This window comes from Ceratotherium simum, chromosome 23, assembly GCF_057802395.1.
Source record: "Ceratotherium simum simum isolate JZ-2026a chromosome 23, ASM5780239v1, whole genome shotgun sequence".
NCBI lineage: Eukaryota > Metazoa > Chordata > Mammalia > Perissodactyla > Rhinocerotidae > Ceratotherium > Ceratotherium simum.
Window position 1 is genome coordinate 19,567,875 of NC_141922.1, and position 72,089 is coordinate 19,639,963.

A 72,089-nucleotide genomic window follows, 5' to 3' on the forward strand; every position below is an offset into this window, starting at 1 on the left:
CATAATTTATGATATTTTGTGATCCTATATATATAAAGTTCGAAAACAAGCAAAACTAATCTACAGTGTTAGAATTCAGTTAGATTTGTGCATATCAGGAAGACAGTGACAGGGAAGGAGCATGACAGGGCCTTCTGGGTATTGGTCATGGTGTATTTCTTATTCTAGGTGTGTACACAATGTGAAAATCCATCAGGCTGTACATCTATGACTTATGCACTTGTTATGTGTGTTGAATTCCAATACGTAAGTTTATAAAAAATAACAGCAATAGAAAGGGGGATGGGTCACTGAACGATTGATAATGGAAATTATTTTTGAAAACTACTCAAGTAAATCATTTTTCTGTTGCAAACTAAAATAATATCTAGAAAATTAAAGGATTAAATCCAATTTAAACAGGGAAACAAAGTATAGGTAAATATTCAACTAAACCTTATAGGAGTAAAAATTTCTGTGTATAAATGTGATGAAGGAATCATAAAAGAAGTGTTCATATATTTAACTAAATATAAACTTCAAATGTCTACATCACAACAAGATAATAATGAAAGAATTGCTTATCCACATCATACTGGGAAAATCATTTGTCACAATCATGATAAATCAATACACTAATATATAATTGTCTATTCTTATTTATTAAAATAATAACAAATATAAAGCTTCCAAGTAAGGCTAAAAGAGTAAATAAACAATTATCTTTATTTTCTTGGAGACTTCCAGTCTCGTGCTGCACTCTGAACCAGATGCTTTCCAAGATAGTGGACAGGTGTCACCCTGGGACATATTTTTATTCTTCTCATGCTTACACAGATCACACCTCTTCTTTTATTACTATTTTTCTTTTATTTCTTCTTCCCTCATTTTACTGAAGCACATCCTAGAGTATCTTACTTCGAACAGGTTCACGTGAGATGAATCTTATGGGTACTTAAATATCTGAAAAATATTATTTTAATATTTTGCTTTCATATATTTTCTTACATGCATGTCTCCTACTGAATAGCTAGTAGCCTGTCTGCTAGAATCTTATACGAGGAGGTGAGGAGCAGGCTTGACTGTTCTCATATATGAACTTTTACCTACTACCCCTGTTTCTACTCATGTTTAATTTCCATTTCCCATTTTATCTGTTGCTTCCAAATGGCGAGCCCCTCCTACGTTCTTTGCCATGCACCACCTCTTCTTTCACACATATTTTTCTCTACAAATGTTTTCAATTGTGTGACTCTCTTTGCCCTGCATCATCAGTGAAAGTTCCAGCAAGAAATAGATGGATTTTTTACAAAATAAGATAATTTGAAGAGGGTTTAATAAGGGGATTATTAAAAAAGCTGTGGGCAGAGCGTAGGGAGCCACAAAGAATAGGGTGACCCAGTGGAATGGAGGAAGAGAGTAATGAGGAGAAACCAATAGAGAAAGGTTTTCAGGGAGCATTGCCTTTGATGTAGGGACAAGTCCATCTGTAGCAACCCCACAGAGAAGGTGCCAGGGAGAATAAATTACCTAACCCTAAAAACTTCTTTCTGAGGCTTCCTATTGGTTTAGCCCAACCAGAAGTCAGGGAACAAGAGCTCCCTTTGATGTAGTCCGTGAAGGTCAGATTCCAGGGACGTACGTCAGAGCGGGAAAAGGTGGTCAGTAGATCTATCTGCAAGGGCAAAGGTAAGATACCAACACATCTGCTAAAGCAGTTATCACTCTTCTGTCTGGATTCTTTAATAAACGAATAGACATTTCTTATCTGATACTATCCTATCCCTCCAAATATTTTTATTCATGGGAGAAAAAATAAATGTCCCTAATCAATCCTCGATCATTTAACCCATTTTAATTTTTGGTATTTCCTTTATATTTTCGTTAATTGTTATGTAAAAATAGAATCCAGTTCATTGTTATGTGTTTTAGTCCATTTCTTTTTACCATTGAATATTGTTCTGGTACTCCATTTATTTAGCATTTAATATTATACCGACACAATGTAATATATTTGAATCTGTAAAAAGTATGAAGAAACATATTCACACTTACTAATCTTTCTAAAACCTTTGCAATTATTTAGGCCTCATGGTAGGCATTTTAATGGTCCCCCAAAGATGTCTGTGGGCTAATCCTGGACCTGTGAATGTACCTTAGATAGTAAAAGACACTTTGCAGATGTGATTAAGTTAAGGATCTTGAGATGGAGAGATTATATTGGATTATCTGGGTGGGCCAAATGTAATCACAAGGGGCCTCATAAAAGAGAGGCAGGAGGCTCAGAGTCAGAGAAGGAGATGACATGATGACAGAATCAGAGTTTGGAGTGAAGTCATTTCTGGCAGGGGGCCAAGAATCAAGGAGTGCAGGCAGACTCTGGAGTCAGGAAAACACAAGGACTGGATTCTCTGCTACAGCCTCCAAAAGAAATGCAGGCCTGCTGACACTTTGATTTTAATCCCATAAAGCACGATTTTAGGCTTCTTCCACCAAGTTTGTGGAATTTGTCACAACAGCAATGGGAAAATAGTATAGGCCTTCTTCTTCCTCTCTTTCTTCTTTTTTTTTTTTTTTCATTTGCTTCATGGTGAAGTGAGAATCATACTACTAAAGGAACCATAACACAATCTGAAGTTTCAAGTCCTCATCTCAGTTCCCAAGGCCAAGCAGTGTCTCTGGTCTCTTATTCTTTAGGCTCACTTTGTGTCATTCTCACCTTGATGCTCGATGTTATCACTCCAGCCTTCATTTGATTCATCAAACATTTCACCTTTGTATCATATGAGAGTTTTCACACACAACATCCTGTGAACCTGAAGCTTTACTTTCAGCTTTTCATTCAACTGCTTCTTCAGTCTTCGGGACTCACTTATCCATCAATTTCTCAGGGAATCTCTTCTTCTCCTCCAAGGTCCTGTACCATGGTATATCCTAACCAACATATTTTTCTCTTCAATCTTATGAGGTATCATAATTAAAATTGTCAGTATTTTTGTATATATTAGCTGAGGGCTTTTGGCATTGCTTAACAATATGAACTTTAATTTTTATCAATGAAATGAGAAGTGCTTGTCTCATGGGGATTATTGGGAGAAATCGTTGAAGTACTATATTTAAAGTAGTTCTCCAAACACAACCAGGGCATGATGAACCTACTCAGAATGTTTTCCTCTCAATCTGTGCCTGACTGGATCCTTCTCTTCCTTTAGATCTCAGTTTTAAATATGACCTCTTCAGAGCACAATGTCTTGGCTGGAAATAGGAAGTGAGAAAAATGTATCCAAGACTAGAAAGAAATTCCAGCCATCCGACTTAGCAGGCAGGCCGTGTATGGGGAACGGGTAGCGAGATGAAGCGATGGCAGAGCACCACTCTCCAGCAGCTCTGCTGGGGAAACAAGAAAGACCCAATGGACGAAATGGCTGTACAGGATGACTAGGCAAATAGGAAATTTAACAAAAAATTACTTTGCCCCAAACATAGCACAGAAGCAAGAGGCAAAACTACAAGACCCAAAGGGAGCCTGAAGCTCAGACAATGGTGAAACTAGGACCACCTAGAATAGGGCTGAAGCCCATAGTAGTGTCTTCACAATGACTCAAGATAAGTGTCATAACTCTCAAGATGTAAAGCCCTCAGAAGGATGGAGGCCATTTGTTTCCAGCAGAATGGGGACCTAGAAACAAGTATTAAGCTACAGAAAATGAACTTATATTTCTTAGACACTTCTAGACTGAAGGTAACGCCTACTAAAACTATTTTATTGTTTCTGTCCCACATTAGATTTTAAATCTCAGGGCAGCTGAGACAGGAGTTATTCTGACACATTTCTAATAAATTAATATTCAATAAAAAATTTTAGATTAATGACTAGAGCAGTTATTGAAGTTCTTATTTCATAGTAAGCATTCATATGTTAATTCACACTATACTTTCCACATACGAAAAAGAACTTTAGATTAATCTCTCTTTCTTATACTTTCTAGTTTGTTTTCTATAACTGTGGAGGGGCGGGGGAGAAAAGAAAAGGATTTATTAAAAAGGTCTGAATTCAAACATGATTTATTGAAAATACTTTCTTCCTTGGAAGTGAATCTGAAATTTGGTGTGCCAGTATACAGTCAAGGCCAACTTATACTGAAAATAATATTGTAAGTTTTGTCTGAGCTCACGGACAATGAAAATATGGCTGGAAAATACAGCTGGACAGAATTAAGGTTGTTTCCTTCCATGGTGGTGTACGAGGTCAGTGTCTGGAGTAAGACACTGTGGCTGATTATATTTAGTCCACCTGGTGAATGGCCTCCAATCTTATCCCAAAATACCAGGGGTTTGTGTGTTTTACTGCCCCTCCTCCAGCAATAAATCTGCTTACCCAATAAGAAGGACATATACTGATCGGTCATTTGAAAACGTGGGGTCTTTAATTCCAGAAACAGTGTTAAAACAGCAAATACATATTTAAACAAACAAAAAACAAAACAAAAAGACTTTGAAACTGTTAGTTCAATACCATCATTTGATAGATGAAGAAACTGAGGCACAGAGTGATTTTTAACATGAAAGCTAAGGTTGGAATACACATCTCCTAAATTGCAGTTCAAAGATTTCTCTAGGATACTGCTTTTCCCTTTATGTCAAAGAAAGAGAATATTTAGAGATTGTTTGTATCTTTTATAAGGATTGCAAATATCTCTGTGCATCTACTGTTTGGTGAGAGATTTTGTGGTTAGGAGCAAGCCTGAGCCAAGAGCCACATTGCATGGCTGAATAGAAACCTGAAAATATCTTTAATTCCACTATTTTTAAGGTAAACAATTCATTCAAGTGCGTTTAAAAATCAGAGCAAATGGTTACATCTTGATGTGGATCTGGCTACAAAAAGGAATGTATCTGTGTGTGGGATTAGAAAGAAAATCTTTTTTTCATTCTTTCTCATCTTTTTTAAAATAAAATATTCCTCCACGGATGAGACAAAGGAGCTCACAGAAGCTGATTGCTATGATTTTAGACTACCATTACTTGACAAGCAAGGAGAACCCTGAAGTCCCTGACCTTTCAGGAAATTATGGGAAGTGAGGTAAAGCTGGTGGGAAGAAGTTGATATTTAAGCCAATATGAAGTACTTAATTTAGACTTTGGGTGTGTTCAGAATAATTTCCAATTAGTTATGGTAATATCTCACAAAGAAGGTTCAGAAGGGAAAATGGGAAAGACAAGGCCAGAACAACTTCTGAGAAGGATTAAATTGAAAGGAAAACTTGAAGAGGGAGTTTAAGTAGGCTTTAGTGGTATAAGTCTTACCTACACAATAGAGGAACACAGTTCAACAAACCAGAACTAACCCCCTTAAAGTGATATTTAAAGAAATAATAATGGACATAAAAATATAAAACATAAGGGAAAAGCCTGATAAATTAAACCACATTAAAATTAAAAACACAAACTCTTAATTATCAAAAGATACCACGAAGAGAGTGAAAAAGATAAGCCACACACAAGAAGAAAATATTTTTAACATATACAATTGAGAGAGAGCTCATGCCCAGAATATATAAAGAATTCTTACTTACTAAAAAGAAAGAAATGAGAATAAAATAAAAAGAGAGAAGACACAAATGGGCCTTTCTCAGAAGTAGAAACACAAATGATCATAAACATACGGAATATTGCTCAATCGCATTATCAGAGAAATACGAATTTAATCACTAAGCCAGTATTTTTCACAGCACAGTTTGGTAAAATTATGCAGCTGGATTATATAAAATGTTCTTGAGGATGTGGAGCAACAGAGACTATTATCCACTGCTTGTGGGAGTATAAATTGGTACAACCACTTTGGGGAAAAAATGAAATTACCTAGTAAATTTGAACATGTTAATGTCCTGATACACAGCAGTTTCTCTATTTGGTGCATATTCTAAGTAAACTTGCACATGTGTTCTGGATCTGGAGACAGGCACCACGATGTTCACAGCGACAGTGTCAATATTAGCAAAATATTGAGAAAGACCCTAAATGCTCAGCCCAGCTAAATGAGTAAATAAACTGTGAAGTATTCATAAAACGAAATAGTAACCACAGGAGCAAGAGTTCATCCATTATCAATAGGGATGAATCTCAAACATATAGTGAAGGCTAAAATAAGCATAGATGATTACCCTATTGACATAAGGATCAAAATCAACTAAAACTAAATAATTTGTTAAACACAGATACATAAGTAGGTGGGAAAAACAGAGAGAAAAGCAGGGAAATGATTGAAACAAAATTCAGATTGGGGTCACCTCTGGCAGGGAGATGGGTAAAGATAGATTGATGGCTACAAAGCTGTTTGTTGGGTATTGGCTGCACACTTGGTATTTTTTATTCTTGTTATTTAACCATTCAAATGTATCGTATATGCTTTTTAATGTTTAATATGTTTTAATATAAAAATGTCAAAAGTATCAGTAAGCTGGAGAAGAAAAAGGGTAACACAAGCAATAACTTGGAAAAACAAGATTGTTTTATAGAATCTGATTTGGAAATGGGAATAGTAATTCCAAACTCTCAATGCTGTTGTAAGAACGCACACAAAACCACATAGCACATTATCTGGCAAACCTAAATGACAGCTTTAAAAGAAACTGTCAGGTGAGTTCCAACTAGCCTGTGTATATGCAGAATGTTTCATGGAGAGATTTTTTTACTTTGGAGTGACCGAACTTCATATTGCAGATTGAGAATTTTATAAAATCTACTATAGAGTTAATCTAAGTGGACATGTGTGTGTCTTCACAAAACAAAGTATAAATGATATATAGTAGTAACAATTTCAAATCTCTCAGCACTAAGAATTGAAACCCTGTTATCTTCTTCTACCTTGCACGTTCTGCTACATTTCTTTATGCCTCAATTGTGTTTGCACTGCCATAGCTGTTTCCATGTATTAGAACACATATCAGGATGGCAGAGAATACGTAATCCCTCAGTTTGCAGGTGTTCAAAGTTCAGTCGTCATTCTCTGTCTTTAACTACTCTGGGGTCTCTGTTTAAAATTCACCTAATTTAAGAAGGTTCTCTCTGTCTTCAATATATTCAGCAACATGTCTGCTGCCAACTACTTATCACCGGGGAATTACACTGATTCGTGCCTGCTGCACTGTTCTGCTCTGTCTCCTTCTACATTACATCTTCATCTCTTAACAGTGATCTCTGTGTTCTACTTTTGAGCCGAGATGGCCAGTTGAGGTTTATATCCATTCATTTTAGCAGGAAGAAAGTCTAAGAAGTACGCCTGTTACAGAGATGCCTGAACTCAGTCTGTACGCCCTTTAAAAACTGAGGATTTTATTCTAAATATTTTATATTAATGATAGTGGAAGAAAAATAAGTACAATCAGAATGGCCCAAGGATTTTTTTTTTCAAATAAAGAGAAAAAGTAAAATTTGATTAAACTCTATCAGCTGTTCATCAACACATCTCCTACACCTAACACAGTGTTTGGTATGTGGTCTGTTATAAGGCAGCTTTTTCAACAATATTTGTTTGAATGAATTAATGCATTAATTAATTAATAAAACTGACACATACGTAAATGGCAAAGGAAATCTTTTGTTCTAAGCCTTGACATGACCCTGAAAGTCTTGATTACTAAGAAAAGGTATAAAGTCTCGAGGAATTCTTGTCACGATAATCTTTTTAAAAAACTTTTTGTTTTAGAATAGTTTGTAATTTACAGAAAAGTTGCAAAGATAGGACAGAGTTCACATAAACCCTAAATCCAGTTTTCCCTATTGTTAACATCATATATGACTGTAGTATATTTGTCATAACTAATGTGAACCAATATTGATATTGATGTATTATTATTAACTAAAATTAACACCTAATGTGAATTTTCTTAGTTCTTAGCTAATACGTTCTAAGTTACTTCAAAATGGCTGCTCCTGCAAAGTGACGCAGATCACTTTGATTTCCATTTCATTGGCCAAAGAAAGTTCCACAGCCATATGTTACTCCAGGAAGACAAGGAACCACAATTCTACAAAGTTTACGGAAGCTGAAGAAGTAACAATATTCTGATCAATGGTACTAAATAATTACTATAATAAATAATAATTTGCATACGTACTGCATCTTTATAGTTCACAAAGTTGTTCAAGAGTGTCTATCATCTTTCATTCTAAGGTCAGAGAGAAAGGTAGCAAGGACTTTGGAATTGGAAGAATCCAAGGTTAAATAGCTTGTCCACAGTTGCACAGCTAGCAAATAGCCCACCAAATTCAAACCCAAAACTTTTGACAATACTCTGATAAAAATATTCTTCCTAGTAAACCACAAACATATCCTGCCATCGTTTGCTACTTTTTGTTTTCATTGACCTAGGCAGAGGGAATCTAAGGCCCTGGAGCGGGGGTCAGCAAACTTCTCTGTAAAGAGGCAGATGGTAAATTTTCGAGATTGTGCAGAGACTATGTGATCTCTGTCATGACTACTCAATCCTGCCATTGCGGAGCAAAAGCGGCAGTGGAGAATACATTAATAAACACATGTGTTCCAATAAAACTTTGTTACAAAGGCAGAAGGTGAGCTGGATTTGGAGCATGGGCCATGGTTTGTTAACCGCAACCCTAGAAACTGGAGGAGTCTACACAACAATCTGTGATATATTGATACATGTAGTCTGTACAACTCAAAATTCATTGATTTGCTTATCCTATTATTTTTTAAACCTCTCTTTACCAATGCTTTTTTAATCCTTATGGTTGCATCATAAAGAATAATCTCCGCTCTTTGTTAATCTCCTGTTAAAATCATTCTATATTTCATTGTAACTTATGTTTACCTCTGGCTTAACAGGATTGCTTACCTACCTCTTAAGGAGGAAAGCATATGCAGATCAAAGTATTTTGAGGCCACATTTAGGGATACAGGAAGTTGAAGTAAGACTGATACAGGACCAGGGTCAATTGAAACTATAAAGGTTATCAAGGCATATGCTGAAGTTTCCAAAAAATGAATCATAAATCTAAAAGCCTTCTCGTACTCATCTGTGCTGTTTTTATACAAAGATGCCCTTCAAGTTTTTGCTAATCTACACCATAGTGAAAAATCACATAAGGTGACACTTTTAAAGAAAATTCCCAACCTTTCCTTTCTTAATTTTTCTCTGATTTTAAAAAATATATGGATAGAAATCCTGTGTGGTCTTTTATCACACACACTATATCAACAAATGATGAGAGAAGCCAAAAAATTTGCTGTAGGGCATTTTTGAAAGTCTTTCAGGTTATATTTACATAAATTACTTTCCTCTCTTATGTAATCACAATAAAAGAGTTGGATTGAAACTTTAAAATATTTTTCACTATGGAAATAATATATTTCTGTATAAATATATTTATATACAGTCTGTGAATAACAGCATGCTTATATGTAAATAATACATATGTTTATATATTTCTATGTATATGAGCACACAGGTATCTATAGATAAATCAAAGTTAGGGGTTTAAAAGGAAACCAAGTTGGTGGAGTGTAAAAGCTAAGGAGATTTCCAAGTGTTTCCCATATGTGGTGTGCACCTAATCCAACAAAATATTTTTGTAATGATTAATGAACAGGACAATATTCTCCTTTTAAAGAGTTTCCTTGGCTCATTCAGGGTTGTGTTGAAGCTCCTCTTATATTCTGATACTAGCTCAAATGACTGAATGGAACCTCGTTAGGACTTGGTCTCAAATCCAACTGTAAGAATTTGGTGGATTAAAATTGGCCTCAAGTTCTCTGCAGCTCCTCCCAACAAGAAGTTTATTTTCCCAACTCTTGACTTTGGGCTGACCTTATGATATGCTTTGACCAATAGAACACAGTGAAAGTGATCTTATACAGATCCTGAGAAGGGCCTCAAGATGCCTTGTAGCTTCTGCACTTGCATTCTCAGAACAGTGAGACCATGTGGAGAGAGAGGCCAGATAAGAGTTAGTACCAATCTCCAGATGTATGAGTGAAGCCTTCTTGGACCACCCAGCCCCTGGTAAGCAACCAGGTGACCTCATCTCATATGTGACCTCAGCAGAAGAACCACCCAACTAAGTCCAACCTACTGAATGGTGGGACATGATAAATAATTTTTGTTTAAGCCATATGCTGAAAAACAAAATGTGATGGTTTCAGAAGATCCCTAAACATATTCTCAGTTTCTAAATTAGGAATGTGTGAATGGATGAGTTTGTGTTTTTATATTTGTATGTGTTTGTAGGTATGGATGTTGTGTGTGAGTACAGTGTAAATAATAGTGGGACACAACTAATATTTATTGAATACCTGATGTATGCAAGGCACTGTGAGATAAACGTTTATTTAAACTACATCTTAAGTGGCTATTCTGATTATGTTATCAGTGTTAACCAAAGAACCAGTAAATTTCCTTCTTCCACTTTGGCACATGAATAATTTAATTTTCTATGTCAATCAGCTAAGATAACATCACAGGAACACTCAAAGGAAAATATTTATCTTCATAAAATTTAATTTAAAAACATTGCCAAACACACAATGGAAAAAATTAAATGAGAGATACGTGGGAGTATTTGTAACTTGTATCTAAAAAATCTAATGTTCAGAAGTTTAAAAAATTTTTTTTGAAAATAGTAGGTGAAATTCAAACACCCAAGAAAGTGGAAAAAGATACTATTACTAAAATTACAACATACTGATATCTAAGGAAGAATGCACATTCAAAAAAAAAAAATCTTGGAGCAAAAATTGACATTGTATATTTACTGACCAGAATTATTTTGTTTTCATCCATTCATTCAAATGACATTGTACAATGCTAAGTATCAGGAATTGAAAGTGAGCAAAACATAATTCTTCCCTCAATTAGTTCAGAGCCAAGTGGAGGAGACAGGAAAACAAAATGAACAACATAGTACAGTGAGTTAGTAGAAAGTTTTTGAGATGTGCAAAGGATTTTTGAGATGTATTAAAGGATTTGAGAAACTCTACAAGAAAATAATAAAGATGGCTTCCTAGAGGAGACAAAGCCAGCATTTTCTTAAAGGACAAGTTATAATTTTCCAGATGGAGGAAGTACCAGGAGAGGTAAGGAAGTTCTTGAGGGAAAGTGGTGACCATATGCAAAGGCTAAGGAGAGAAATAGCATACTGTATGCATGGAAATACAAGTATGATTAAAGGCAGAGCTGAAGTAAAGCTCTGTAGCCAGAAGTAAAGCTAAAGAGATATATTGTACCCATTCAAGAGCTCCATTCTAGATATTCTGGATTTAACCTGACGGAAGTTGTAGGGGGGAGCGAGGGAACTAGCAGGTCTGTGACATGTTAAAACTGGATTTTAAATAAACCTTGTTTTTTGGAGGATAATTTTTAGGAGTAAAATTAGGGGCTAGGAGATGAATTAGGAAGCCATACCAGTAGTCTAGAGAGGAGCCATCAGTCCTACAGCAGGGAAATAAATTCTGCCAAAAACTGATGTGAGCTTGCAAATGGATTCTTTCCCAGTTATTCCTCCAGATGAGAATACAGCCCAGCTGACACTTTCATTACAGCCTTGCAGAAGACCCAGATAAGCTGTGCCCAGACTCCTGGTCCATAGAAACTTTGGGATAATAAATGAGTGTTGTTGTAATCCTCTAAGTTTGTGGTAATTTGTTATGCAACAATAGGAAACTAATACAAATATTTACTATAAAATAAATTTGTTTCTGTGTGGACAGGTCAGGTCCCCAAAATGCAAAAGATTTCTGTAGCTGGTTTTTTAAATTTACATTTGCCAGGTTAACCTTTAATAGCCTGCATAACTTGCCTATCTTTTGACCCTCCAAAATGGTTTGGCAACTCAGATTCAGTTTACAGAAATTCCCCTCAGCAATAGATTTAAGTATCTGTGTTCTCAGTGTCCAAAATCCTGAGTTCTTGAGTGATATTTCTGGGAGTATTGCTTAGCTGTCAATGAAAATGCCTTTTCTCTATTGCGTTGATCTCATGCCAAGAAGGTAAAATTCCCAAAATTGTCTGAAAGTTTTGATTGATTTTAATGACAATGAAGTCTATTGACATCAAGCTAAATACCATTTCCAACAGCAACAATGTTGCCAAGTATTATCAGAAATCTCTGAGAATCCAGGGGAAGTAATTTCCAAAGGCAAAGTCCGTTAAGTGGAGTTCTTTGTCAATCAACACCTGATCAGGGAGCCTCTTTTTGTATCATATTTGAAGGACACTCTTCCATTCTCCAGTTTTGTTCAATCTCCTCTCTGAGTGGCATCTCTTCAGCCTTCTGATATTTTGTCCTAGTTGTGAAGTTCTTCTAAGCTTCTGAGAAGATTAAGAAAATTCAGCAGCAAGACCATTATCATTTAATACTCACCTGCATCAGAAAGCTACAAAGACAGAAATATGTAGGAGGAAAGAAAAAGGGACACATCTACAGCTCATTTCTCAAAAGGTTACTGTCCCACTATCCCTGGACCAATACAATGACCTTCTGTTGGCAATGACCATACCCTAAATGTCTCTGTAGCCCAGGGCACAATAACTGATACTAGTAGGCAGTCTAATGTTTCTTTACTTGTGGTCAGAGAATGGAAATTTTTGCAGAATGAAAGTGATAGTCTTCTCCAACATGCTATGAGAATTCTGTATTTCTCAGGCACAGACATAGGAATTTAGTCTGATTTCATGAAAGCCATAAGCATTGACCTGGGTTCCATGTGATGAGTCAAATTTAGAGAGACAAAAGTTTTAAAAGATTATGTAAAGTGGGAAGAAGTGCTCATAAAGACAACAGATTACATACGTAATGGAGGAGGATGGGTATGGTCAAGGAATTTAGGGTGAGGGTAGGAGTCGATGGCCAAAGATGGGAAAGAACTCTGCCTTATTTGAATGTAGTATAGCAATTGCAAAGAAATGGAGATAAAGTGAGGTTATAATGGATTAGAAGGAAATTTACATATCTCGGTGAGAATTATAAGCTTGACATGGAGTGTCTCTCCTTAAACTTTACCTTTTTTAGAAGCTTTTCATACTACTCCTCTTTGATTTAGGAGCTTTTCCTTTATTCTCCTATAGTTACATTTTTCACAAGATAATGTAAATGTCAGTCTCCTTGCCACTCTCTCCCAGTGAATTAAAAGCAACTCAAGCACAGAGACAATGCCTTCTTTTGTCACAAAGAAAAAAAAAGGGGGCAAATAGACAGGCAAGAAGATAGGAAGAAAAGAAAGAAATAAGATACTAGACTTCAGAGTCAAAAGAAGCCTCTAATGGCGTGCCATGTACTAGCTTAGCTCTTAAGAAAGCCAACCAAACTGTAATCTTCAATTTCCTCATCTAAAAAGTAGAGTTAATAACAGCTATCCAATCAACCTCAAAAGATAATTGCGAAGGTCAAAAGAGACATTGAAGACAAGAGCACTTTGGAAAGTGTAAAACTTCACAAAAGTGACTTGCTATTTCTAGGCTCTTCAGTAAAGTAATGCCATTACAAATTCAGTGTTTTTTTTTTTTTTTTCCTCTTTTCATATGAGAGCTGCTGCCACAGAATGGCCGCTGACAGACAAGTGGTATAGGTTTCTGCCTGGGAACCAAACCTGGGCCACCAAAGCAGAGTGTGCTGAACTTAACCACTAGGCCACTGGGGCTGGCCCATAAATTCAGTGTTTTGAGAAAATTAATATGCTGTGGGAAGGAAAAACAAAACTCTAGTTTTAAGGATGGTCATAAATAGCATAAATGAAAATTCTATTTATAATATAAAATGTTAGAAATGATAACAATAAGGAATTGCTTAAAGAAATGTCCATTTAGTCATAAATGAGACTATTGTGTAGCCAAAATAATGGTGTAAAAGAACTTTAAATTGTATGGGAAATTAGTAATACTATATGAAAAAGCTTTCAAAACATTACTTACAAGTGATCATGTATATATGTGTATATGTATGTGCAATCATGCAAACAAATATAACAAAACGGTAATATTATAGATTGTTTTTCTTATTTTTGCTTTTTTTTTTTTGTGAGAACAGGTTGTAAGTTGCAGGTAACAGAACTTGTCCCCTCATGTACATCAGCTGGTGTTAATTTCATACCCATGTCCTAGCTTCAGGAGAGGCTAGGAAAGGAAGCAGCTGTCATTTCCAGCTTTTATGTAGAATGAAGACTTATTCAGAAAAGAAGAAGAAGAAAGGGATGACTGCTGTGTGACCAATCAATGTTCTCTACCACAAAAATGTAATGATTGTGTCACAAAAAAAGAAAATGAATCCAGTAGTAGACATATCCTGGTGTGAGAGAGATTGGAACAGAGAAACATAGTCTCCATTTCCTCTTTGGGTTGGCTGCCTGTGTTCTCAAATCGATTCTCTAGAGCAGTGAAGGGGAAGGGGTACTGGGAGAGAAGTCACGAGACTTGAGTTCCAGCCAACTCTCAATCCTCAATTAGTTGTATGACTTGAGGCATATTCCTTAAACTTGTTTATTTCCTAATTTACACAGAGTAAAAGTCCCTTCTGGCTCTGAAATGTTATGTTTCTCTGAGAATGAGAATATATTTTCCTGGCCACAGACAGTCAAATATTCTTTCTTTCAACATTTATTTGTTTAAAACACAGGAAATGTCTAACTCTTTGCAATGGATTTTCTGAGGCAAGTAGAAAAAAGGAAAGTTATAATGTGTTGCATTATGTGTTAGGGTTTATTAACTAGTTTACACATCAGTACCACCTTTTGACATTAGAAAATAGCATTCGCCACTATTTAGATGAGGAAAGGAGGGCCAGGGAGGTGAACTAGTTGGGAAACATTTATACCCAGGTACATCTGACTCCAAAGCCAATGCTATTCCCACTAATCATGCTTTTATGTTTCTGACCTTGTTTTACATGATAACTTTAAACTCATAAGGACAGATATCTATCTTGCATGGGCACTGGAATGTACTGAATATATATTGGTTTAAGGAAAGGATGAAAGAAAGAGAGAGAGGAGAGACATTGTAAAGATTTTGAACCATGTAAGCCCCCTTCTCCCTCAAAAAATGAAAGAAAGATAAGAAAGAGAAAAAGAGAGAGAGAGAGAGAAAGTGGGAGGGAGGGAAGGAAGGGAGGGAAGGAGAAAGGAAAGAAGAAAAGTAGAGAAGCTTTCAGGACAATAATGATTCAAATGCTTCTTCAGCAGAAATGGATGGATGAATTGAGGTTAAATTAACTTCATTGTTCAGCATTTTCCACATAGGTTTGATGTTAGATTCTTCCCCATTTCTAATGGAGTCTTTGGTGGGAGGCCAAGGGGGTGGCTGATGATTGTATTTAATTATGTTCAAAGAAAGTTACAGAATACTTAGCAGATGTCAGGCTTGCAGCTGGGATCCCCCAACAAATGCTACTCTGCTATCTCGCCTTCCACGTGATTGCACCAAAGCAGGGCCCAGAAAATGCCCAGCAGACACACTGGCTAGGGCTGAGTGAGAAAAGATAACAAATCTTGAGGAAACATGTTGTCTATTATTCCTCATAATGAGAGCTGCCAGAGTGTACACTGAGCAGGCCTCCAGCTGATACTGGGACACAAAGGATCTTAATGCATCCCACACAAGGATGTCATCTGCAATCTGGAGCGACAAAGGAGATTGAAGCCTTGGAAAGCAGGCCTTGTTTCTTGACACTGTATACCCCGGGGAGGACAAATAACAACCACACAGTTTGCTTTCCCAAGCCCCATAGGCATTCAAAAGAAGCCTGTTGACTGCAATTAGGATACCTCAGCTTTTAAAAGCCGACCCTCTGAGCAGCCAGTGGGATTCTATCATGGGCTATTGTGTGAGCATGTTTCAGATTTACCGTGGAGGCAGACTCACTGAAGGAGATGACAAGGAGAAAAACCCTAATAACTTAAAATTCACAGACCCCTCAAAGGGGTCTTCACTGATGCCTCCCAGATAGAATAGGCTAGTTTCACACTTTGTAGGGAAAAAAGTGATCCTTTTTCTAGTTCTGTCAAACTAGGCCCACCTAAGAGGTCACCTACACATGGTTCCTCTACAAGCTAGTATTTCCTTATCTCTCCACCTAAAGGCTTTCTCTCATGACAGTGCTCTTAGTATAGGTCAGGCCAGAAGTTCTGGGGAGTTAATCCTCCAGGATTTACTCTCAATGGATGAAGAGCGTGTGGATGAGTGCCCAGATTCCTCACACTTGGTGGAGCACCACTATGGTATATTCTGCATCTCCCAGTAAATCCCAAGCCGAGTTGAGCCTTAGATGTCGTAGTGGTAATCCACTGATTTTGACATCCATTAATGGCCTTCCTCCTTTCCCTATCTCCCCTCTCTATTCCTTCACCTTGATTCCTAAGATTGCATCTCAAATAAACTACTTGCACCAAAATCCTTGTTCCAGACTCTGCTTTTATGGGAAATCAAATTCAGGGAGTTGGCCAAGGCATTTCAGGATCTCCTTCAATACTCTCATTTACAAACCTTGGAGAGTTCCCCATTGCCTATGACATAAGTAGAAAAATCTCAGAGGGGCATCTGTGATTCTTCTTAGCATGGACCTACGCTAACTTCCAGACTCATGTATAACCCTTCTTTCTCCGCAACACACCAATTCCAGGATACTCTATAATTTCATGTTTTTAAGCCTTAATTTATGGACTTCCTTCAATCTGAATTCCTCACTTTGCAGATGCATATTTCTTCTCCTTCATCCTCGTTAAGTGATTTTTTTGTGTGTGTGTGAGGAAGATTAGCCCTGAGGTAACATCCAATGCCAATCCTCCTCTTTTTGCTGAGGAAGATTGGCCTTGGGCTAATGTCCGTGCCCATCTTTCTCTACTTTATATGGGACGCTGCCACAGCATGGCTTGACAAGCGGTGCATTGGTGCGCACCCGGGGTCCAAACCTGCAAACCCCAGGCCTCCGAAGCGGAGCTCACTCACTTAACCGTTAGGCCACCGGGCCGGCCCCATGTGATTTTTTACCCAATGAAGTTTTTTATGCTTCCAAAAATAGAGAAAGGTTCTTCCTCTCTAAGTCACCATAACCTTTTGCAGGTACCTCTATTAAAGCATTTATGGCCTTCACCAATAAACTACGAGCGACTTCAAAGTAGACGTAGTATTTTTCTGATCTTTGTGTTCTCAATTTCTGTCACAGTGCCTGACACTTAATAGATGCCCAATAGAAACGTGTTCTTTGAATGACTAAATGAATAAAGGAATGAAATATCAATGATTCATTTTCAAGGACAGATGTTTGATGATTGTGCTCCTTTCTCTCCCATTCTAGGTAAGACGCAATAATAGAATTTTCCATCCTAGGTTATCTACGAAGTCAATGATTTTTTCTCAAGGACAGGGGAAATAAAAAATGTTATAATTTACCAGAATGAATGCTTTATTGAAATTTTGGTCTGTGTCTTCCTTTTAAAGCATACATTTCAAAATATAATATACTCTGTACTGGTGACCAACACAGGGAGGGATTATGACTAAGGCAGTGAGCTTGGCAAATGGGATCTGGTGAAACAGTAGGAATTTGGAACCACAGGACCTAAATTCACTTCCTGGTTTTGCTAGAGGTTTCAGTCAAGTTACTTAAGATGTCTGTTCCTTTTATCTATAAAATGGAGGTGATATATAATTTGCAGTGTATTTTGAGACTTTTAATGAAATATCATATGCAAATGCACTTTGTAAAATGTTGTGACTGCACACACATACATGTGTATATATATATATACTTCTGTATCTCTATATACATATATTTGCCTATTTATAATTCATAATTTTAATGATAAATATTATATGTAAAATAGACCTTCAGGAACCAAAATGAATACTACAAAATGCAACCTAGAGATGCAGGGCTTGATATGGAGCCAGAAATTTTAGCAAAAATTTGCCTTTGAGCTAGATCCCCAATACGTGAGAACCTGTCCTAATTTTAAAGGCCTCTGAAGAAGTAAGCACTTCCATTGCTCAGATATTCTCACAATTTGAATTGGGACATTTAGGCACTATACACCTAATTATATAAAACAATATAAGCATAGGTATTTTTTCAAAATATGCAGGAAAAAGTTTCTGTGATCAAGACAGCACAAATGTAGTTTTCTCATTCTAAGAGAAGTTGATTCCAGGAGTGACACTTGATATCTTCCTCACTCTCACAGAATAATTCAAGTGGTTTCCCAGGGTGTTGCAAAATTTAATGCTTCTGGTTTCCAGGAAGAGGAATTATTCCTGCAAGAAAATGTGCCAGCAGTGCTATATGGCATGTGGGATTATGCAATCCCACACACTGACCAGAATGGGATACTTGTCTGCATAGTCAGCAGTTAGGATTTATGGGATCCTATGTGTCATATGTCTGCCCAAAGTTTAATGATGCAATGGGATGGGGCAAACAGAAAGGCTCTGGGAGAGATGGATGCAGGAAAGAGACTAGCCACAGCTACCAGAAGTAGGTCCAGTCGATCAACACAACCCCAAACGCAGAGTTGACAACAAAATGGTACTCAGGAAGCATTTATTTTGAGATAGGGGTTGAAAGAAGTGCATATAGAGGCTTAATGAGGGGATAGAATTCAGAGCAAGTGATAGTCAGGAGTCTAGGTAGTTGGTAGGTATCAGGGAAGATCTACCATTGGGTAAAAATGCCTCAGGCATGTAGGCAAGGAGCCAGGGCCAGAACGTTAGTTCCTGGTAACTGGCTTGAAAAGAATAAACCCAGATCCCACTTTTAGAGGTATGAGTTCCCAAAGAAAAAGCCGAGAACAAAGAACTAAACAGGATCTGGTTACCAAATATGAGGTGCAAATGTGGACCATGTCTCAGAAATAGGGTAGAACTGGGTACACAATCAGTCCTTGAGGCTGAGTCCCAGACTACTAGTTACATCCCTTCTATCTTTTTTTTTTTTTTTCGATGAGGAAGATTCGCTCCGAGCTAACATCTGTGCCAATCTTCATCTATTTTGTATGTGGGTTGCTGCCACAGCATGGCTTGACGAGTTGTGTGGGTCCATGCCCGAGATTGGAACCTGGGCCACCAAAGCGGAGCATGCCAGGCTTAATCGCTATGCCATGGGGCCAGCCCCACATCCCTTCTACCTTGGGTTAGGAAAATCCCTAAGGACTAGGACCAAATCAAGCCTGTAGATTAGGCTAAAGTCGTTCTGGTTAGGGAAACTGGTGATATGCGAGGGCTAGCAGCCAGGCAGAGACTTATATTTTGAGTGTTGCAGTATAAAAATAATTGTCCATCAATGGTTAGAAAATCATCAGAGCATAAGGCATTTTTTGTGTCTCACTGATCAACCCTTCAGAATCACTTTCTTTGAGAAATCAGACCTCCAGTGTTCTACATGCTTCTCTTAGGAGAAGCATTTTTTTTTCCTCTGGAGTTTTGGGATTAGATCTCTATCAGAGATCTTGTCTTGAAGGATAAAGTAATGACTTATTCAAGTTTCATGGTGGAAATTATGGTTTCTCAAATCCAATTACATTCCAGCTGGCAAATAGCACTGGCTGTCTCAAAACCCAAACATCTGGAAGAAAGCTTGAATTGGCCATCTCTCTGCCTCTTATGTCCGAAACCTTTCTTAGATAGTAGATTAGAAAACTCATTTTTGGCTGAACAAGGTAAATATATTCTTTTAACCATCAAATCTCTGAAGCGACATAAAATAGACCAAATGAGATATAGAAGGCACAAAAGTCACTGTAGTTCTAATTTATTTAATAATTGTGTATCAACTACAATGCTAAAACCAATGAAACTATGGATATGCTGCTAATAAACCATATATTTTGACTCTAAAAGACAAAACTGATAATTCATTTATTTATGGGTTGGTTGGTCAGTTAATTGGATGGTTCATTTGTCCAAAGGCTGATCTGAATGGAGCTGTTGCTTGGACATATGTAGACTCAGGGATTGTAAAGAAAAACTGAAATTAACGTGCTCACATTTAATCTTGACCTTCATTCTTTAAGAACTTCTTTCTTAGGTTTAGCAGGAAACACTGCTACAAGGAAACTCTCAGTCTGAGACTCTTGAACTGTTTACTAATTCTGTGAATACAAGCAACCTCTTTATACTTTCTGGTCCTTGGTTGCTTCATCTGTAAAATGTAGATAGCAATAACCATTGCCAGGTTTGCTGTGATGATTACAATAGATAAAGTAGGCAAAGACGTGCCAAACAGTTGGCACTCATTACATGGCAGTTATTTATCATTATTATTATTATTATTATTATTATTATTATTAAGCTCTGAAGCAGAGAGCAGCAGACTGGCACCATACACCAACAACATTGAGAGTTGTTGCTTGAAATGACAGGGGTTTACAATGCCCAATCTGTAATAATTAGTGAAAGGAGTCAGGAGACAGTTGACATCAGTGACAGTAAAATGTGTTCCTTTGGATACATCTAGAATTCAGCTGTGGAAAAAGTTCATTCCCTTCTTCCCTTTTAAGGACATCCATATAAATATCAGACAAGGCTTAGCCGAATGTCCTCTTTCCCGTTCACACATGGCAGCAAATCTTTACTAGAGGCTTCCTGCTAAAGTTCCCCAAATCTGTCTGCCTGTTTCCTGTTGGGAAAATATATTTGATACTATCCTTACTGTCTGAAATTCTTCTTATTCTAGCCACTCTGAGAGTTAGCGTTTGAAAGACTAGAAGATTAAAGGCAATTTATTTCCTCTTAGATTCTTTGCCTGCAGTTAAATTTAATGACCTAGTATGATAATTTTATGAGAAAAGTTACTCCGAATGTAAACTGATATTCCTAAACTCCGAGGGAAGCATTTTATCTAACAAAAATATTAACTACTAATATAAAAATGCATTACATCTTTTTTTTCCCACGTCAATGCTTAAACTCTTTCCGTGTCAATATTTAAATGGACAAAATATTCTTTCTTTGTCACAAATTTTCTGAAAATCTAAATTCATTGACTCATTCAACAAATGTTTTTTGGGTGACTAATACACCTCAGGCACTGTGGAATTTTTTTTCTGGGAAACAATAACAAACAAGACAAATATCTTAATCCTGTCCTCATGGAGGTTAGAATCTAGCAAAAGAAATAGAAATGAAGCAATAAATTGACCTAATATGGTGGAAAGCATGCTTTTTATTAAAGCCAGGGAGTCAGAGGAAAGGGATGTTTCTCTGGTGAAGAGACTGTTTTTATTTACAGAAATATCTTGGTGACCTTTCTCAGTATGAAAAACCACACACTTAGAGTGATTTAGTGGATTTATTCAGTGGTTCTTGAATCTGGCTGCATATTAGAATAACTTAGGTAAATTCAAAAAAACAAAAACTGATGCTTGAGCTTTACCCCCAGAACTTCTGATTTTACTGCTTGGGTGAGACCTGAACATAGAGATTTTTGTAATGCTCACTAAGTGTTTCTAATAGGTGAGTCTAAGAGTGTTTTTAATTGCTGTGCTGCCATGTGCAAGAACTCCACCTCCTAACACTACCACTGCCACCACCCCCAACTTTTCAGGAAAGTCTGAAACACACCAGCTTGTACTCTGTTCAGCAAAAGAATAGGGGTCATATTCTACGAGGAGCAAAGAGGTGTAAAAATGGGTCCCAATGTACAGGTAGCAAGATGTCGATAATTTGCATGCAGCTATATTGGGATTTGGATACAGAAATGATGAAGAGAAATTTGAGTTCTCTACTAATTCCTGAAATACTTAGAATATTCTGGACTTCCATGTGTGGTATGAAAGTTCAATCCATTTGTATTTAAATATTACAGAAAATTATGATTCCATAAGTCCAGAAGACTAGGGCACTGCCAGGGAGCTGGCATCTCTTTTACCTGTAAATAAATAAATACATAAATAAATAATTACATTATACTACATTACATTTAAATGAGTGCTATGAAAAAGAAAATGCAAAGAGATATGTAGCAGGGAGAGGTCACAAAGAGCTTCCTGGAAAAAACAAAATTTGCGCTGAGACCATGCAAAAGCCTTGTAATGGAAAATGTGTGTGTGTGTCTAGCAAGGAAGTAAATAAACCCAAAGATGGGGAAACAGAGAATTATAAAGAGACAAAACAGGTGAGTGAGGCAAAGCCAGTTCATGTGTTAAGTAGAACATGTGAGGGAGAACTGAGCCATCAAGGATGCTGATACTTTACAAGAAAAAAGAGAGAGGAGAATAAGAAAGAGCAGACAAGGCAGAGGTAGAAGAATATAACGTGAAGACTAAAAAGAGAAACTGTCTGACCAGTCTATGATACCTCCCACACACAAAAAACCACCAAAAGCTTTACTTATATCATAGCTTTGAAAAAAGCCATCATCTTTCTATCTCATTCTTGCATATCTATGAGTAAAGAGATTAAACTAGATCATCTCTGAAAATCCAGATATCGGAGGCAGCTTAGCACAGTGGTTAAGGGCATAGGCTATGTCATCTGATTGGCTGGGCACAAATCTTGACTTTAGAAATTACGGGCTAAGGGATTGTGAGTGACTTCCTCTTTCTATGCCTTGGTTTCTGTGTCTGGAAAGGAAAATAATAATACTCCCACCTCAAAACATTTGGGGGAAATAATTGAGGTAATATATATATTTTAAGTGCTATTTCAGGCCATTATCATGATGGTAATGCTTGCATACGATGATATAATGTATAACCATATGATTTTTTATTATCATCTGAATAATTTAAAGTGTTTTGTATAAGGTGATGTGTATTGACTAAGAAATATTGTCATCATGTTAGCCAGGCTCCCCTAGATATGGCATACGGACAGAAAGAAACTAGTACACTTTTCATCTCAATTGTTCTCATTAAGTTTTTTATCGAATCAGTTATTCAAATATTGATCAAACCTATCTTTGTAAGACATTGTCCAAGTGTTGAAGTGACTTCAGTGATGAATCACAAATAGCTACTCCCCTTAAGACACTTGCAAACTGAAGTGTGAACTATAAAGGTATAAAAATTACCAAATTATAAAGCAATACATTGTCAAATGCCGTAAGAAAGCTAAAACGAAAAAAAGTTAAATCTCCAAGTGAGGTAAAGAAGGAGTGATAAAATTCTGGCAATCTCTAGTATGTGACCTTAATGTTTCTCTTTTACATACTAAATTTTGAAAAAGTTTCTTTTATTGTTAGTACCGGGGGACTCTAATTTTGCTCCCTGAAAATGAAGAAATGATTGAAACAAGATTGCCCTTTGATAACTAAGCAATAAATCAACTCATTTGACTGGACCAAAAGTATGACAGATTAGTTCAAAGCGATGTCATCACAGAGTTAAAAATAGAATAAGTGGATCACAAGAGGAATCACAGGAAAAAGAGTCAAAAACACGAAGTGGAAACAAGCAGTGTAGAAGCGGAGGGAAATCCTTAGTCTTTGTTTTGACTCTGAGTTTTTCTGATCCCCGTGATAAAGCCACTCCAAATCTGGAAATGCAGGTGGCTTATCACAGAGACAGTGATCTTAGCTAAAGACGTACCCTGGCATATCTGCTCCTGTCGCCAAGAGAATCATGGTTGTGAGATGTACCACGTGACATCTGAGTCATCAAACTCCTTCCATCTGATTCCACGTTCATGAAGCAACCTCTGATTAAGATTTGGCTTCCTGTGTACATCTGCCTACAGGCACTCAAGAGGTTGATTATATAGACTTTGAGTATATCCAGTTGTCTTAAAATTGTGCAGTAGCTTCTGATTACAATTTGGCATCCTGTTTATCTTGACTACATGAAGAAAATAAATCAGTTATGTGAACCTAAGTATCTCTGATTGTGTGACAATGATTTCTCATTGTAAACTCAAAAGTTGACATTATTTATATACATAGGTCTCATGATCTTGGTCCATTTTAATCTATCTCAACAGATTGATCTGTTCTTCATGTGATGACAAAACTAGATATATGAGCTTGCAACACTGAGATTCTGAGACATGGTACATTCCATAGAGTATATATCTCTTTCTTGTGGAAATGATGTCATGCTTTTGCTGTTGTGGCAAGACCCATGATGCTGGTTATGAGGATTTTCTTTTCTCTGAAATTTTAGTTCAGTTCTTCCTGGTTCAAAAACTTTTTAGCCATCCCCAAAATAGTGGGTAGAAGCCATGGATTATTTTGTTAGAGCACAACGTAATGTCGTATAATAAATTCACCCCTAATCACAGTGGCTTAAATAAGATAAAAATTTCTTTTCCTCAGATGTAACAGCCCAAAATTAGGTGATTTGTCAAATGTGGGTAAATTTTTCCACTCCACGAGGTAATCCAAACATCCAGGCTTATGCAGTGGCTCTGCCATCCTCAAAATGTGGCTTGTATTTCTGGATTCAAGGAGGCTGGTTCAACAGGTGCCATCTTGCACTTCCCAGTAGGTGGGAAGGAGGCAGAGAGGAAATTTGGGTAAGCAAACAAGTAGTTTTGTGACGTTAAGCTAAATTTACCTCTCTAAGACTCAGTTCCTACTTCAGGATAATGAAAAGAAGTATATCTATATCATCATATTTTCATGAAGATTAAATAAGTTAATACATTTATTTACTTTAGCAAGACTACTTGACTATATAGCAAGCACTACATGACTTATTATTATTAACCTCACTTTATTGTTTTGAAATGGCCTTGATAAGAACAGAGATTTGAATCAGAGAATGGACATGCATCATTGAGCAAACTTCAAAAAGTAATACAGTTGTTACTGTTATCTTATATTTGGAAAAGCAGTATATCACATCCTCTGTCATATATGATATAGGGTCGTGAGTGAGGCTACAATGACTCTTATCCACATATTCCCCATACTTTGTTTTAATGTCTTTAATCATTAGGGTTTCACCACAGGTGATATTTGTTTTCTCTTTTATTGAATTCGTCCCTTTCTCTGCAGCAAGTTAATCTCTGTTTCTTAATGCTTTGCTTCTCTCCTTCTTCTTCCTCTCTCTTTTCTCTCTTTCCCTCCCATCCTCTCTCTCTCTCTCTCTGTTTCCACACACACACACACACACACACACACACACACACACACACACATGGTTGCTCTGTGATACAGGCAGAATAGGTATCTCAGAAGTCTTCCAGAAATATTTATGATTAGGAATAAACTGGAGACTGATATGATTCTGAAGACCATCAGAATGACAAATGTGGTCAGAAAAATTACTCTGGAAATTGTTTTCAAAATGGCATTGGATTGCATTTTGCTTGTTATTTATTGTTAATTTAATAAATATTTATTAAGCATCTACAGTGAGCTAATATTTGTGTTCAGCACTGGGAACTCAATGGCAAGAAACATCTGGCAGTGCCCTTGCTCTGCTGGAGCATGAGGTCTAGTGGGGACACAGACATTAATGAGAGAATAATACATGCAAAGGTAAAATTTCAGTCAGCGGGCATGAAGTTTCAGTCAAGCAAAATGAATAAGCTCTAGAGATCTGCTGTACACCATTATACCTACAGTCAACAATAATATATCATAGACTTAAATATTTGCTAAGAGGGTAGATCTCAGGTTAAGTGTTCTTTCCATAGTAAAAAGAAAAAAAAAGTGTGAAACCTGACACTAAAGAAGTTCTTTGAGCATTCCATTCTATTAAGCCTTGTAGGGGGGTGGGGATTAGACATAGGCTGGAGGTTCAGGGGCAACTTCAAGGAAGGACAAGTGAGCAGAAACCTTAAATAAGAAGGGCTTTTGTTCATTTGTTTAGTTAAAGAATGCAAGGGAGGAGTGAAGAATATTGTTCCAGATGATGACCTGTGGTCAATTAACATGTTGCGTATTGTCTTCCAGATTATTATCTGTGATTGTTTATACATAAGTATACATCATACTACATATTCTATCTTGGAACTTGGACAATAGACAATATCTATAAATATGGGGCCTTGGTTTCTTCACCTATATATTGAGACATTACACAAAATGTTTCCTCAAGTGTCTTTCAGAGTTAAAATCTAAAATCTCATGACTTCATAAGTTTTCACAGATCATGCAAAAAAATGTCATACTGGAAGAACAACACATGTTAGACTCATTTTTTTGTTAAATATCAAATGTAAGCCTTAGAGGATTGTTCAGTCATTATCAATATCTGGTCATCAAACTAGAACACATTTTCCCAAAACATCTACTGTTTTGTGTCCTGTTCTCACACCTTAAACTCATGTACAACTGCAACAATACCTAGTAATAGAACTAATAAATGCTTAATAATTAAATGATAGCAATAAAAATAAAATAATTTTAACCTAGGAAAATATGATAAATATAATAAATGAAGTTAATAACCTAATTAAAATTAATATATTAAAATAATGTAAGACCCACAAAGATAATATCTAGGACTTTGGCAGAATTGAAAAGAAAATTAATTATTTTGGGTAAGGTAGGGTAAACAACATTTTGTAGAAGGCAATTTTCATGGACTATCTCATTTGATCTCCACAAATTCAATGAAGTATGTAATATTATTACTCATTTTAAAGGTACGGAAATTTTCATTCTGATAGATTGTTATCTAGCCTAAAGCAATGCTAAAATTCAGCGATTTAAACCCTAGTGAATCCATGAATTGAATTGATTGCTGTCTGATTCAAATATCTTTTTTCCACTAAATTCCTGTTTTGCAATCTATACCTACATTTAGAAAGTGCCAACTCCCCTCTTCTTCCAATTCTCTTCTCCACTAAAGATTTTCATTTTCCTCTCTTATCAAACTTGTTTTAGAAGAGGAAAGAAAACTCACAATGAAATCTCTATGTTAGTAACTAGAAGAACATTCAAGCAGTTCTGTCTTTATTAGAATTAGCACCTTGACCTAAAAATTAAAGTTCCGTTCATACAATCCCAGTACCACCATTTCAGAAGACCAGAAGGCTATCTGCAGTACATGGGTTCATGTTGGTTTACTTAAAGCCATACTCCCTGGGCAGCTGCCCAATCTACTCAGGTGTGCAAAAACTCACACGATCCAACGAGAAAAGTACACAAGCCATCTCACTCAAGTTTAACCTTTGTAGCCAGAACTGTGCAGGTCAAACTTGGAATAAGAAGTGAAGAGTCTTCCAAGGGTGACATTTTGCCCTCTGTGGATAAAGTTTTGTTAGGATTTTACTAATAAACACTTGCTGGATAGAATCAGCCCCAATCTTTGACATTCATATAGTCCTTTCTGGACCCTGAGATGATGATAGATAGATAGATAGATAGATAGATAGATAGATAGATAGATAGATGATAGATAAATAGATAGATAGATAGATAGACAGATTTGCAGATAAAAATATTTAGTTTTATTGGGTTGCGTTGGTTTGAATTGCTTAGCCATTATCACTACCATCAGCAGCAACAGCATCACCACCAGCACTATCATCAACATCTTCAACATTCTATAAATTTGCAGGTGACTGGGTTATTCATAAAGCACCTTCATATGTGCTATCTTGATTTCCTTTTTTTCCCATGTCATTAGTTACTTGCATTAATCAGGAAAATGTTTCCACTTACAGGAGAGGAAACCTATTCATGATAGGTGAAATGGATTGTTTAAGGTCACACACATGAGCAAAATAGATAAAACATAGCATAGCTGGCATAACATGGATAGCAAAATAAGTCTTCTAATACAAGTCTTGTAACTCCAAATCTCTCGCCACATGACATGTTTGAAAAATTATCTTCTGTATACAATTTATTTTCTTAATTTAACTACTCTATCAAAGGCTTATTTTGAGTATAATTCTTATAACGTCATTCATATCTTTTTAGTTATTTTAACTAATCTCGTGGGATGCTTTAAATGTTATTGAATATACATTCATAACTATTTTTGTTGTTTATGGTCATCTTCTGATCCACAACTAGCTCTTCTCTTACTGTCTTCAACTGTTTTTGCAAATTCCTGTGGTATTCTGAGACCCAATTCCAACATCCTGGGGGGAGGCATACCCGCACCTCCAACAAGCAATTCTTAGATACTAGCAGGCTGTTCAAGAATTCAACTCAGTGCTGATAGTATGTACCCAGAGATAGCATCAGATTCCACAGGTTAAGGGTTCAGTCCTACAAGACTACCCCTCCCCCTGCCCCACTTCAGACACCAGTTGCAAGCCCAGGTTGTTACCTGTGCCTCTTACCTACTTGCTACAGATTGGAGGTTCCCACTACCCCCTCCTTGTACTTCAGATGTCAATTCCAAGTCCAAGTTGTTACCTGTACTTCTGACCAACTGGCTATAAATCAGAGGTTCCCACAACTCTCTCCTTGGGTTCAATTAATTTTTTAGAGTGGCTTGCAGAACCAGAGAAACATTTGACTAGATTACCAGTTTATTACGAAAAGATATAACTTAGGAACAGCCTGATGGAAGAGATGCACAGGGCAAGGTATGGAGAAAGGGCATGGAGCTTCCATACCCTCTCCAAGCATGCCACTCTTCCCAAATCTCCATGTTTTCACCCACTGGGAAGCTCTTTGAACCCTGTTCTTTTGGGTTTTTATGGGGGCTTCATTACATAGACATGCTTGATTACATAATTGGCCTTTGGCAATTGATTCAACCTCCAGCTCCTCTCTCCTCCCAGGTCAAGAGTAAGACTAAATGTTCCAACTCTGTAATCTTATGCTTGGCTCCACTGAAAACCAGCCCCCCCTCCTTAGGCCTGCTCCAAAATTCCCCTCATTAACGTAACAAAAGACACCTCTATCACTCTCATCACTTAGGAAATTCTAAAGGTTTTAGGAGCTCTGTGCCAGAAAAGGGGATGAAGAAAAAATATATCTCTCTTATTATAAATCACAATATCATAAAATACTCCCAATGTGATTAACATGATGTCCTCAAATTTCACCAAATGTCACATGGAATAAATGTCATGGTATCAGGTAAAACCTCCATGATATCTAAACCAGACTCTGTACTTTAATAAATATTTAGCAATTTGAATGAGATTATGCGAAGTCTAATTGCGAGTTACTTTGTACTTGTAAGTCAGCTGTCCTACAGATCCCATTGTTATCCTCTCTGTAATCCAACATACCTGAGATCAAATCATAACTGCATAGATCTTTGTGAACTTGGTCAGTATGTTTCCCCATAAAATGGTAACATATACTGGGTTGTCAAGATTTAATGAGATAATACATGAAAGCAATTAGTGCAATATGTTGCCAATAGGAAGCGGTCAGTCAATACGTAATAGCAACAACAATACTAAAATGATTAATAATTATTTATTTTTTCTTTTCTTTAGAATGAAGTGAACTTTGTGTCTCCCTGTAATTTCCTTATTTGCTTTTTAATTTTGTCCTGGAAGAAGCATAAAACAAACCCATTTCATCTCCATGTATCTATAGTGAACTGCGTATACAAGAACTCAATAGATGTCTTAGCAGATCACCTAAAATAGTAACAATAATAGCTATATTCATAGCTATTATTCATAGCTATAACCATATTTTGTTTTAGTCTTTGTCTTACATTATCTGATATATTTATGATGGCGTAGTAAGTGTTACTGTATTCGATTTTAGCATTTGAGTTTACTCTGGCCCAGAAGTTTTCATGATTGTTCTAATAAGAGATGGAGACAAGACTTAAACCAAGACTACCTGGCTGTTCCCTTCCCAGTATGCTTTTCTACCTACCAGGTTAAACCGGATTTCTGTTTCATGGAACAAAATGCAAATATATGAGAGATTTGGTGTATTACCTCCATCATTTTGTAAGCATTAAGTCTTGAGAATCAAAAATTAAAAAAAAAAAAATTTAATGGTAAAATTTTAGGTGCCAATGAGGATCAATGAGAGATACATTTATTTTGAATGGGGTAATTTCTAGAATCCTTTAACTCATGTGAAAAATATACTAATAGTTTTACAAGTATATCTGAAGTTATTTGCCAAGTTTGAAATCTTGGAATAGATTCAGATGATGTTATTGAAACTAGTTTAAATGGAGAGTATGAGATTTAGGGCTTTCACCAAGCAGATTGACCAGCTGAAGGCAGTACATGTTTATCCAATGTGATCTTATAACATTTTGAAGACCTAGGATTTGAAGGTGACATTGCATATTACACAAGTCTATAGCTGCTAACAGCCACAAACATTAGACAGTCAGGAAGAGTACAGGTTGGATGCTGCAATATATTTGAATTCAACATGATAACAAATACAACATTTCTTTGTTAAGTTCTAAGATTTTGAACATCAATATAATGGGCCACAAAGTTCTAGACCTGAAGAATTTTTACCCAACGGAATATGTTACCTGAAAGTATGATGATTTAAAAATAATGAACAATGTAATTTTTTTGTGTGTGTGCGTGAGGAGGACTAGCCATGAACTAACATCTGATGCCAAATCCTTCTCTTTTTTCTTGAGGAAGATTGGCCCTGAGCTAACATCCACGCTCATCTTTCTCTACTTTATGTGGGACACCGCCACAGCGTGGTTTAACAAGCGGTGCATCAGTGTGCGCCCAGGATCCGAACCTGCGATCCCCGGGCCTCCGAAGCAGAGCACATGCACTTAACCACTTGTGCCACCGGGCTGGCCCATGAAGAATGTATTTTTCATTTACTAGTTCAGTAAAAGTAGAGCTCAGTTCTTCCAGTAAGCAGACAAAGGACAATCATGTAGCTCTCTCTCCCACCTCTTTGGCACAGGCAGTTGCCAATTACATTTTCAGGATAACAATAGCAAGAATTCACAAAACAGACAGATCTTCTGGAAGCCCTGAGTATGAGGATCACTTTGGGCATGAAACATGCAAGGGAGGAATGTTCTGGCACCATCACCACATGTGGTCACAATAACTACAGAGGGTGAAATCCAGCAAAAAAAAAATTATTCATTATGCAAAATAAAATTCTGTGCTGAAATGTTGCATGGCTTCCATAAACAATCACATTATTTGAAAAATAACAGAGCTGCGTGTCTCTGATTGATGTGAAATTTTGGCTTAGTACTTCTCTCATTTTGAAGAATTTTGAGTCTTTCCCTCAAATTTAATTATTTAGAAAGTCGAAGAATACTGAAGAAAGATTATTTGGCCCACTGAGAGAGTCTCAATATTATACAGTATATAATAACTCCTCTTTTTTAAACAGAAAAATAGAAACAGATTTATATTTCCCTCCAATCTACCTCTCAAATAGCCAGAATTGCCAGAATCAATCTGGCAGAATGACAACCAAAATTGGTTTTCTAGCATAATGTATATTCTAGGAATAGATACTGAAATGAACAAGAAAATTTATTTGATAATTTCAGAGTTTTAAGCTATGAAGAAAATAAAATAACACAGTGTTATAAAGAATAGCTTTGAGTGTATTCATTTTCTTTTCTGCATAATAAATTGCCAGAAATTTAGCAATTTAAAGCAGCACATTTTGTCAACTCACAGTTTTCCTAGGTCAGGAGTTTGGGCATGAGTTAACTGGGCTATCTGCTCAAGGTCTCATCAGGTTGAAATCAGGATGTTAACTGAAGTTACAGTCTTATGTGGAGCTCAGGGTTCTCTTCCAAATTCATTCATGTTGATGGCAGAATTCAGTTCTTTGAAATTGTAAGACTAAGGGCCTTGTTTCCTTGCAGAGGAGACAAGTGGGCCAGAGGTAATCTTAGCATCTTGAGGTTGGCCTCAGGTCCAGGCCATGTAACCCTTTCTGTAAACTTTCTCACAAAATGATTGTGTGCTTCTTCTGCATAAACAGAACACTTTCTCTGCTCCCAAAGGATGTGCCTGATTAGGTCAGGGCCACCTAGGATAATCACCCTTGGGATTAATTTATAGTCAACTTACTAGGGACCTTAAATAAATCTGCATATTCCCTTGTGCCAAACAACATAGCATAATCACGACAGTGATATCCCAACATATTCACAGGTCTCATCCACAGTCAAAGAGAGTGGATTATACAAGGACGTGGATAATGGTGGTTCATCTTACAATTCTGACTAGCAAAATGGGTAAGCCCACAACATTAGCATAGTCAAGAAAGACTTCCTAGGAAAGTAATATTTGAGTAGAAACTCAAATGTTGAGAAGCAACTAGCCATATAATAATCAAGGAAAAAAATATTCCAGTAGAAGAAATGACTTGTTTGAAGGCTCTGTTGTGGGAGATAGCTTTGTAGGTACAAGAAACAGAAGGCCCAAGTGTCAAGGGAAGAAGGATAAGATCATGCAGCACCTTGTAGGCCATACAGACTTCAAATTTTAAGATAATTAATAGCGCTACATTACATGATTCACACAGAATTTGAATTGAAATTTCAATAGGAAATATTAGGATGATTTAAATAGTGAAGTACCATCATCTATTTATTTGTAAATTTTTATGATGGAGGAAGTTATTTTCCTCTACCTTTCTAGGTTCCTTTGTCTGGTCTAAGGATTAAATTGACATGAGACAGATTAACAGGAGAAAATCAAATATAATTTTGTATGTATGGGAACCCCCTATACATAAGAGAGTCAGAGACTCCACATACATGAGAAGTTCAGAGACAAAAAGATAAAATGAGGTATATATACCATTTTGAGCTAAGGAATGGGAAAGGGCCCTGAGGCTTTAGAGGGGAGGAGGATAATTCACGGGATTGATAAGAAGAGCAGATGTTTAGTAATTAGAGGTTTGCCCTGCCATACAGATAGGTCATAAAAATTTATTTTGGTAATAACACATTGTGGGCAAAGCCCCCAATTTAAATTCTTTAAAGGAGCTGTAAAAGTTTCTCTTGGGCCAGCAGGGTCTCATTTGCATTTAGCTCAAAATATTCCACCTGCCAAAGTGGCACGTCCTGAGGAGGTCTGTTCTGAACCTCTTCAATTTCAAAATCTTTTAGGATGCTTTTTATAATTACTTTCATGTTTGATAACTAAAAATGCTCACAAGAATGGAAGTAAGTACAAGAAATATAACTCTTGACTGTCAGCAAAAAGAGTTTGCCGCTGTCCTTGTTTGTCACTGTGGGCTACTCTGATTTTCCTCTAGGAAAATAAAGACAAAAAACCAAAATAACTATAGATTTAAAGTTTAATTTCAGATTAAACCATTTGCGTGGTACAGTTTTTTCAAAGTTTTCAAATGATTTTTCCTAGGTGGCTGAACTTTCCAATGAAGGAAAGAAAGAATAAAATATACTGAATCATTACAGAGTATAACTATTTGCCTATCCACTTGTTCCAGCCACTGAAACTAACATTATACCTGATTTGAAGAAAAAAGAAGTTTTAAAAGTAAAGTAGATAGGTGACCTCTATTTGGACCGATAAAGCATCTACTGTGCTTACTTATTTTTCAAACTAAGTAAAGTTTGGACCTGGAACTAAAAATCAGATCTAGTTTATGACTTCTACTTCTTGTCAAATGGAATAAAAGGGATATAATTTACCCTAATAGCAGAAAAAAAATGGAAAACTGGTCAAAATATGTGAAACTACAGTTCTCAAAATGTTGGACTTCACAAAATGAAGGACAGTGATAACTGAAAGATGAGAGACAAATGTGGTGAATCAAATGATTTTCTCAGATTATTGCCTGGAGAGAGTTTCAGACTATGGTGCAAGATGGGGAAGCCCAGGCACAGACTATTTGTCTCCCTGAGTACAGAAGATGAAGCAGAAAGTCCAGGAAAGACCAGACAGCAAAAGTTCACGGGGCAGAGTAACAGAGAGAAGAGAGCTGAACAGAGAGAGACTATCAGAGATCAGTAAAGGGACCCCTTTGAGTCCACAGCTAAATACTAATTAGCACATGCACGTGAGAGAAGTACCCAAGGCTGAGGAAAAAATTAGGAGGAATAATACCCAGAGTTCATATAGTACCATTAACAGCACCTGTTCCCACCAGTCAGAATCAAAAACCTCAAAATAAACTGGGCACTGGGTAGCATATTCAGAATGGTTATGCTTTAACAGTGAGAGATAAGGAAAATTAACTCTATATTAAAGACTGTTCTATTCCAGGCAAACAAGCCTTAAAGGAAGATTCAAAGGAAAAAATTGCTTTCACATAACCTAACCACATCTCAATGCAAAGCTCCAGAATATTTATAGAAAAGCAAAAATATCCAACACTCAAAAAAAAAGTATTCATGAGTGGCATCCAATAAAAAATTAAAAGTTTGCAAAAGCAGCAGGAAAATACAATCAACACTGATGAGAAAAGTCAACAAACTGAAACTGATACAGAATAAAATTTGTAGACAAGAATATTAAAACAGACATAATAACTGTGTTCATATGTTCAAGAAGCCAGAGGAACTATTTAAAATATAATATAGATATAAAAAATACAAAAAATACCCAAATCAAACTTCTACAGATTAACACTACAATGTCTGTAATGAAAAAATACAATGGATAGAATTAATGACTTATTAGACACTGCAGAAGAAGAGATTAGTGAACTTGAAGGCACAACAATAAAAACTATACAAAGTGAAACATACGGAGAAAAGAAAGACTGAAAAAAAGTGAGGAGAAAATCGGTGAGCTGTGGGATAACTTCAAGAGGCCCAATATATGAGTAATTGGAGTCCTTAAATGAGAGGAGAGAGAAGAAGAGACAGAAATAATTTTTTAACAAATTACGGCTGGAAATATTCCAAATTTGCTAAAAAGAATAACTCCACATATCTAAGTTCAATGAACAACAAATGCAACAAACATGAAGAAAATGGCCTATTGTTATCAAACTGCTTAAAATCAGTGATAAAAAGAAAATCTTAAAGTAGTAAAATTTTAAAAAGACACGTTACATATAAAGGAAGAAAGAAAGGAATGACAGCAGATTGTCATGGGAAACAATTGAAAGAGTGAAGAAATATTTTCATTAAATGCAAGACTCTATTTTATTATAGCTACAATAAAACAACTTTACAGATAAAGACAAAATAGTTTAAAATAAAAAGATGGAAGACAATAACAATTAACAGTCTAAAAAAATCTGATCATCTCAACAGATGTAGAAAAAAACATTTATCGAAATCCAATATCCATTCCTGAAAAAATGGTTTCATCAACCTAGAAGTTAGAAGGCAAATTCCTTAACCTAAAAAACAGAACCTATAAAAATCAGGCAGTTCTCACCATTCATAATGGTGAAAAATCCAAATTCTTTCCCCTCAAAGTCAGGAACAAGACAAGGATATTCAGTCTTGTTATTTCTATTCAATACTGTAATAGAGGTTTTAGCCAGTGCAATAAGTCAAGAAAAAGATAGTGATTTGGTTGCCTATCTATGCAGAGTGTAAAAAGCTTGAATCTTTTTCCTCCCTGAAGATCCCCAGCATGTTTAGATGTGTGTGTATGAACTTTGGCCCCCTTGAGAATAACGGAGACCTTGACTTCACACCCCATGATTTTTTTCCTTAAAGTAGCTGAGGTCAAGGTAGAGAAGGAGGAAGGAATGGGGGTGCATGGTGGATGAAATTGGAGCTGTGCCAGTAAGCAAAGCACATCTAGTCTCTTGTTTCTAGCAGCATGGCAGCTACACATCATCTAGTATTTCAAAAATACTTAATCCTTTCTCTCCTGTTTAAAAAAAGTATCAAGGAAATCTGAGTCAGAGAGAATAAATGCTTTGAGGGAAAAAATAGCAGTTATTAAATTTAGACTCTATTAGGTATTAGTATATAGACATTACTCATATAATTTTCAATCTTATTTAATTGTATCTACACTATGATGTAAGCATTACTACCCCACATTTCATTTCCTAACCTTAATGTCACAGAGCTCATAAGTGACATAGCTAGAATTTGCACCCAGGTCTTTTTGACTGCAATTCTCCTGCCTGTTTGCATACACAAACATCTTGCTACCCATGTCAGTGTTCTCAATCAGCTCTCTCTAGCAAAGTTTTAAATATGTGTAATTAATGCTTCTAATGTAGCTATGTTAAAGCAGTTTTGAAGTTAAATGGATTAGATAATATATATTCAATCATATATGTATGGGTTTTCCAATATCCTTCTTTCATTTTTTAGCCTGAAGTAGAATCCTTGAAGTACAGTATTTTTATATTCCCTTGCTATTACAGTACTATAATTTCTATAAATATCCTTGGCTTGTGTTCTGCCTTTAATAGCTTAGGAATATGATACAGAGGATATAAATTATACATTGGACATAATAATATTATAGAGCACCCCAGGTGGCCTGGGGAATCAAGCACAAGATTGTGTCAAGAAATGCGTGGAACGTTTCTTGATATTTGATGCTTATTCTCCTCTATTTCTTTTCTTCTGTTTTTTTCTTTCCTTTTTTTTTTTTTTTTTTAAACTGCATAAACCTTCTATTCAGACAACTTCTTTAACTACCATCTTGGCTGTTTCCTTAACTTCATCCCTTGGCAAATCCGCCAGTAAAAACACCGTGAGTTCACTCTCTGGTTTCACCATAAGAAATCTTTCATTTCACTTCCTCCAGAACATTTGCATCTTCATCTTGGATCTGTCTTTCAAACAATCCATGTTAACTGGAATAAATGAGAATGCAATAAGCATTATACCAGGCATTTAGGAAGATGCTAAATAAACTAAATAAATATTAGTTTTGCTTCCACTTCTATTGCCTTGAAAATTCTATTTCACAATCTCTTCCTTCACTATATTATGAGCTAAAGGAGAAAAGAGAAACAATTGCCTTTAGCACTGACTTTCCTTTTGCTTTGCATTTTCCACTTGTAAGAAGAGATATTGATGTTTTTGAATAATACAGAAATAGTTTCATAGAATAGAATCAGTAGTCCAGCTAACAGACTTAAAAGACACAAATGGATTTATAGAGAATGTAAGAAGATACATAAGCACTATATATACTTTATCTCTTGTAGAACTTACAACTATCCTCTTAGTTTCTATTATCTGAATTTAATAGATAAAGAAAAAGAGAACCAGAGACTCAAAGAAAATCACTGAAGTGAGTAAATGTCAATGCTGAAATTTTAAATTTGAGATTTCAAGTCTCCCTTGACTCCAAAAACTCATATTAGTAACATGACCTTCAGCATGTTGCTTTGAGCTTCAAATTTCTCAGATGAGAAGGAAGGTGGGTAGTGGTCATTCAATCCATTCTCAAGTACTTATTGAGCTATTATATGCTACACATGTGCTACAGATTTAATAGTAGGCTAAACAAAAATGATGTTCAGTCTAGTAGGGTGACAAATATCAAAATAATCATACGAAAAATGGATAACTAGAAACTGATTTCAAATGCTCTAGAAAATAAAAACATGATTCGATGCATCATTCCTACGCACATAAGGAATGTTGGGACTAGGGATGGTCAGGGAAGACTTCCCTGAAAAATTTGCTTTGAGCTCACAACGGATAAGAGGAAGTTAACTAAACAGAGAGGGAGAAGGTGCACCACGGTTCCCTTGGGAAATCCTGACAGAGAGAACAGTGGAGCAGATGCTGGTGGCGAGAGGAACGTGGCTTTTGCAAGGCCCTGAGTGTGGTCAATGGAGCTGGATGGGGTGTGGGGGAGATTTCTGTGACAAACTCTTCCTAACCAATGTGGTTGTTCTGTGGTTTAAAGTCAAAGCGAGGCATGGCCAGCCAGTGAAGAGTGCTTTGTAAATTAGAAAGCACTATGTTGATGTGAAGGTTTGTGGGAGTTTTGCTGGTTTCTTATTTTTAAAAACTATAACATTTCTCCCAAACTATTCTTAAAATCTTAGCATAGAATGGAATCTTTTCAAGGCATGAAATTGGATTTTACAGAGGAGCTTCTGTTTCGACATTGACAGATCTGGAGACAATTCTCAAAAGAAGTTTGCTTAACTCCTGGGGTGAAAATCTGCTTCAAAGCATTAAATATGCAGGCACCAACTGTTTCTAAAGAAACCCCCCTCAGACTGACAATATGCATTCGTAGTTTGATTAATCATAAATGTGTGCTTCTTGGCTGAAGGGGGGAGAGCCAGAGCAACCCAGGCTGTCTCACAGGCCAGAGAACAGAGATTTTCCCCCATGAGGAGTGAAGAAGGGAAGGGTCATCTGTAAGCTGGTGACTAGTGGGTTGGTAGACTCCGCTTGGGAGTTTTGTCCACCTTCCTTCTGGGCTTGCTTTCTAGTGGGGACTGGACTGCACCCTCTCTCCATAGCAGGAGATGAGGGTGGGGATCTATCTCCTTCCTAATCAAAACAATTTTCCTTTACTCAGCAAACCTGAAAACAATTGCCTACTATTGGATACAAGTGCCAAATAGGTATGGCAACACTCTTCAGACTCCTGGCTTGACCATTCTGGTGGTTTAGGAGTCTACTATCATGCACTGCTTGAAATGTTTAGTATTACTTATAAAGACTGTTATCTCTTGATTAACTGGGCCCTCAGTCAAAGAAAGGCAGCATAGGGCCTGGTGACACGCATCAGCATGGGGGTATCACACCAGCTCTACCACTGCAGTTCATTTGTCACCAGCTAAGCAATTTATCAAACACTCAAAGCCTCAGGATCCAGATCTGGGAGATGTTTAACCAGCAAATTCTCTTCTAACTATAAAAATAAATTCCTTTATCCATTCGTCCCTTGATGGGCACTTAGGTTGGTTACCAGAGGGGAAGGGGGGAGGGAGGAGGGCGAAAGGGATAATTCGGCACAAGTGTGTGGTGATGGGTTTTAGTTAGTATTTGGGTGGTGAACATGATGTAATCTATGCAGAAATAGAAGTATAATGATGTACACCTGAAATTTATACAATGTTATAAACCAATGTTACTGCAATAAACAAAAAATTTAAAAAAAATTGCAAAAAATAAAAATAAATAAATTCCTTATTTAGATTGTTTAGCTTTAGGTTTAAATTAAAATAAAACATACTACTTAAATGATAATAAATACAAGTGAGGTTCCCCTTTTGTAATGAAAAAAACACTTCCTAACTAAAGCTCGTGTATTGTTACTGTTAGAGAAAACCTGGTTTCTGAAGATGGGGGTGGGAGAAGCAAAAATAAAGATAGACTAGGGTGAAAGCCACAAGGCTAGGTTCCAGAACTCTGCCATTGATAAACTGTGTGCTCCTTTCATCTCTGGTGCTAGACCTGTCTGAGATTGAGTTTCCTCATTTGAGAAATCGATTCCTACCATAAGAACAGTGTAAAGATAATTATCAAGACATGTTTCTGTAGCATTCAACATTCTGTAAAAACTCTTGCTTATCTGTAATCGCAGTTCCTCCAAACACCACTTTTCTAACGAGAATGGGAAAACCCAGGTACAGGGAAGTTAGGATTTCTCCCAGGTAACAAAGTTCCGTAGTCCTGATATGGCAGAAAAACACCCTAACCCAGGGTCTGGTGCTATGGCTCTACAGTGAAAAGTGCCGTACAGATGTAGAGGTCTCTTACTACTACAGGACAAGAAACTGTTCAATTGGCCTGTAAGAAACAAAGGCGAGGACGCAAGGCAGGAGCACAGTGAAGTGCACAGGGCGGGCGATGCAGCAAGGTGATCCTTGGTGCCTGTTGGTCCCTGTATTCCCCCTCTAGACCTCTGCTCCTGCTCCTCCTCTACCAGACCCTCCACCACCCATGCCCACCCTCTGTTCTACCTCCCAACCTGGGCCCACAACCCACCTCATGTATTTTTATCCTTTCCACATTTCTCTCCTTGCCACCTTATAGTACTGCAACTTCCAAGCCTCTTGTTAGTAGGAGGTGGTTAGGAAGAGGGGACTACCGTCACTGTAAGCAACGTGGTCAGAACCTGTGGTTAGTCCATGGGCCATTAACCTGCTCAGTGCACAGATCTCCATTGAGCAAGGCTTGAAGGATGAAAAAGACCAATATCAAGGTCATGGATGCTGGAATTAACTTGCTGGAGTTAAGGGTCATGCAATATAATTTTAAAAGTCTTCTATAGCACAAGGTAATTGAAAAGGCTTAATAGAAATAGAAGGGTGCAGGAATTACAGAGCTGTACCTAACAAAGCTGGTGATTTTGCATTTCTGCTATGTATCAGGTTAGACAATCTTCATTCATTCATTCAACAGCACTTTATAGATCATATTCAATGTGTCAAGTAATGTGAGGTCAGTTTTAAGATGAAAGACATACGCTTTAGGGGAGTACCGACGTGCTAAGTATACGTCATGCATGTGCCACTACTGCTTTCATGCTTCTGGAAGACCTCATGAATCATTTAAAGCACATTTACCCTCAGAAACCATCTAATCACAGTGTAACTGATTCCAGTTTTTAGAGTTGGCAAGAGTGGTAAACCCTTTGTCTAATGTCGCAGCAGAAATATGCATGAATATGTCACTGTGCGCCTACACTGTATTTGAAGTCCCCTAGATGCCCAGTTTCTGCTGCATGAATATACATACTGAGAAATTATAAGTTCCCCTATCAATCTTATACTCAGTGTTGTAAGTGACTTTCTGACTCATGTGCCCAGTTTCCGACTTTTCTAGTGCTCTTCAAATTGAGAAGTGTGCAAATGATTTTAAGGAAAAGTTACCTGGGTGGTAAAGACAAACTTTTTACTCCTTGTTGGAAGACTGCAATCTCTTTTCACTCATGAGTGTGTCATGAGTGAGAATTTATGGAGTGCCTGCTCTGTGCCAGCCACTCTATTGGACACTGCAGGTTGGGGACCATGAGAAACTATTTTGGTCTCAGTTTAGTGGAGAAGACATACATGAAAATAAATACCTGTCACAATAAAGCAAGGGTAGAGGAATATAAAAGCTGTAGGAGAATCCAGGGAAGAAAATGATTAATTCTTCCAGGGAGCATCATATAATGTGTTAAAAAGCAGGGGCATTTGAGCTGGATCTTGAAGGGTAAGTATAGTGCAGCAGGCTGAGAAGATGAAAACAAGCTTTCTAAGGAAAGAAGAACAGGGGAGCCAGGTGCACTGAAGTTTGAAAATGCATCAAGCTAAACGAGGCTGATAAAAAAGTTTGGGCCCAGATTATGAACGTATTTGAATGCTATGTTCTCAAGATATTATAAATGAAAGAGCACCTAATACCCCTGACCTGTTTATTAACATTATTTCCAGTTTGTATATTTTCTAGGCTGACTAAATGTCCACAAGGCAAGGAGCTATTGCTTCCTGCCATTAAATGAGCCAGTTTATCAACATGGGAAATCTTTCGTGACATTCCAGAAGGTAAAGGGAGGGAAGGAAGGAAGGAAGAGACAAGAAGGAAGGAAGGCAGGAAAAAAGAGAGGGAGGGAAAGAGGAAGGGAGAGAAAGTGAGAGGGTGGGAGATAGAGATAAATCATAACTGAAAGAAAAGAAGGAAGAGGAGAAAGTAAAGAGGGAAATAAAGAGTAAGAACTCATTTGGGTCCACTGCCAACAAGAGTTAGGAAAGCTGATTTCTTAAGATAAACTGAAGTAAAACAAAATATGCTCCATATGTTGAAACTGTATACTCAGTTTAGAGAAACAAAAACATGTTTGGAGAATAGCTGTCATAATTAAAAAAAAATTAAAAGAAATAAAGAAAAACCATCTGGGGATAGATACATATTCAAACACACACGCACACACACACACACACACACACACACACAGACAAAAATACACAATGATTCCAAAACTTGAAGTTTTTCCTGATTTAAGTAAACTCTCTTGTTGCAAAAGGGCATTGCAACAGTCTTTGCCCAGAGCACCCCATGTTCCATGCTGGAGATCTATGGGCTGCTCCCCATTGCTCAAACACCAAAGCCCTTTCCAAATCCTGTCCTTTGCTCCTGCACGTCCTCCCTTCTCCCTCTGGATGATGATGCTTACTTACCCCTGAGTGCTCAGCTCAAATGTCACCTATTCCCAGTGGTGTGCTGGACACACAGCATAGCTGGTAATGGCTTCTTTATCTGTGAACTTTATACATGTGTATTAATTTCCAGTGGCTGTAATAACAAAGTACCACAAACTGGGTGGTTTAAAACAATAGCTTATTGTTTCACAGTGTTGTAGGCTAGAAGTCCAAAATCAAGGTGTTAGTAGTGTCAGTTCTTTCTGAGGGATCTGCGGGAGAATCTGTTCCATGCCTTTCTCCTAGCTTCTAATGATGACTGGCAATCCTTGGTGTTCCTTGGACTATAGATGCATCTCTGCCTCCATCTCCACATGTCATGCTCCATGTGTCTCTCTGTCTTCATATGGCCGTCTTATAAGGACACCAGTCATATTGGATTATGGTCCCACCCTCCTCCCGTATGGCCTCATGTTAATTTAATGAGTTACATCTGCAACCACCTTATTTCCAAATTAGATCACTTTCTGAGGTACTGAGGAGTTAGGACTTCAACATAATTTTTTTGGTGGGGACACAATTCAACCCATAACAACATGCCTCGAATATAGGTTTGGTTTCATAGGAGTCAGAAGAATGCATGTCTATGTCCCCCATCCTCAAAGACGTTGATGAGAAACTCAATTTCAAGGACTATATCTATTTTTAACCTTATGTCTCCAAGACTGAGCATAGCAAATTTAGTAAGTTCATAGTTCATGTTTTCTAAATTGTATTAAATATGGAAAATTATGGATGGAAGTTTTCTGATTAACACTAAAAGGAGGTTAGGAAGCAGTTAAGTCTACACTTGAGGGGAAACATGGGGCACGTGGTGACCCTAATGTCGCTACACTTCCCAGACAGGATTTCTTCCCCAGCAGTGGGCAATGTGGCAGAGGAGAACACTTGCCTGGAATAACCTAATGGGATAAGCATCTGAGAAGAGAAGACCCATGTTTGAATGCAGTTCTCTCTAGGTAGCTATATCATATTTATACTGTCACTTCTCCTCTCTTTGCCTCAGTTTATCCTCAAAGGATGAGAATTAGACAAGAAGGAGTGATTTTATTTATTTTTTAATTATTATTTTTTTTTGTAAGGGAAGATTCGCCCTAAGCTAACATCTGTTGCCAATTTTCTTCCCTTTTTTTTCTTTCCTTTGTCCCCCTCAAAGCCCCAGTACATAGTTGTGTTTAGTTGTAAGTTCTTCTGGTTCTTCTATGTGAGCCGCCACCACAACATGGCTACTGACAGACAAGTGGTGTGGTTCTGCGCCTGGGAACTGAATCCAGGCCGCTGAAGTGGAACTTGCCAAACCTTAACTGCTAGGCCATCTGGGCTGGCTCAAGGAGTAATTTTAAAATTTAATAAAGCATAGGAACTCTCTTTTCAAATGAAATTTTGCCCAAAGCCCCAATTTAAATAGTAGACCTATGTGAATTCCACTGGCTCAATCATCTCCAAGGAGTCCTCACAGGAAGTTCTAAAGAATTGTGGAAACATAGATTTAAAACCACTCTGCCAGATGCAAGTCCAGGTTTTGTGTGCAATCATAAATATAGAGGGTCATATATTAAAAAGAAGAAGAAGAAGAAGAGATGGAAAACTTAGAAAATAAGAGATGCTAGGGAGGGAAATGGGAAAGAGGGACAAAGATCTTGGACAAAACTTGCTATTTCAAAGTGGCCTCCCAATGTTATCTTTGTTTCATGTAATCAATTCAAAATTAGGTTGGCCTTGTTTTTTAAAAGGACATTGTTGTTTCTAACCATGTCATAACTATATAATCACAAAGGTAACAGTCTAAAGATGAGACACAGAATGTGGAAGACCTCATGTGGATTTCAACTAACAGATCACAGGGAGATGGATAAGCTAAATAATAAGCTATTGGTTTAAGACACCCAGTTTGTGGTACTTTGTTATTGCAGCCACAGGAAATTGATACATGTGCATAAAGTTCGGAGATAAAGATAAGTACTCACGCATTTTTTGCTCCAGCAGTCATAAATCGGTTATATTTCCCAGGGCACATGTTTGGTTATAGGTTTCTGTTTTTTGGTGTAACCTTATCCTTCATTCTGATGTGCCCATCTCTACTTTCAACTTCTATTCTTCTTTCCAAATGAAATGTAAGCTTAACATTCTCAAGCAAACCTCCTCTGAATACCCAGGTCCAACCTCACTTTCTTCTTCTGTGCATCCTCTGTACCTTGGAAGAATTGATACAGTTGTACTATCACACTGAATTGTCAGCTGTTTATTCAATTTTGGCTTATCTTCAAATAGTGAGTTCTTCTGGGCAGTCTTATTCGTGCCTTTTGTGTGTGTGTGTGTGTGTATGGGGAAGATTAGCCCCGAGCTAACATCCGATGCCAATCCTCCTCTTTTTGTTGAGGAAGATTGGCCCTGGGCTAACATCTATGCCCATCTTCCTCTACTTTATATGGGACGCCGCCACAGCATGCTTGACAAGTGGTGCGTCAGTGCATGCCCGGGATCCAAACCTGCGAACCCTGGGCCACCGAAGTGGAGTGCATGCAATTAATCGCTATGCCACAGGGCCAGCCCCCTTATTTGTGTTTTTACTCCCCAGTACCTATTCACTGTGCCTGGCACATAATAGATATTGATAAACATTTGCTGAATGAATTAATTAATGTATAGGAGAGTCTATTTCAAACTGTTTTAAAACTTTCAGATAATCTTGGAAAAGTATCAAGATAAGAGTAGGCATAATTTGAGTGTCAATATTATATTTAATTTGTGTAAGAGAAATGAAATATTCTGATGGCTTTATACTCCTGATTCAACACAGTCATGAAGAGGAAATGCAGAAAATAGACATTTTTTTCAAACTTATCTTGGAAATTAGCCCAAGAGCCAAATGTTTTATTTTAATGGTATGTTTCTTCTCTCATACCACAACTAGTAAAACATTTCATGTCACACATACACACAATGTTTGTTTGTATTTACTATAATTCCCAATGCAACTCCAGATGCTTGGACCGTTTGGGCATCTAATACGTGTTTGATGAATTAAGGAATAAATGAAGAAACACTTGAGTAAAATGAGCTAAGATTCTGACATCCATTAGCAAGCTGTTACCAGTTTTCATCTGCCTGGTTTGAATGTAGGCCATCCATTTAGAGACAGGGAACGGAAAAACGTGATGCAAATAACTGATCTGTTCACTGCTTTTGAATCAATACTTGAGATATAATCACTTGTGAGATGTTTGGTACACCATGAGGTGGAATACTGGTTTCTGGCTCTAGGTCTGTCCCCACATTGCTATGTGAGATTAACGTTTTAGGTAATAAGATTGAGCTTGGTCCCACCTACATTAATATAGTCTGACTTTATGGAACACAGACCAGATTTTCTTTAGGTCCAGTATAGTCTAATATGATTCTGACATGATTATACATGAGGCTAGATTACAATATGTGTATATCCAGGGCAGACTTTTAATTTTGTATCTTTGGTAGGCAAGCATCATCTCAAAGTCTTAATTTAAAGACATAAAATTTGTCTTTTTGATTAATTTGCAGGAAAAACTGTTAGAAAAAACTCATCCTCTGTGCCTCAAGCAATGGACCTCTGGGTCCATACTTACATCCCTTTCTATATTCAGACGGTCTGCAAATAAGTGGAGACAGCTCTGTGGGATCAGAATTGGCCACCCCAAAATGTGTATCTTTGGCATGAGGATTATTTTGGACTGGTTATTTTTTAAAAACTGCAGACATGGGAGAAGCTCTGAAAAGTAGAAGTTATCCTTAGTAAGAGACATTTACATTTGTAAGGCAAATCTCCTTTTGTAAAGGTATCTCCCCCTCTGTACCAGGAAGAAGGGGGAATGACCTTATCTCCAGAAGCTCTAATCAATGCAGAAGGCAAGGACTTAAATCTTCGTAATAACCTTACTCTTGTTTATTGTGATTTTCCGGTTATCTCCCACAACTGACTCCACCCCCACCAACATCCTCCCTTGTCTTTAGCTGAAGATGGTATTTAAGGTAACAGCCTCTGCCACTTTGGACAGTTGCTCAGTTTTACTGAGTCTCTCTCCCATGTATAAATGTTACAAAACTTTGTCTGATTTTCTCCTGTTACTCTGTCTCCCGTCAATTTAATGCATAGCCCAGCCAGAAGGACCTAGAGTGGGTAGAGGATTTTTCTTCCTCCCCTACACCCCCATTCTTAGAAGAGAGTTTCACTGAGTGTTATTTGAAAGTGGAGCATTCCTCTTGGGGTAGGAATGGTAAGGGATCTCACTCACTACCTCAAGTAGTTTATAAAATACATACCATACTATATATCATACTTTCCTGAGAATTCTGGCAAATTAAGCATTCTCCACCTCCTTACATTCCCCACTCACTTTGTAAATTAGTTCCTTGATCAATGTCAGGGTGACACGCCGTGTCTGATCATGCATTTATATAGCAGCTTAAAACTCACAGTGCTCTTTCATCTGCATCATCTTAACAGAACCTCGCAAGTCTTAGAAGGGTGGGTCAGATTGATTTCTGCTCATTTTTCAGATAGAGAAATCGAGGCTCTGAACATTCCAGATTTATGACAGGATAGACAGTAAGAATGGATGGAATTGTGCCTTGAAGCTAAGTGTTTGATTTCTAGTTCAAGGCTAATTGATTACACCACAGTACTCTAATGGGCATTCAAGAAACAGCTTTGGGGCCAGCCTCATGGCTTAGCGATTAAGTGCCCATGCTCTGCTACTGGCGGCCTGGGTTTGGATCCCGGGCACGCACTGACGCACTGCTTCTCCAGCCATGCTGAGGTCGCATCCCACATACAGCATCTAGAAGGATGTGCAACTATGACATACAACTATCTACTGGGCCTTTGGGGAAAAAAGGAGGAGGATTGGCAATAGATGTTAGCTCAGAGCCAGTCTTCCTCAGCAAAAAAAGAGGAGGATTAGCATGGATGTTAGCTCAGGGCTGATCTTCCTCACAAAAAAAAACACAAACAAAACAGCTTTGCAAGCTCATACATTCTTTCCTTCAACACGTTTACTGAGCCTCTATTATTTGCAGATATTTTGCCTGGTATTGGTGTTATAATGGTAATCAAGCCATAATCCCTTCTTTCATGGAGCTTAAAGTAGAGGAGGAAAAGATAGAGGCAATTGCAGTGCTCGTTAACTCACCAGAAAAGAAAATAAACCAACGAACACAATCACTACCTGGGGGCAGTCATCTTCACTTTTGCCACCACTAGGATAATCAAGCAAAAGAAAGGCTATGGACTACAGTGTGCTGCTAGAAACTGCATTTTCTTCCAATTTAATTCACTGACGAACTGAAAAAAATGTAACACAATAGCTGTAACTGCACTGGACTGTCTTCATTACAAATTAACCATCTAGTAAGTATCAGGGCCTGGGAGTAAACCAGTGTGATAGGTTGGCTCTTCTGCCTGGAAACTTTCATTTCTATAGAACTTTCAGTAATAAAAGAACAAGATGCCTCTAGACTACCAAAAGTAAGGAAATTTGGATGATTACCTGAAAATGTGCTGCATGGAATGACTCTTTCTCAAGACAGCTACTGATAAAAGAAGTTACAGTCATCCCTGCTCTTTCAGTATTGCATCCTCTAAACTGCTTTCCCATAAGAGACGTAAAGAGTCTTCACAGTTCTCCGTGGTTTCAAACTGCTCTGGTTCCTCTCTTGATGATAATTCTTAAACCAATTCAGAAAATACTTGCAATAATTGTATGCAGAGGCATGAGGAAATGGTAGCAGGCTCTTCCTCCTAACAAGAAGGAGCTATTTAAAGAAACTATAAGGAAAAATAAGTGGAAGCTATTCCTTGGTTTGAGTAGTTTGGGATTGCTCTTTGTAATGTTTTATTTTAATCACCTGGAAGTGAGTCCAATCACAGGATGAAGCAAGCTACTATTATTGGGGACAGAGAATATTATAGATTTTTATCAGAACTGGAATATGAAGCATGGATGGAAGAATTGAAAAATGTTATGCTAATTGAGAGAGATGTCTGATACTTGACTGTTAAAGAAGTGGTTTATCTAATTGAATGCAGTAAAGATATCCCAGGGATCTCTGAGATCAATTGGATTATTCATGTGGTTGATTCCCCATATATAAATGCCTTTGTGATTCCAAATGGACATGTTTATCTTCACTGGGCTTTTGAATAGTGTAACTGATATTCATCAACTTTCCTTCCTTCTGGGCCACGGTAGCACATGCAATTATGGGCACGCTGCAGAAAAGGCTAGTTTGGTTCATTTATTGGATTTCCTAGGTCTGATTTTTCTCACAATAATTTGTACAATTTGTCCTTTGGATAGTTTGGTATTTTGGGGACAGTGGATACAGTCTAAACTGCAGGAATATATGTTTGATAGACCATACAGTAGAATATTGGAGACTGAAGCCAACAAATTTGGACCACAGCTTGCTGCAAAGGCTTGTGTGGATTCAGAGCCAGTTCAGTGTTTTGGCAGCAGATGGAAATCGCAGATAGCCTCCACGGTCATTTCAAATTGCTGGAATGGTTATTCACACACCCTTATCATGGAAATCAAGCTGAGCACTTGAATATACTCATACCTCAGGCTCTCAAAATTAGAGAGATCTGTAATTGCCCACCACTTTCTGGACCAGACCCTCGATAACTGTTCAAACTCAGTGTGAAGCATTTTCTAGAAGAATTAGAGAAAAGAGACCTGAATACTACTGTTAGGAAACATAAAATGGATACTCTTCCCATTCAAGAACAGGAACAAATACTGCTAACATATATAATTGAGAAAAGAACTGGCAGTTGAATTAAAATTTATGAGGTACAGAATACACGAAGAATGCAGTGTTTATCATTTTTATATTATTTAAAAATATTAAGAGTTGGTGTCAAGATGGCAGTGTAGGCAGACTGTGAACTCACCTCCTCCCACAGACACAAAGAACTTACAACTACTCTTGGAACAATTACCCCTGAGATAGAACTGAAAACTGGATAGAAAGAACCCCCACAACAGAGGACAGTCCTGACTGAGGTGGAAGAGGCAGAAATTCCTTTTTGGAGGGGAAAAAAAACCACCTTTGCAAGCTGCAGTGCTTTGTGGGTGCCCACGAGCAATCCAAAGGTACGCAGCCTTCCCTGGACGAGTGGGGGACCTGAGTGAGGGAGCACCATCGCTATAAGCATCTTTTGCACCCAGCACAACCAAAATGAGTGTCATAATATCTGGCTTTGCTGGCTACTAACAACAAGGGGTACTACCCCCAGAAAAGCTACTGGACATAAGAGAAAAAAAAGCCAGCTCTTAAATGGCCCACGTACAAATTCACCCATTTCAGAAGGCAACCTAGAATCACCAGAAAGAAAGGTGCACAGTCCTTTGGTGGAAAGAGACTCACCTGATAGGCTCTGGGTGCATCTTAGTGAAAGGTGAGACCGCTCTGAGACATTGGTGGCAGCCATTGTTGTGACTTAGTGAAGCTGTGCTGACACAGACACTGGCAGACACCATTGGAGTCCTTCTCCTGGCCTGTTAGCCCAGGGTCTGCCCCACCCACTAGAGCATTGATTTAATCCAGCTCAGCCAGGGCAGGCAGCCCACCCTAGGGAGTGGCCCCACCCAACAGCAAGCTCTCTGGCAACTTGTGGACCCAGATAGGTGGAGTGCCTAGAAATTCTGCAGCCAGGCAAGTGGGTCCACATCTGCAGGGCAGGGCATGCCTGAGTAGCTGGTGGTGTGTGTGGGGCATTCGTGGAATGTGTGGGGCCTCTGCAGTCAGGCGACTGGGTCAGCTTCAGGGAGTCAGAATGTGCACATGGGGCAGGACCGTGTTGATAGTGTGTGTGGCCCTGTGGGTGATAGGGCTTGTCAGCTGCAGAAGACTTGTGCTTCTCAAACAATCACATAGGGGATTGGCCCCACCTTCCAAAGCCTGAACAATTGGGTGGTCCTGTTCCTCAGGCCAGCCCCACTCAGCTGCAATCCTCAGACAGCTAACAAGAACCTTACAGGCCAGAGTCCTACAGCAATTGTAAGCCCCTGAACCTAACAACCAGCCACACTGGCGGCCTACTCACTTAACAGAAAAACTGCAACAAGAATGTGCTTTAGACTTTGCAACCAACTGTGCTGGGGCTCCCTACATGTGATAAAGTGACTGAAGGTCCATAGCAGCCACACACAGCTGAACATTACAATCAGCTAGCCAGGGGGACAACCCAGCCTCCCTGGGCACCTGCAGCAAGAGCAACCCTGCCACAACAGAAGGACACATGTAGCCTACACAGAGGACACTCCTGGAACATTTGGAACTGGTGACAAGAGGGAAACACACTGCTGGGCGTCATAAGGCATCTCTTACATAAGGCCATCTCTACAAGATCAGGAGATGTAGCTGACCTACCTGATACATAGATATAAGCACAGAGAAAGAGGCAAAGTGAGGAAGCAAAGGAATGTCTTCCAAGTAAGGGAACAGGACAAAACCCCAGAAAAAGAACTAAATGAAACAGAAATAAGCAATCTACCTGACAAAGACTTCAAACAAAAACTCATATGGATGCTCACTGATCTTGGGAGAAGAATGGATGAACTCAGTGAGAATGGCAACAAAGCATTGAAAAATATAAAAAAGAACTAATCAGAAATGAAGAATACAATACTGGAAATGAAAAATTCACTAGAGGGACTCAAAAGCAGAGTAGAGGATACAGAAGAACGGATCAGCAAACTGGATGAAAGACTAGAGGAAATCATCCAAGCTGAACAGATAAAAGAAAAATGAATTAAAAAGAATGAGGACAGTCTAAGGGACCTCAGGGACAACATCAAGGGAACTAACATGTGTGTTATATGTGTCCCAGAAGGAGAAGAGAGAGACAAAGGAGCAGAGAATCTATTTGAAGAAATAATAGCTGAAAACTTTCCTAATCTAAGTAAAGAAACAGACATCCAGGTACAAGAAGCACAGACAGCACAAGACAAGATAAACCCAAAGAGGCCCACACCAAGATGCAACATAATTAAAATTTCAAAAATTAAAGATAAAGAGAGAATCCTAAAAGACACAAGAGAAAGGCAACAAGTTACATACAAAGGAAACCCCATAAGACTAACAACTGATTTCTTGGAAGAAACCTTACAAGCTAGAAGGGAGTGGCATGATATATTTAAAGTGCTTAAAGGAAAAATGCTACAGCCAAGAATACTCTACCCTGCAAGGTTATCATTCAGAATGAAAGGAGAAAGAGTTTCCCAGACAAGTAAAATTAAGTCTTACAAGAAATGCTAAAGGGACTTATTTAAGGGGGAAAGAGAAGACCATAAATTGGAATAAGAAAATTCTAAAAAAAAAAAAAAAAAAAGCAATAAAATCACTGGTAAAGGCAAAAACAAAGTAAAAGTAGCAGATTAATCACTTATGAAGATAATATGAATGGCAGAAAACAAAAGTACTAAAATTACCTGTATACATGATAAGAGGGTAACATATACACACTCACAAATAAGAGATTAGATATGAGATCAAAAACATAAAACGTGGGAGGAGGGGAGTAAGAGTAGAGCTTTTAGAAAGAGGTCAAACTAAAGAGGCCATCAACTTAATGTACATTGCTATATATGTAGGTTGTTATATGTGAACCTCATGGTAGTCACCAACCAGAAACCTATAATAAATACACAGAAAACTAAGAGAAAGGAACCCAAAGATAATACTAAGGAACAAACCACAAGAAAAGAGAGCAAGAGAACAAAGGAACAGAGAAGAACTATTAAAACACCCAGAAAAAAAGTAACAAAATGGCAATAAGTACATACTTATCAATAGTTACTTTAAATGTCAATGGACTAAATGCCCCAATAAACAGGCATAGCGTGGCTCATTGGATAAAAAAACAAGACCCATATATACTCTGCATACAAGAGACACACTTCAGACCTAAAGACAATCACAAACTGAAAGAGAAGGGATGGGAAAAGATACTCCATGCAAATGACAGTGAAAAGAAATCTGGGGTAGCAAAACTTATATCAGACAAAATATACTTTAAAACAAAAACTGTAACAAGAGACAAAGAAGGGCACTACATAATGATAAAGGGAACAATCCAAAATGAGGATATAACAGTTATAAATATCTATGCACACAACGTAGGAGCACCTAAATATATAAAGCAATTATTAACAAACATAAAAAGAGAAAGAGACAGTAACACAGTACTAGTAGGGGACTTTAACACTCCACTTACACCAATGGATAGATCATCCAAACAGAAGATCAATAAAGAAACACTGTCCTTAAATGACACATTAGACCAGATGGACTTAGTAGATATATACAGAACATTCCATCCAAAAACCGCAGAATACACATTATTTTCAAAGGCACATGGAACATTCTCCAGGATTGATCACACTTTAGGCCACAAAACTAGTCTCAATAAATTTAAGAAGATTTAAATAATACCAAGCATCTTTTCTGACCACAATGGCATGAAACTACAAATCAATTGCAGGAAGAAAATCAGAAAAGCGACAAATATGTGGAGATTAAACAATATGCTACTTAACAATGATTGGGTCAATGAATAAGTAAAAGGAGAAATCAAAAAATACCTGGAGACAAATGAAAATGAAAATATGACATGCCAGAATTTATGGGATACAGCAAAAGCAGTTCTTAGAGGGAATTTTATAGCAATACAGGCCTATCTCAACAAACAATAAAAATCTCAAGTAAAAAAACTAACAGTGCACCCAAGGGAACTGGAAAAAGAAGAATAAACAAAGCCTCAAATCAGTAGAAGGAAGGAAATAATAAATATCAGAGCAGAAATAAATGAAATAAAGACTAAAAAACAATAGAAAAAATCAATGAAACCAAGAGCTGGTTCTTTGAAAACATAAACAAAATTGACAAACTTTAAGCTAGATACACCAAGGAAAAAGAGAGAAGGCTCAAATAAATAAAATCAGAAATGACAGAGGAGAAGTTACAAGAGACACCACAGGAATATAAAAGATTATAGAGAATACTACGAAAAGCTATACACCAACAAATTGGATAATCCAGAAGAAATGGATAAATTCTTAGAATCATATAACCTTCCAAAACTGAATCAAGAAGAAATAGAGAATTTGAATAGACCAATCACCAGTAGGAGATTGAAACTGTAATCAAAAACTTCCAAAAAAATAAAAGTCCAGGACTAGACGGCTTCCCCGGTGAATTCTACCAAACACTCAAAGAAGATTCAATACCTATCCTTCTCAAACTCTTCCAAAAAATTGAGGAGGAGGGAGAGCTTCCTAACTTATTCAACAATGCCAACATTACCCTGATACCAAAAACAGACAGGGCAACACAAAAAAAGAAAATTACAGACCAATATCACTGATGAACATCGATGCAAAAATCCTCAAGAAAATACTAGCAAATCAAATACAATAATACGTTAAAAAGATCATACCCCATGATCAAATGGGATTTATTCCAGGGATGCAGGGATGGTTCAACATCCCCAAATCAATCAACGTGATACACTACATTAACAAAATGAAAAATAAAAATCACATGATCATCTCAATAGATGTAGAGAAAACATTTGACAAGATAGAGCATCCATTTATGATAAAAACTCTGAATAAAATATGTATAGAAGGAAGGTACCTCAACATAATAAAGGTCATATATGACAAATCTAACATCATTTTCAGTGGTGAAAAACTGAAAGCTATCCCTCTAAGAACAGAAACCAGACAAGGATGCCCACTCTCATCACTCTTATTTAACATAGTATTGAAAGTCCTAGCCAGAGCAATTAGGCAAGAAATGGAAATAAAAGAGATCCACATTATAAAGGAAAAAGTGAAACTGTCACTATTTGCAGATGACATGATTTTATACATAGAAAACCCTAAATAATCCACCAAAAATCTTTTAGAAATAATGAATGAATACAGTAAATTTGCAGGATGCAAAATCAACATACAAAAATCAGTTGCATTTCTATACACTAACAGTGAAGTAGAAGAAAGAGACATTAAGAATACAATCTCATTTACAATTGCAACAAAAGGAATAAAATACCTAGGAATAAACTTAACCAAAGAAGTGAAAGATCTGTACACTGAAAACTATAAAACATTATTGAAAGAAATTGAAGTAGACACAAAGAAATGGAAAGATATTTTGTGTTCTTGGATTGGAAGAATTAACATAGTTAAAATATCCATACTTCCTAAAGTAATCTATAGATTCAATGCAATCCCTATCGAAGTTCCAACAACATTTTTCATAGAAATAGAACAAAGAATCCTAAAATTTATATGAAACAACAAAAGACCTCGAATCACTAAAGGAATCCTGAGAAAAAAGAAGCAAGCTGGACGTATCACATCTCTGATTTCAGAACATGCTACAAAGCTATAGTAACCGAAACAGCATGGTACTGGCACAAAAACAGACACACAGATCAATGGAACAGAATCGAGATCCCAGAAATAAACCCACACATGTATGGACAGCTAATCTGTGACAAAGGAGCCAAGAACATACAATGGAGAAAGGAAAGTCTCTTCAATAAATGGTGTTGGGAAAACTGGATAGCCACATGCAAAAGAATGAGAATAGACCATTATCTCACACCATACACAAAAATTAACTCAAAATGGATTAAAGACTTGAATATAAGACATGAAACTTCTAGAAGAAAACATAGGCAGTACGCTCTTCGACATTGGTCTTAACAGCATATTTTCAAGTACCGTGTCTGACTGAGCAAGGGAAACAATAGAAAAAATAAAAAAATAGGACTACATCAAAGTAAAAAGCTTCTGCACAGCAAAGGAAACCATCAACAAAATGAAAAGAAAACCTAACAATTGGGAGAAGATATTGCAAACCATATATCTGATAAGGGGTTAATATCCAAAATGTATAAAGAACTCATGCATCTCAACAACAAAAAAACTACCAAACCAATTAAAAAATGGGCAAAAGATCTGAACAGACATTTCTACAAAGATGTACTGATGTCCAACAGTCACATAAAAACATGTTCAACATCATTAACTATCAGGGAAATGCAAATCAAAACTACAATGAGATATCACCTCACTCCCATCAGAATGGCTATAATTAACAAGACAGGAAACAACATGTGTTGGAGAGGATATGGAGATAAGGAAACTCTCATAAACTGCTGGTGGGAGTGTAAACTAGTGCAGCCACTATGGAAAACAGTATGGAGATTCCTCAAAAAATTAAGACTAGAACTACCATATGATCCGGCTATTCCACTACTGGGTATTCATCCAAAGAACATGAAAACACAAATGAGTAAAGATATATGCATCCCTATGTTAATTGCAGCGTTATTCACAATAGCCAAGACTTGGAAGCAACCTAGGTGCCTATAAGGGACTGGATGAAGAAGATGTGCTGTATATACCCAATGGAATACTACTCAGCCATAAGAAATCATGAAATCTGGCCATTTGCGACAATATGGATGGACCTTAAGGATATTATGTTAAGCTAAATAAGTCAGAGGGAGAAAGTCAAATACCATACAATCTTACTCATAAGTAGAAGATAAAAATAATAATCAATCACATAGAGACAGAGACTGGATTGGTGGTTACCGAGGGGAAGGGGAAGGGAGGAGGTCAAAAGGGATTATTAGGCAGATGTGTGTGGTGATGTATTGTAATTAGTCTTTGGGTGGTGGACATGATGTAATCCGTACAGAAATAGAAATATAATGACGTACTCCTGAAATTTCTATGATGTTATAAACAAGTGTTACCTCAATAAAAAGGAAAAGGAAAAAATTATGTTAAAATATGATATTTGAAATGAGAAGAAAAATGGATATTTAGGGTCAAATCAAGTATATTACAGGTATTATCTAAATTCTTCTTCTAGATACTTATTTTTCACGAAATCTTGAAGTATTTTAATTGACTTTAAAATATCTTCAATGAGGAAAATGTCACCGAATAAATTTATATTACACATTTAAATGATCGCAATTGCATCCCTACTGTGTGCAAGTCATTGCTCTAAGCATGTGGGGAAAAGTGAGCCAGAAATTAATCCATTCTTGCAGGAAGCCTGTTATTCAGTGCCTGTGAAAAATCAAGCAGGTAAGTGTGTAGCCTCCATTTGGAATATTCCGTATACTTGGCATGAGAATGGAGGAAAACCTGAAGATACTGTGGGGTATTGGCTTGATATTTAAGAAAACATTTAAATATTTCTTTTAATCAATTATCAGATCACCTCAGGAAAACATACTACTTCAAGAGAACATATTAATCATTTAATTGAAGTTCTTACCAGAGTCTGTTTTTCCTTATGTCTGTTGTTTGCCAAATTGCTTTGGCATTACTTTTCAATGGATGATAGCTCTTCTTTCCCAAATACTGTGCCCAGAGGGAGAGAAAAAAAACACATTCTTACACCTTTTCTTTATTTTTTTGTGTTTAATTTTGTAAATAGATCTTATTTTTACAGCAGTTTTAGATTCACAGCAAAATTGAGTGGAAAGTACAGAGTGGGTTCCCATATAGCCCTGCCCCCACGTGTTCACAGCATCCCCATCATCAACACCCCACACTGGAGACCTGTATTTGTTAGAATCAACGAGCTTACACATCATTATCTTCCCAAATCCATCGATTACATTACAATACACTCTTGGTGGTGTACATTCTACGTGTTTTGACAAACGTATAATGATGTTTATCTACCATTATGGTATCATATAGAATAGTTTCACTGTCCGAAAAAATCCTCTCTGCTCCGTCTATTCATCCCTCCTTCCCCTCCAACCCCTAGCAACCACTGATCTTTTTACTGTCTCTATGCTTTTGTTTTTTCCTGAATAGCCTTTTCAGATTGGCTTCTTTCACTTAGTAAGATACATTTAAGTTTCCTCTATGTCTTTTCATTGCTTGATAGCTCATTTCTTTTTAGTGCTGAATAATATTCCTTTGTCTGGATGTACCACAGTTTATTTATCCATTCATCTACTGAAGGACATCTTGATTGCATCTACATTTTAGCAATTATGAATAAAGCTACCATAAACATTTGTGTACAGGTTTTTGTGTGGACACAATTTCAACTCATTTAAGTAAATACTAAGGTGAGCAAATGCTGGATAGTATGATTTGAGAGTATGTTTAGTTTTCTAAGAAACTGCCAACCTGTCTTCCAAAGTGGCTGTACCATTTTGCATCCCCACCACCAACGAATGACAGTCTCTGTTGCTCCACATCCTCGCCAGCACCTGGTGTTATCAGTGTTCTGGATTTTGGCCATCTTAATAAGTGTGTAGTATCCCATTATTTTAATTTGTAATTCCCTGGTGACACATGATGTGAAGCATCTTTTCATATGCTTATTTGTCATCTATATGTCTTCTTTAGTGATATGTCTCTTCAAATATTTTATCATTTTTAATCAGGTTGTTCATTTTCTTATTACTGAGTTTTCAGAGTTCTTTGTATATTTTGGATAACGACCTTTATCGGATATGTCTTTTGTAGATATTTTCTACCAGACTGTGGCTTATATTCTCATTCTCTTGATCTTTTCTTTATTTTTTCATATATTTTTTCTATATGCAGAAGAAATATTTATTTGTTGTCCTTTATTTTAGAAATTTTGGGTAATATAGATAATTTAGAAGTGAGCATTGATACCTGAAAAGTCCTCCACGGTAAATGGCCTGTTATCTGGTCTATGACTAAAGGAATCTCAGCTTTACAGGAAGCTAAATGATGTCTCTTTCTGGCTGGCCTGGAACATAGACAAGCTAGGAGATCTCAGAATAAAAAAGGATATTCCTGCAGTTATAGGTAGGTCAGGCTAAACTTGGAGAAGTAAATTGGGTAATCATTGGTTCTTGATATCTCTAAGCAACCTGATAAAGACAATTAAATCTTTCTGGCACACAAAAGTCAGAATTATAACCCCCACGGATGTACAAAATCTCCAAATAAAGATTCTTCTTTTGAGTCAGTATAACTTAGGGCTATTCTTTTAACCACACACTAAGAAGCTCTTTGTGTATTAATCAGCATCTCTTATGATGGTCATGTAAATAAAACAGGCAAATAAAAGAAAACACTAAATGAATCATACTGATTCAGAAGATTGTTAAATTAATAAATGCTGTCAAATGCTTGCCTTAGGGACAAGAATTTATACACAAGGGGAACTAATATCTTGCCCTGCCCTCATTAGGAGTCAGGGGTATCTTATATACTATATCAGAGAGAGACAGAGAACCACTTGCACTCTGAGACAAACCAAAACGAAATAAAACAAACAAAATAAACACATAGTGAAGAATCATTCTGTCAATGACTAGTCCCCAAAATAAATACAACCTTGAGCATTTTCCTATAAATTTCTATCTCCCTAATGAAAACAACTTTATCTTTGCAGATATAAAAAAATTATGCAAAAGAACTGTTAATTTTTCTCCATGAGAAAATCTATAATCTATAAGAAATGTCTATAATCTTTGTAATCCTCATAAGCTCTTTTTTCCTTTTCTTTTCATTTGTATTAAAAATGTGTGACATCTTCCATGTTACAATCACAAGATAAAAACTAGTATTTAAAAGTAGAGAAGTATTAAAATATTATGGACAAAAAGAAGTGTCTGGCATAGTACTCCAAGTCATTTATTCACTTGACATATATTTATTGAGCATCTTCTCTGTACCAGGCTCTAGGGATGAATCTGAGAACAAAAATAAAGTGACCAAAACATAAGGCACTCTAAAGGGATGAAGATGAAGCGTGGTGGCATTTCAAGTCAGAAGGTTAGGGAACGTCTCTCAGATAAAGTGAGATTTAAGCAAAGACGTAAATAAAATAAGAAAGTTAGACAGGCAGAAGTTTGGGGAGATTTCTAGTATCATGAAGTGAACATCCAAATCCCTGAGGATTTTGCTATACTGAAGGAACGGCATGGTGGCCAGTGTGGCCAGCCCAGAATGAGCACAGATTAGCGTAGCTTGAGATGCGGCCAGAAAGCAGGCCAAGGCCAGGTCACACAGAGCTTTGTAGGTCATGGCTAAGCTTTTAGATTTTCTTCAGCTGTAATGTGAAGCCATTGGTGATCAACAAATATTTGTAATTTATTGGAGCAATAACATCTCAGGGGAAAAACAACTTAGTGTTGATACACATTTTCAATGATCATCTAATCTAGGATTTCTCAACCTTGACACTATTGACATTTTGATCCAGATAATTCTTGGTTGTGGGGAGCTGTCCTATGTATTGTAGGGTGTTTAGAAACATCTCTGGCCTCTACCCACTCCATGCCTGTAGCACAACTCCTCTAGGTGTGGCAAACAAAACTGTCTTCAGACAGTGATATATGTCTACTGGGCCTGGTTGAGAATCACTGATCTAATCCAATCCATTTCGCAAATTCAGTAGCTGTGAGGTTTAATTACTTACTTAATGTGAACAAAGCCAGTTCTAGCATTAAAGGTAAAACTAATGAAATATATATATATATATATGCATATATACATATACATATACACACACACCTACATACATATTTATGTTTTTACACACACATAACACATTTCATCTAGTTGTTTTCATCTACCTAGTGAGGGTGTTACCTTTATTCCCATTTATAGATAAATAACTTTACCCTCAGAAAGGTGAAGTGATTTGAAGTCAACTTGTGACTCGAATTCAGATCTCTAAATTTCTACTTCAGTAATAAATTGTTGACTTGAGATGACAATAGTTTGAACTAATCATGAACTAGAAGCTTTCTTGAGCTTTTTAGCAAAATGTCACTTGACACCAATTCAAGGCATGTGGAGACAAGAACCTTTGATTTTCCAACCCCACTTTAACCAGAAAGGAGAAATAAAAAAGAACCTGAAAGTTAATGTAAATTCTCATTTCCATTTTTTTAACCTAAAAATAGTATAAAATACCTTACTCTTTGACTAAGCCACGCACCTGGGCTCCTGTGTTTGACCAGAGGTTGTTTTGAAGGAGATTGTCAAAAACCTCATTAAGAGGAAGTTCTTAGTCTCTGGGGTCTTCTCTTCTATGAGGTATGAGCTTATTCTACTTGTGTCTAATTCACTAGATAGATATTTTATTACTTCAACACCCAACAGATATTTGGGTGGATCTGGTAGAAGGGTTTCAATTCAAAACATTTTGTGGCCTGGGGGTTCGAGTTTATGACTGTTATTTTCTCCATCTCTCCTCTTGAGAGAGACCAATGTGTTCTGGGAGTTGAGGGAAGCGTCTCTGTTTACAGAGCAGTATTGAGCCCTGATGGAGGCATTCCTAACTTATGTAGAAGGCTGGCATGGGGAGGGGAGAACAGAAGGAGGGTGAGAATAGCATTAAGATAGTGAGAAAGAAGGGTGGGAAGAAACTGTTGGTGCCCAACTCATATCACCTCAAATTTACTTCTACACACAGAAGGCTGCTCACTACAAACCCCTGTCACTCTGATCAAGGGTTTATTTTCACTGCTACAAAACACTTGACCTAAGCACAAAACAAGCCACAAGTGCCAGAGCTAGTGCTTCTATCCAGTGACAAGAGGGCAATTAGTCAATAAATGTTCTAGCCTGCTCAGCCCTTGGTAAACTCTGAAGTATGTTCTAGACACTTCCAAAGGGTCCTAACAAGAATGAATTCCAGTTAATTACAGTGATAAATGGCTACATAACTCACCTTTTTGTGGCTTCTTCCCCTTCCCTATTTACTCCCATAGTCCCTTAAATGTGTTTCCTGGGATCAGCTGCCAAGTAAACCTTATGCACTATCATCCTTGCCTCAGGATCTTCTTTTGGTGGAATCCAAATTAAGAGAGAAAGTTATTCCTCTCCTCGCTGCAAAGCTAAAACGTGTACTTTAAGGCTCGACTTAGTCGTTTTTCAAAGCAAGCCTAGGCACAAAAACAGACACACAGATCAATGGAATAGAATCGAAAGCCCAGAAATAAACCCACACATCTATGGACAGCTAATCTTTGACAAAGGAGCCTAGAACATACAATGGAGAAAAGAAAGTCTCTTCAACAAATGGTGTTGGGAAAACTGGATAGCCACATGCAAAAAAATGAAAGTAGACCCTTACCTTACACCATACACAAAAATTAACTCAAAATGGATTAAAGACTTGAATGTAAGACCTGAAACTATGAAACTTCTAGAAGAAAACATATGCAGTACGCTCTTTGACATTGGTCTTAGCAACATCTTTTCAAGCACCATGTCTGACTGGGCAAGAGAAACAATAGAAAAAATAAACAAATGGGACTACATCAAACTAAAAATCTTCTGAACAACAAAGGAAACCATCAACAAAACGAAAAGACAACCTAACAATTGGGAGAAGATATTTGCAAACCATACATCTGATAAAGGCTTAACCTCCAAAATATATAAATAACTCATGCATCTCAACAACAAAAAAACTACCAACCCAATTAAAAAATGGGCAAAAGACCTGAACAGACATTTCTCCAAAGAAGATATACAGATGGCTAACAGACACATGAAAAGATGGTCAAAATCATTAACTATCAGGGAAATGCAAATCAAAACTACAATGAGATATCACTTGATGCCCGTCAGAATGGCTATAATTAAGAAGACAGGAAACAACATGTGTTGGAGAGGATGTGGAGAGAAGGGAACTCTCATACACTGCTGGTGGGAGTGCAAACTGGTGCAGCCACTATGGAAAACAGTATGGAGATTCCTCAAAAAATCAAGACTAGAACTACCATATGATCCAGCTATTCCACTGTTGGGTATTTATCCAAAGAACTTGAAAACACCAATTTGCAAAGGTACATGCACCCCTGTGTTCATTGCAGCGTTATTCACAATAGCCAAGACTTGGAAGCAACCTAAGTGCCCATCAAGGGACGAATGGATAAAGAAGATGTGGTATATATACACAATGGAATACTACTCAGCCATAAGAAACGATGAAATCCAGCCATTTGTGACAACATGGATGGACATTGAGGGTATTATGCAAAGTGAAATAAGTCAGAGGGAGAAGGTCAAATAATGTATGATTTCCTTCATTAAGTAGTAGATAATAACAACAATAAACAAACACATAGAAACAGAGATTGGATTGGTGGTTACCAGAGGGGAAGTGGGGAGGGAGGAGGACAAAAGGGATAATTCGGGACATGTGTATGGTGATGGGTTGTAATTAGTATTTGGGTGGTGAACATGATGTAATCTATGCAGAAATAGAAGTATAATGATGTACACCTGAAATTTATACAATGTTATAAACCAATGTTTCCGCAATAAACAAAAAATTAAAAAAAAAAAGCAAGCCTAGGAATTCCACTCTTTGTGGCTTCACAGTCTGTCTTCCTTCTGCCTTGATTTTCCTTCCCCATTTTTATCCAACTGGAGGCATTGTCTTTTAGAATCCAACCCAAGTGTCATCTACTCTCTTAAACTTTCTCTGCCCCTTCCCAGGCAGTGTTAAAGCTTCCCTCTTTTCCCTTGCTTACTAAGCCTAATTTATTCAAAAGAGAATATGCGTGCACATGTGCACATAAACAAAGCCAAGTGATGAGTAGAATTATGAAAAAGATTAATGATATAATTCAGATATGTTCTTTCTTCTGTTGAGTGTCACTCCAGGAAAATACTTGATCCTTCTAACTACAGAGAGAAGCAAAGAAAAATGGGTAACCTACCTTTTCCTCTGTACTCTCTCTCTCTTTTATCTTATGTTTCCTAAATATTTGCTTAATCAAATCATTGTTCCTGGCACTAGTCACATTTTTAACACTGGTTTGACTAAATTTCGTGGATGATTTGCAAACTCCTCTGGATAGACAACACATCACATAGATAAGATCAAATGCCTACATACATAAGACCAACAGGAAATAAAGAAAAATAAGGATGATAGTGAAGACCAACATGATTATTTGAGGTTTTATTTGGGAGGCCATGTTCAGGATGAGCTGAAAGCAATCAATACGTTCGGGATTAGGGCTTTGTTTCTAATTCTTTATTGTGAAAGTGTTTAAATTACTTGGGAAAATAAGTATACATCTCTCTAATACCTTATCTGGGGGCAAACTATAATACTAATGATATTAAAGATGCAATAAGTATTACTTATATAAAGAGATTTGTGAATTTAACAACAGCAATAGTAACATTTACTCCTTATAAGCAGAGCTGTCTTCTCAGGAATTTTGATACTATAAAATATCAGGTTCCGTTGCTGTGAGCATCTTGATAGGTTTAGCTAGTTTTGTGACTAGGACATGAGAAAAAGATAACTTTTCATGAAAGCAGAGAAAGTTGACTTTAAAGTCAATAGGACAATACAGGTGGGAGATGGGGAGCAAAGAGAGAGGAGGAAATATGGGATAATAGCGGAAGGTTCTGAGCCTGAGAACTGTCTGTATGGGGAGAGGGCTCAAAGAGGACCATCAGTAGCCGAAAAAGGCTTGAGAAAACAGAAGAGTTTGGTCTAAAATTTTCTATCGTTTGATATAATTCCCTCCTTATAATTACCCTTGGTTTTGTGTATTTTTTTCTTTTGGAATTTGCGAGGGGCCAACTGTAAATTTTGGAAAGATTTTAGGCAAATGAGGACAGCATAGATAGGAGTCATATCTAGCAGTAAGATAAAGACATAAGATTATAATATTCCATGGGCATTTGTAGAATCATGGTAGAAATATTGACTTCTTTCAGGTATATTAATTAAGGTTTCAGGACAATCTTATCTAGGTCCTAAGTGACATGGAGGCACCTATTAACACCTGGGCTTTAATTTATTTATACTTTTTATACTGCACTGAAATCCATGATTTATATGTCTGATTTTTGTACTGGAAAGTGTTTTCCTTAAAGAAAGAAAATGCTTATTAATATCTGTGTTGCTGAGGCCTAGCATTGATCCTGGAAGTTAGAAGGCACTCAATAAAAATTTCTTGGGAAAATAATTATATTGTTTTTGAGGAACTACCGTATGACAGGCACTATGTTAATCAATTAACAAACATAAATAAGACCTAATAAATATTAATGTATACCAAGTACTTACCATCTGCCAGGAACTGTTCTAAGCACTTTACAAATATGACCACTTTAATCCTTACCTTAAACATCTATGTTAAATCCAGTAATCATTTTAGAGGTGAGGAAACAGAAAGAAAATAAAGTTAACTTTCTCTGGGTTAATCATAGATACATAGAGGAGCTAATATTTGAACACAGATAGTTCATTCACACATTCAGTGAATACCGATTGAGGTTGACTGGTGCCAGGCATTTGTTGTTCTTGGGCTAGGGAAACATAAAGTGAACATTACAGACATACACTCTTCCCATATGGGACTATTCTTTTTGTGGAAAGAGACAATTAACAAATAAACAAATATACAGTATGTCAAATAGTGGTAGGTTTTATGGGGAAAAATAATGAAGGGAAAGGGGTTAGGGAGTCTAAGGAAGGAATAGCCATTTTAAACCAGATTGATGAGGGAATGCTTTGTTGATAAATGACATTTGATCACAGACATAAAATAAATGTGAAAAGACCGTACAAGGGAACTGCAAGTACCAAGGTCCTGAGACATATTTACAGAACAATGAGGAGACCCATGTTGATTGACAAGTGTGCGTTGGCGGGAGAAGAAAAGGTGATATAGGAGATGTGATTAGAGATGTAACAGAGGGCTAAACTATGTGGGTTCTTGTAGACCATTGTAAGGGCTTTGAGTTGTACCCTAACAGATAAAAAATCACTGTATGGCGTTGAGCAAAGAAGTGACATGATCTGTCTTGCTTTCAACAACTTGAACCACTAATATGCTGGAGATGTTGCAGACATCCAGGTGAGATGGTTTAGCGGCTCGAGCCATGATGGTAGCAGTGGAGGTGATGAGAACTGGTTGGATTCTGGTTATATGTTTAAGGTAGAGCTGTCAGGTTCTACCAGTGAATTGGATGGGAATTTCACAGAAACAATGGAGTTAAATGTTGGCCTGAGCAACGAGTGGTGGTTGAGTGTACAAATACTGAGTTGAAGATAGCTATGTTTGACATTGGGGGATCGGAAGATCTTATGTGAACATGTTGATTTTGAGATTCCTATTAGAATCCTGTGCTTATGTTGGATAAGCAGTTTGATATATGAGTCTAGAGCTCAGCAAATAGGTTGAGGCTTTAGATATAAATTTGGAGTCCTCAGCATAGAGATAATAGTAAAGCCATGCCGTTGAATGCAATCACCAAGAAAGTGAGTATAGATGGAGAGGAGATCCAAAGACTGAGCCCTGGAAAAATCTAGTGATTAAATATGTGGAGGAAACAGCAAAAAAAAGCCCCTCCCAGAAAAAAATGGTGAGATAAGCCACATAGATAACGATGCAGCAGGATACGTATCTTGATATCCAAGTGAAGAAAGCATTTAAAGAAGAAAGTTAATTTTCCTCCCTACAAGATTTCAGGCTGTATGTGGATAATCACCTTTGTATCTTCCATTATAGTCTGTAGAGTGCCTGGCCACAGTGGCTACTCAAAACTGTTTGTGGGTTTGACTTAATTTATTGATCTAAAAGATTTTATGATGGGCTATGAATAGAATTTTTACTAAATTCCTTATATAATTAACACTTGTATGTGAGTGTTGAAAGTTTGTAGCCTACAGAATTCACAGCTCTTCTCCCAAATTCCCAGAAAACTATTATTAGCAGGTGAGCTTTCTGGCAGGTGAAATTAAGGCATTAGCATCCTATGTCATTGCCCTGGCTAGAGCAAGTACTGACAAAATCTAAACATAGCTCTCAGATTTAAGAATAGCATTCATGCATAATTCTTACAACCTGGAATTATAAATAAGCAAAAACTGGAGTAATATCTTGGAGACCAGGCCAACGGATGGGATGTGGCTTTTCCATGGTGACATTTAAGACCAAGAGGTGGAATGGGTGGATGGATGGAAGTGGCATTAGCCCAACAATCTGTATAATAACTCATACAAATCTGAGTTTTTCATGCTGACATGCTATCTATGGTGCATTCTCTGTTAAAAGTGCCTGGGTATAAGTGCTAAGTGAGTTCACAGAGAGCTATTTGAATGGGGCAACAAATGGTCCAGTACAAAATTGAATGTGACTTCTGCTTTTGCTTCTGTTATGTTTGCACACACAAGTAGAGCTTCTCTCAAATTTAGCTTGCGCAGGGAAAGTGAGTTTGACTAAGCTGGAGAAGAACAGGATCAAGCAGTTATGCTTTGCAGGGAAAAAGAATAATCCTGGGGACAGGAGGAAGAGAGTCCCTGAGGAAGTAGGGAGCAAAATCCACATACACCTAAAGTCACATGGGACAGAAGGGTGGAGCAGCCTTCCTCTGTGTTCCCAAGGTCATGAACATGAGCTGTTCAACTTGAGTTGCTTATCCACCCTCTCCATTCACCAGAGTGGCGCTGTGAGGATGCTGAAACAAAGCAGTCAGCAGGTCAGCCCTCACTCATTTCCCCAGTGATGGGTGCAATGCATTGTAGTGGTTGTTTCAACTTAGCTTTAACAAGAACTAGCCTGGGCAGGAGAGAGTGAAGAAAAGAAAGAAAGGGACTAGCTTTCTTTTCCTGCAGCACCAAGTTGTTTTTCCTGCTGGAGAAACAGGTGTTCCCCATACTGGAAAAATCTAATATATAAATATCTAAGCATTCGGAGGACTTGAGACTAATTTGTTTTACAAAATGATTCATAGGCGGTTCCCATTAAATAACCAATGGAGAAATAGCCAAATAAGTTTATTGGACGCTTATAAGTAAGGCAAGGGGCATTTCATAGGCTTTCCCTACGTATCAAAAATGGAGGTAAAAAATGAAATATAACTAGATCATAAAGGTGTTTTAAATAATCAACTTAGTAGTAATAAACTAGACTTTCTAGAATGTGGCCTTTCTTAGCTTGGATTTTTCTGGAGAGTAAATAAAAAAAAATTGTGAAAGAAAAAAATCTGGAAAAAGAATCACAAAAGCCCAGTGTTTGAGAGTCTGTTTAATTTTAAACACTCATTCAAAATAGCATTACTAAGTTTATTTTTCTTCTTTTTCCTGTTCTCATGACTGATTTATCTATTAGGAGAATTGCCAATCTAAAAATTTCAAATCCCATTTCTCCATTTCTGAAATAGTATTTCTAAACTGTTTCTCTGCTATGATGCATATGATGGATACTGGTCACACGCCATGAATTTTTCTTCTAACTCCAACATACTGTCTCTCACATAGGCCCCTAAATCCATCCCCTATTGGAAGGACAACATTGAATCCAAGCTTATTGAGGCTTACCTCCAAGTTGATCCTAAGGAGACCATTGCATCTGTGAGCAAAGTGTTCTTATTTTGAGAATAGCAGCATGGAGGCCACAAAAGTTGATCTACATTCTCTCTCCCTGGAATATCTTCACCCAGGTAAGGTATATTCACTCCCTTATCCTTAAAACAGTTACTCAAATGTTACTGTAAGGCTCTTTGTAACCACACTATTTCAACTATCTTTCCCTAGGATTCCCTATCTTACAGCCTTACTCTTTTTCATCTTCAGTATACTATGTACTTATTTAATTACTGTGTTTTTCTTTTTTTCACCCCGACTAAAAGGTAAGTTCCACAGGGGCAGAGACTCTTGTCTATTTTCTTCATTGCTATTTTCCTGGCACCAGAAGAGTGTGTAGCTCATAATAGGCACTCAACACATGTGTAATGTACATGAATGAAAATTGCCATTATTCCTGTTTTATACATGGGAAAAATAACAGTGGAGCTTGGAAAGGAAGAAAAATTTGTCAGGCGTATGGCTAGTAAAAGGTAGAGCAGTTCTGAAGCCCCAGTCTGTTTGACCCCAAGCACAGGCCTTATTCACCACACTACGTGGTTTTACAAGTGTTTTTCTGATCGTGATCATTTCACTTGCTGGATGGGCATTTTTTGCTTGGTTTTAAAGAAGATTCATTCTTTGGGCTTTTGGTTCTATGTCTCTTTCTCATTAGTGGCCTAAGTGACAAAGCCAACTGTGTACTAGATTTATATATTGTGAAAACACTGTTAGTTTTTGTTGGTTTGTTTTAATGTTAGGTTCATAGAGTGCAAAACAAGCTAGGCAAACATATTTTGCATTATTTTGGAAACCCCTGAATAATCCATAGGGAAACTAAATACAAATGTTCTGGTTATTTTACATGGGGTTTCAATAATATTTGATGACTAGAGAGTCCGTAAGGCATTTTCAAAAATAAGTAATGAGAAGTTGGGCTGAGTTAAGAGAGAAACAGTTGGGACCCCTCCCCCACAATGCTCAATCACAACAAGCTGTGTAATAAAGCTTATATACGTGATTCAAAAATATGGTAACATTTTATAAATACCATAAAAATCAAAAATATTTTAAAATAAAAATTCTCAAAGTTCTAAATCTATGGAACAAACCACTATTCCACCCAACACCGTGTGGGAATTATTTTGCTTGGAGGACAGTTGTCTACTAAAAATAAGCCCACTTCTTCCTGCTCAGATTTTTGAAGCTTCTCACAAGCTAGTACCAATCTGGATTGACAAAATGCCAAATGCTTAACCGTGAAAATGTTCTTTCTATACCAATACTGCCATCCTTCCTGGAGTCAAGGAGCCCACCCCCCACACATCTTTGGAACCACAAGATTCATCTCCTATCCTATGGCAACAAAAGAGCCCTGTAAAGACCCATGAACTTGGACCAAGACATCTTTTTTGTTTGTTTCATTTCAAAGGACAATATGCACTTTCAGACTGATGTTCTTGCTCTTTTTAACGTAGCTGTAGTTTATCAGTGTCTCTTAGTAACTGAAAGGTTGCTTATTAGGTTGAAAATTAAAATAAAAAATTTTAAAAATTCAACTTGGAACATGTAAACATTATCATAGTAATATATGACAACTTATCAAGTTCAAAGTCTTTAGTGGATAGATGCTTAATCAATCTAAACATGAAATATAAACTTTGAAAACTACCTCAAGAACCACTTTCTCCAAGAAACTAAAGTAAGATTTGTGTGCAATGTGTAAGTATGTGGTTTTCAATTTTGAAAAGTCTGGGATCTTAATTTATGAGTAGCTTAATAACTTAGCTATTGCCATGTCATAGCTGGTATAGTGGAAATATATATATAAATATAAAACAGACATGTTTGAATCATAGCTCTTTTATGCCTAAGCTTTAAAATGGAGATTAATAATAGTTACTCCAGAGGATTGTTGTAACCGTTTGTGAATAATTATAAATAATTGATTTTTTTCCTAAAGTATAGAAATAAAGTTATGAGGTATTGTTTAAAAACATGAGTTGAAATTGCAGAGTTTTAGGATGAGGAGTGACGCTGTGGTATTTTTTTCTGAAAAGGAAAATTATTTAAATATGCACTTACAGTTAACATAAAGTCATTAGAGAACTCAATCACTTTACGTATTATAGATGAAGAAATATGCTGTCCATATACAGTTTGTGTTGAAAATCTGTGGTATTGCTAAATAATCACATCACAGATACATTACATAGTGCATTTCAATTGTTATCCGATTTTCTTCTTAAAATATTTGATATATTTTAAAGCTCATTTTATCATATACATATATGTAATATATATAATCTCTGTAGAAAGACAAAGAGCAGATTAACATTCTTCTCCAGGTGATAAAAATGATGGAAATACCCATATCTTCTTCAACTGCTCTGCACTAAACTGTTATAGGGCATCTATTATGTGGAATAAAAGAGATCTGTGGGGTTACTGTGAAGTTGTAGGGAGCCGTGAAGACTAAAAGTGGACTCATATGTCATGTATATAGTGCTTAAAAAGTCTATTTTTTTAAAATATGATTAGGATGGAAGAGGAAACATTGAAATCTAAGATTTTTTTTTCCCTAATCAAGGTTCATTTTAAATCCAGGACCAGCAAGTTACTGTGAGCTTCCCACTGTGGTTAACTGTGAATAACCTTTATAGTTAAATCTCACAGATTGAGAAAGTATAGGCAACTGGGATATATGATCCAGCTCTGCTGGTCTTATCTTACATTTGGATCTGTTCACCTTTTCAAAGTCACTCATTATGAGATTGACAAAGAGCCCAGTCGGTTCAAATTCCCAATGTTTACTATAAACACAGGAAGTTCATAATTCTCAGAATTAAGCCTAACTTGGAGCCTGTCTTCCGTGGGATGAATTCTGCAATTTCACAAAGAACCCAAGTGAAAAATACTTGAAAGAACATGCACACTGATGAATATCTTACTGATTCAGGCTCCATTAATTTAGAATCTGGAGTCATTCAAACATTGTGTGAAATATATCTTTTTATCTGCCTGTAAAGAAAAATCTGCTAAGCAAATCAACAGTGTAATAGAGTTCTGGGGAGATCTCCGACATACAAGAACTGACCAGCTGTTTTTAAGTCCCTTTCTGGGATCTGTGTTGCTAATTGGTGTACTGTTATCTCAAGATATTTGTCATCACAGGCTGAGTGGTTATTATCTGTAAGTAATCTGGAAGCTTCTAAAAGACAAAACAATGCAAGTATTTATTGTTCTGTACCTATACTCAAATTAACTTGTATAGCACAGGTCATCAAATCCTAGCAGAAATATCACAAATGGATGACTGAGAGGCCAACTCATAGGGCAGTTTCTGGGGAAGATCTTCCCCTTGACTATCACGAGCCTAAAAATAAAGCTATTTGTTTGGCTCACCTTCTGTCTGAACTTCCATGGTTGACATTAAAGTACAGGTTATAAAGACTTTCTCTGAATGAGAAACAGACATATAACTAATAAGAGCTACTTAAGTGTGCTTTCATGTTATTTTATTTATAATTCTCCAATAAACACATGAGGTGTCTCTGGTTATTTTCACTAAATATTTGAACAAATTGAGGATCTAAAAGTTTAAGCATATATCCCAAGGTTGAATAATTAGTAAATGATGAAAACTGTCTATGAATCCTCTCTGTGGTCTCCAGGATTGTATGCTTTCTACACTCCATCAAATTGAATCAAAGATGCTGTTCCTTATCTACTAAGAGCTGCAAGACGATGGTCTTCATACAGGCCTTCAGCACAAAATTTATAACATTTTACCGTAGTGGTTTGTGTATCCATTTCCTGCACTAAAATACAACTCCTTTATGGGCAGTAGACCTTGCCTTTTTCAAGTTAGTATCCAGAGAACCCAGCACATGTCTTGGCCTCTAGTGTGGCTTAATAAATTTTGATCAAATTAATATATTCAGAACTAGAGAACTTAACCCAGAAGCCAATCTTCAGTTTTCTGGGAGTGATGTGGTACAAGAAAACGAGTGACATGAGTGATGCTTATTTAAATAAAAGATCAAACTCTATGGGCTGATAGAGTTGATGCTTTTAATGCTGCTGATATTACTTGAATTAAACAGAAGATGTCCTGTGAGTCCCATACAGGATGTAGCAGACAGAATTCTAGAAATGGCCCCTAAGAGTCAACATCTTAACCCCTGGAAACTGTAAATATGATGAGACATCTTTCTGTTGATTATGTTATGTTGTGTGGCAGAGTTGATCTTAAGATAAGGGTGGACCTTAAGATAAGATAAGGATCATAAGATAATTATGATCCCTAATCATATGAGCCACTTTCAAAGCAGAGAGTTTTCTCTGGCCATGGGTAGAAAGAGGAAGTCAGAGAGATCCAATACTTGAGAAAGACTTGACTCACTACAGCTGGTGTGAAGATGGGAGGAACCACATGAGAAGGAACATGAGTGGCCTTAAAAAGCTAAGAGAAGCCCTTAGCTGACAGCCAGTAAGGAAACAGACACCTCAGTCTCATAGCTATAAGGAACTGAATTCTGCCAACGACAGGCATGATCTTGAAAGAGGACCCCAAACTCCAGATGAGAATGCGGTTAGCTGACACCTTGATTTCAGCCTTGTGAGATCCCAAGCAGATGAGCCTACAGAATGGTGACCTACTAAATGGGTGTTGTTTTAAGCCCCTAAATTTGTGAAAGTTTGTTACACAACAGTTGAAAACTGATATACAGGATGACAAACTTTCTTATAGGAACTAATTCTAAAATAAATGATATTCACTACCTTCTTTAATGAAACTGTAATGAAACCTCTAAAATGAAATGTAAGTTCAGGGAACAATCCCCATC

The 72,089-nt window shown here is 37.1% G+C and overlaps 1 pseudogene; it reads left to right on the forward strand.

Moving 5' to 3' along the window:
- Positions 1–33,605: 33,605 nt before the first annotated feature.
- LOC101390069 (metalloendopeptidase OMA1, mitochondrial pseudogene) lies at positions 33,606–48,641 on the forward strand (annotated as a pseudogene).
- The last annotated feature ends 23,448 nt before the right edge of the window (positions 48,642–72,089 follow it).